Genomic DNA, 72,089 nt, shown 5'->3' on the forward strand with positions numbered 1-72,089 from the left:
AGACGAATCAAGGTAAGCGGTAACGCGGCCACGATTTGCTGCGCAATGTCATTTCCTGCTTTCAGGTACTTAGGGACGGACACGAGTAGAGGCTAGGCCCATGATTGATGGATCGTCGTCCCATGTCCAGCTCCAGACAAGCGAGAAGCGCTACTGGGAGGCAGCCTAGTATCCTTTAAATTCCTAGTTATTATTACTATTGTGTCTTTAAGGTGATGGTCGGATGCCTAATTTACCCTAGGGGGGTTTGAGTAAGTGAACGTCGACCCGTAGAGAGCGTGTACCTTTGTTTTTTTTTTAAAAATGCAGGGTTGGCTCGCCTGGGCGAGCACCCCCTGCACGAAATGGTTTAAAAAGAGAGGGGGAGTGCAGTTTCCCCCCAAGGAACTTCTCACCCTCACTTAAGAACGCTGCACTCATGGGATTGCTGGTTTTTTCTGACCCTAGGCCACCATTGTGTGCTTTTTTGCTTCCATTTTAGTGTCCTTGCCACTCCATACAAGTAAGTGCACTATCCTTTGGTTTCTAGCTTTCAATTGATGCCTTTTATGCTTTAAATTGTACAAGATTTGACCAATTTCGTGAGACAATTTGGGGCAAATTTGTGCTTTGATTCTTTGAATTGGGAGGTTGTAGGGGATGGCCTTAGGCCTAGGTTGTGTTCTGAAATGATGGGGCAAGCCACATTGCCCCCATTCCCTTGTTGTTGGTACCCAAAAGTGTGCCCACCAAGTGCTCGGTGAAATGCCTCAATGGTGTTTGTGCATAAGTTTGTGAATGTTGCTTATAGATTGGGTTTGTGCATGTATGATTGCCATTTTTTGGATGAGGGGACAGCTTGCGGAAGTTAGGATAAATGCCAAAATATGATTTAGGCCTAGGGACCCAAGCCTTTGATTTTTGGAATGCAAGAAGGCATGAAAGTGAGAGCATGTTGGTGAGGTTTCCCCTTAAGGCCAGCACTTGGTTTGGGCTGCACCATGATTTCTTTGTACCTAGATGGTGTGAAAATGTTATTCACCATGTACATGTGTATGTTGAATAGGTAGCTAAATGCTTTGCAAATGTGCATATATGTTGAAAATGGCACGAAAATGCTTGTCAAAATAGGAACATATGACATGAAATTGCCTTTCAAGAATGTGAATGAGTAGTACAAAAATTGCTTTTCCAATGAAGGTGCAACATGAAATTGTTTTCAAATAAATATAAATATGTGCGAATATATATGTAGCATGAAGTTGCCTCTCAAATGTATGAACATGTATGTGAATGAAATGTGAACATATAGCAAAAAAATGGAGTAGGTAGGTAGCAAAATGCCTTGGAAAATATGTATGGATAGTTTGACATGTAGCGTAAGGAATTTCTTTGCAAAAATGAAAGTGGGTGCATCTTATAGGATGTCGTTCATCGAGGGAAAGATAGGTATAAATGTATGAATATCCTAGGAGAACCCGCGCATTAACGCGTAAGCATTCCTTTCAAAATTCGTGTGGATATTCATGCTTTGTTGAAAAAAGGGTACGCTGTTTAGCTTGATCTAGCTTTCGTTTTGATTAAGTCTTCTTGAACTAACTTTCCAAACGTTTTTGTAGGAAATGGCTCCGAAGAAACTCTCCACGAAGAAGTCTAGAAGAGACGCCACAGGAGAAGGGTCCAGTGCCGCCCCAGAGTTTGATAGTCATCGTTTCCGGAGTGCCGAGCACCAACAGTGCTTCGAGGCCATCGGGGGATGGTCATTCCATAGGGAGAGGCGTGTCTAGCTCAGGGAGGATGAGTATACGAACTTTCAGGAGGAGATAGCTCGCAGACGTTGGACACCACTAGTGACTCCCATGGCTAAGTTTGACCCGGAGATAGACCTAGAGTTCTATGCTAATGCTTGGCCCACGGAGGAGGGAGTTCGAGACATGCGTTTATGGGTGAGGAGTCAGTGGATTCCATTTGACGCAGATGCCCTCAGCCAGTTCCTGGGTGACCCGCTAGTTTTGGAGGAAGGCCAACAGTGTGAGTTCAGCCAAAAGAGGAACAGGGCCGACGGGTTCGATGAGGAAGCCATTGCCTAGCTGTTGTGCACACCGGGGCAGGATTTTGCTCGGACCGCTGCAGGGAGGCGGGTGCGGATCACGCGCACTAGCTTGACCACCTTGACCCAAACATGGATGACACTACTGCTCAACAATGTCTTGCCTAGCGATCACAACTCTGATCTCCCTCTGCCTAAGTGCCAGTTGGTGTATGCCATCCTGACACGGATGAGCGTCCACGTGGCCCAGGTGATTGCTGACGCCATTTATTTGTTTGCAGGTATGGCACCTACTAGGCACCCTCTGGACCCAGATAAGTCCAACAGGGCCCTGGGGTTTCCGGCGCTGATCACGAGCCTCTGCCAGTCCTACAGAGTTCCTGTCACCTCCAGTAAAGTAATCTGACCGCCGATGACCCGAGCCTTCATCGAGAAGTACTACATGCCTAGGCAGGCGCAGGGTGATGCACATCAGGCCACAGACGCACTGCCACCACCTCGACAGGCCGATCCAGCTGGGTCACTGGGCGTGGAGCGCTATCTACAGCATTTGGTTCACCAGTAGGCGGCCAACCACCGTGGGCAGGTGCAGATACATGAGTGTCTCTACCGGCTCAGCCTCTATCAGTAGGGGCAGGGTTCCACCCCTTTTGTATGCCCTACCCCGGAGCAGTTTGGGGCTGAGGTCGCATGGTCTGGAGACTGGCCCGATGCCCAGGCAGGGGAGGAGCCTACAGGATCCCTCGGTGAGGCAGATGAGTCCCATATGGATGAGGATATGACTGACCTGCTTGGTTTCTTGGGAGGGAGCGGAGCCACATGACCAAGGTCACCGTACTTTTGTTATTAACATTACTGCTTTTGGTTATTGTTTTTGTTGTTATTAACATTACTATTTTCAGTTACTGTTTTTGTTTCTGCTAGAATTTGGCGTTATGGCTCTCAGTTATTTCGTCACTATTTTTTATTGCGACTTACCATGTCGTGCGTTTTTTCGTTTACCTTATGGTTAGACGTGAGTAGGTAGTGTGTGCCATCGTCCGCACAACCTTTTCAGAGAGAAAAAGAAAAAAAAGGGAAATAAACAATTGATAATAACTTAAAAAAGGGAAAGAGGAAAAAAGATAGAAAAAGGAAAATAAGTTGTCTAGCTAAAAAGCCAACATGCTTTTGAAAAGAGATAACTTCCAGCTTTTCTTTGAAAAAATTTTCACTGATTATAACCAGTTTTTTGTTTTTTTTTTAAAAATGTGTATACACCTGAAGGGTGAATGCTGTGAAAATTTGCCCGAACGCCCAAAATGGACTCGGATGAATGCATGAATTGATAAAAGAACATATTTTGGAAACACTGGGTTGACTTAAATAGGAAAAAAATGAATCCTGAGCCCTAGTGTCACATGACCATAAAAACTTGATGCTTGAGTGTACACATGGGTGCATGCATGACCAGTTTTGCATAAAATTTCCTAATCATCATTGTTGCATGTGTGTCATGAAAATAATGTGGGACATCCTCTTTATCCCTGAACCATTGGCCAGACCAACACCCTGACATATATCATGTCCATCCGTTCTACAAGTCTTGAGCCAAAGTCCCAACTCACCATAAACCTTGCCCTAAAAAAACAAAAAGGAGAAAATTCCTGATCAAAAGAATCGACAGGAAGCAAAAAGAGAAAATTCCCAATCAAGAAAAAGTGGGAGAAAGCAAAAAAGAAAGAAAATTCCCAATCAAGGATCAGAAGAAAATAGAAGAAATATGCAGAAAAGGTCTTTGGACTAGACAACATCTGAACAATACAGAGTTGTCACCAAGTAAACAAGAAAAGAAGGGAAACCACGACTTGAAGTGGTTCTCTCCCTTTGATTGCCAACCAAAATCCGGTGTGTTGGTGACTTGTTCACCTCACACTAAACAAAAACAGAAAAGGAAAAGGTCAAGAACACTCAAAGCCAAATTTCCCACAAAAAAAAAAAAACAAACCATTCCCAAGGAAAAGTCCTATTGATCCAAGATCACACATGTAATCTTTGATTTGATAGGAAATGATTTGCAAAATCAAGTCATGACATATCTATGGTTCAGAATTAGGATGACACAGTTACCTATGTGAGATTGATACACTTCAAGCGATTTTCTTCTATTTTGTCGGACCCAGTGTTTCCTCTAAATGCTTGTTTAGAAACGAAATGCTAACATCCAAAATCTCATTTATGGTTATGAGAAAATTTCATGATCATACTCTCCTTCCCCAATAGACGCATTGTTTTTCATAAAAAAAAATCATATGTTGCTCTGATCAGTTGGAGGTTTTGTTTCTTTACTAAGAACATGTTCGCATTTTAGTGAAAAAACACTGAGACAATTTTAGTCTCATAGTTATCAAGAACTACGTAGGTCTGAGTTCCTCATCACAAATTGAGGATACGTAGGAGCAAAAGCCCTGCTTTTGTCGACCACCCCACCTTTGTTATCGTGACCCAAGAGCCCGGTGGCAGGCGGAGACACCCGACAGTAACCCGCAAACTTTCTTTTGCTATCTGTAAGACTCAACACATGATAGCATGCAGAGACTAATGTCCTCTCCTGCATCCTTTGTCAATCACGGCCAACAAGCCCGTTGACACACGGAGATTTACATCGTCTTCCGCGAAGACAACCTCTGTCAGTACTAACTCGTGAAGTTAGGGGGCAGGCGAAAATACCCAAGTGGTTATACGTATAAACATTCTTTTGCTATCTCTAAGACTCAACGCATGATAGCATGCTGAGACTAACGTCGTCTTCTGCACCCTTTGTCAATCGTGGCCAACAAGCCCGTTGACACGCGGAGATTTACGTCGTCTTTTGCGCAGACAACCTCTGTCAGTACTAACTCGTGAAGTTAGGGGGAAGGCGGAAATACCCAAGTGGTTATCCGTATAAACATTCTTTTGCTATCTCTAAGACTCAATGCATGATAGCATGCAGAGACTAACGTCGTCTTCTGTACCCTTTGTGAATCGCGGCCAACAAGCCCGTTGACACGTGGAGATTTACGTCGTCTTCAACGCAGACAACCTCTGTCAGTACTAACTCGTGAAGTTAGGGGGCAGGCGGAAATACCCAAGTGGTTATCCGTATAAACATTCTTTTGCTATCTCTAAGACTCAACGCATGATAGCATGCATAGACTAACATCGTCTTCTGCACCCTTTGTCAATCACGGCCAACAAGCTCGTTGCCACGCGGAGATTTACGTCGTCTTCAGTGCAGTCAACCTCTGTCCATACTAACTCCTGAAGTTATGGGGCAGGCGGAAGTACCCAAGTGGTTATCCGTATAAACATTCTTTTGCTATCTCTAAGACTCAACGCATGATAGCATGCAGAGACTAGCGCCGTCTTCTGCACCCGTTGACACGCGAAGATTTACGTCATCTTCCGCGCAGACAACCTCTATCAGTACTAACTCGTGAAGTTAGGGGGCAGGCGGAAATACACAAGTGGTTATCCGTATAAACATTTTTTTGCTATCCGTAAGACTCAAAGCACGATAGCATGCAGAGACTAACATCGTCTCCTGCACCTTTTGTCGTCCTGACCCGTGAAGTTAGGTTACATGCGGGGTTACCTTATGGTTACCCACACCTTTCGTCAGCCAGGGGCAAACGAGCCCATTGACGCGAAGAAACTGACATCGTCTTCTACACGTTTTGTCATCCAGGGACGGCGAGTCAGGTGGTAGGCGGAGATACCTTATGGTCATCCGCGCCTTTCGTCAACTGAGGGGAATGAATTCGACGGTATCAGGATGATGTTGGTCGTTCGGTGCTTATCATTTTCAAAATTTTTGCAGGTTTTTACTCTCGTCGTCCGGAAACAATTAAGCCCAACGACGCGCGAGATTCTTCTTTGCTGGCCAGGGACGATCGAGTGCAATGGCGAAGGGAAGTGTCTTGGTTTTCCAACTTTGTCGTTTTCAAGACACTGAAGTTTGTTGACGCTTTTGATGCCTTTTCTTTTCTTTCTGAATGATAGGTTCCACTGGCTGGGATATTGACCTACCGAATGACGTTCCGCTCGAACGAAATTAGTGTCTTATCTTTACTTCGCTTTTATCTTTAATAAAAGATAAGTAAAGAGGGGCAACTATTGTACCCTAATTTCGTCCGGGGACCATTTGTTTGGTGGCATGCAACCTTCGCTTGACCGCTTTGAGGTACTTAACACCCATCGTTAGGCAATCCGTGAAGTTCCGCGACATGTCAGGAGTTGAAAGGAAGCATTTTTGCGCAATCCGTAAAGTTTCGTAACATTCCAGAAGTCAAAGAGGGGATGGTTGCATAATCCGTAAAGTTTTGTGACATTACGGAAAGAAAACAAATATCGTTACGTAATCCGTAAAGTTCTGTAACGTTACGAAAAAAGAATCATCAAAAAAGGCAAAAGGGGGGTGTATTTAGTAAACAGGGGTGTGCAAATAGCAACCAGGCCCACTTGGACCTTCCAAGGTGTTCCAACAGAAGGCGGTGCCTTCTGGTGGAAGCAACCCAACTCGCCTGGGCGAGCTAGGCGGCAACCCAATGCTTCCGAGACGTTTCCGTGGGCGATTTCGTGAAGGTTTTCCACCGTTCTTCATCGTTCTTCGTTCGTTCTTCGTCGTTCTTCGGTCTTCAACTGGTAAGTTCCCAAAATCGAACCTTTCAATTCATTCAATGTGCCCTTAGTGGTCTCCACTTGTTTCGCGTGCTTTTATTTTTATTTCGTTTGCTTTTTGTACCCCCTTTTGACGTGCTTTAACCATTTATTTAAGTCGTTTTCTCGCCTAATCAAAAATAAAATAAATTTCCACCGATCATTTGAGTTGTAATATCTTTAAATCTCTGTTAGAATTAAATCCGACCGATCTTTCACACCGTAACCATGTTTAAAACCAAAAAGAGGCAAAATAATAATATAATAATAAAAAAATATCTTTAAATAAAATAATCAAAAAAATCAATTGGACATTTTTCTTTGAGATTTTTCTTAATTGAATTGACTAATAACCAAAGTGAAACTAAGGCTAAAATCAACTCACAAATCAAGCTTTTGTCATTAAAAATCACCTAAAAACCATTTTAAGGTCCAACGCCTTGAAATGGTCCTCTTTGCTTTGATTGGTTAAACGTGGACTTTTGAAAGCCTAAAATCAACACATAACTTTGTCACCTCTTTCAAAAAACCAAGAAATCATTAATGGTCCAATGCCTTAATTTTTTTCTCTCCTTTCAAAAGAATCAAAAGATTGTTTAATGGTCCAACGCCTTAAATGACCTTTTATTCAGTCGAAATATATCCAAGCCGAGGTGCTTCCGTAACGCTTTCGAGACGTTTCCATGAGCGATTTCGTGAAGATTCTTCACCGTTCTTCATCGTTTTTCGTTCGTTCTTCGTCGTTCTTGGTCTTCAACCGGTAAGTTCTTGAAACCGAATCTTCCAATTCATTCTATTCACCCTTAGTGGTCCCCACTTGTTTCGCATACTTTTATTTTCATTTCGTTTGTTTTACGTACCCCCTTTTAACCATTTATTTAAGCCGTTTTCTCATCTAATAAATAATAAAATGAATTTCAACTGATCATTTGTGTTGTAATCTTGTTTAATCACTGTTAAAATAAAATCCAACCGATCGTTCATGCAGTAATCTGGATTAAAACCAAAAAAGGGCAAAATAATAATAAAATAATCAAAATATCTTTGAATAAAATAATCAAGAAAAATCAATCGGACGTTTTTCTTTGAAAGTTTCCTTGAATGAATTGACTAATAACCAAAGTGAAACTAAAGCTAAAATCAACTCACAAATCAAGCTTTGTCCGCAAAAATCACTAAAGATCGTTTTAAGGTCCAACGCCTTAAACGGTCCTCTTTGCTTTTATCGGTTAACATGGACTGTTCAAAAGCGTAAAATCAACACATAACTTTACCACTTTTGCAAAAACTACGTAGGTTTGATTTTCTCATCGCAATTGAGGATACGTAGGAGCAAAAGCCCTGCTTTTGTCGACCACCCCAAGAGATTGTTAATGGTTCAATGCCTTAACGTTTCTCTCCTCTCAAAAACCAAGAGATCGTTAATGGTCCAACGCCTTAACGCTTCTCTCCTTTCTAAAAATCAAGAGATAGTTTAATGGTCCAATGCCTTAAACGACTTTTGTTCGGTCAAAATATATCTTGCGAAAAAAGATAAAATCATTTTGAGGATACGTAGGAGCGAGGGAAACACCATTGTCGACCACAAAAAGATAAGAAATACAAAAAGGCATAAAAATACATAAAAACATAAAAAAGGGAAAATAAAACATTTTGAAGTCATATTTGTACACTTGATTAAAGGTTGTCGTCCCATATGACGGACGCGTGGGGTGCTAATACCTTCCTTGTGCGTAAAAACAACCCCCAAACCTTTCACACTTAAAGTTCGTAGACCACTCTTTTTCTGGTTTTTCCGATGTTTTCCTCAAATAAACGTTGGTGGTGACTCCGCGCATTTTCCTTTATTGGAAGACGCACCCGTGAGCCCCGCGTCGCGACAATAAACATGAAGAAGATAATGGTGGTCAATGCAACTGCATTTTCCGTTGCGAGCGTTGTTGCTAGGGTGGACCTGACTCCCCCATCTGGCCTCGACCAAATAAATCATCCATCTTCAGATATGGGCGGCCCCCATTTTGTGCAAGTTCAAAACAAGCATTCCTTCCCACCATATGGCTTGGCTCCCAACCATACGCCACCCAATGTTACACATACTCCCAATGAGAATGTCTACAGCTTTGCACCCATGCCCATTGAGAGCCAACAACCCCAGGCTGATCATGCACATGTCTCTCAACCCATGGGGGAGACACATGAAGTACCCCACCATAATCTAGCCGACTTCGATCCTTGCCTCAAATATTCCACTGAGGGGCAAACAGTTGGTGGCGTACTCCTGTCAAACACTCTGGAGGACCCTCAAATTTGCCCAAAACCATAACCCTTGCATTTTGCGGCGGGAAGAGTCCCTCCTGCCGTGGTGGAAAGGAAGAAATTGGATCACCTAGAGGAAAAGCTTAGGGCTGTTGAAGGAGGTAGAGATTATGCCTTTGCTAACCTAGAAGAGTTGTTCCTAGTACCCAACGTTGTCATCCTTCCTAATTTCAAGGTGCCAAACTGATGTGTCATCATTTTCTCCTATTTCTTAACCTTTTTTGTCACCATTTTAATTAATGATTAGCCTTAATTGTCAAATTAATTATGCAGTTTTATCATTTGGGCCTACTGGACTAATTTTGTGTTTTTAATTTAATTTCAGGAGAATTATAAGCAATTGGGCTTGAATTCAGAATTGATCTTGGACTTGAAGAGAGCAGACAATTTTATTCTACCAAATCTTATCTTATCTAGATTTTATCTCACCTAGATATTATTTCATCTAGATTTTATATTATCTTATCTTATCTAGATTTTATTTCATCTAGATTTTATTTTATCAAATCTTATCTTGTCTTGTCCAGATTTTATTTTATTTATGGGCTTGGACTTAAACAGATTTGTAAGCTTTGGGGTTGAGAACCTATATAACAGCACCAAGTTTTTTTCGTTTAGGGAGAAAGAATAATTTTAGGTTAGCAATTCCAGTTTTTACTATGCACGTAGCAATAAAATTCATTTTCTGCTTCAATCTGCAATTTCATTTTCTACTGATTAATGGAAGGCTAAGTCTCCAACGTTGTTTTCTCTTGAGGATCAAGCACGACTCTCTTTGAGGTTTTATTATTACTACTGAATTCTAATCAGTTTTTCCTCTTCACCAATTACTCTGTATTTGTTGCTATTAATCCATGCATGCTTAGTACTTGATTAATTGTCTCTGCGCTTAATTTACGTTCATGCTTAATGATCAGTTTCGTTCATGATTAATTGGTGTGTGTGTTGCTTAATCACATAATGAAAAACTTATGTTAAATTTCACTTAGTAATTTAATTTAGGGTTGGATTAAGTGGTTGAACTGATAAAGGATAAATTCTCGTAACCTAGGATAAGAGACTTGCTTGTGAATCAAGGGGAAACAACATATTTTAATTTTGTTATTTTCTAATTAAAAATTTGCTCGCTGTTTAAATTACAAAAACAAATAACCCCCCCCCCCAATTCATTACTATTTTATTACTATCTGTTATGAACGTTTGGTTAACCATTGCTCATTGGGAGACGACCTAGGATCACTTCCTAGATACTGCATTTTTAATGTTTATTTGATTCGGGTACGACCTCGATCAAATTTGGCACCGTTGCCGAGGAGTAGTGGGCCAAAGGTTCATAATAGTGTTTAGTCATCTTATTTTGTGTAGCGTTCTATTTTGCATTTCAGTTGCATTCCCTATTTAGCGATTGATTCAGCGGCTGATTTGCTGTGAACAGTGCTGAGCAGTGATTAGCGACTGATTCAGCGGCTGATTTGCTGTGAACACTGCTGAATTTATTTAGCGATTTTTGTTTTGATAGTTAAAGTTGTTATTTTTGGCTGATTTTTTGTGTGGTAGCTTCTTTTGATCAATATTTTGTGTGAAAAATACCTAGAGCACTTGGTGTGGCAGTATTTGAGAGAGACAAAAATTTTGGGAACTTGTTTTTAGCAAAACTTAAAACGACCATAACTTTTGCTCTGGGTATCAGAACGACTATTATTATATATGCATTTGGGGTAGAAAAAAATTTCCTATACTTTGGCAACCCGCTTTAGCCAGTTGGGGTCTCCCAGGCTCCAAAAGTCAGCCGTTTACTATGTTTTTTTTATTTTTTTTATTTTTCAAGTATTATTGTCCTATTTTTCTAAACTTTGCTTAGGTAGTTTTCATAGTTAGACTTTGAATTTTTGTTTGAAATTATTTGTGCTATCTTTTCATGATTTTAGGGTGTTCCTCACAAAATTTTAGCTCGTTTTGATATCGTTTGAGTATAGCTATAGTTTTACCTCCTTATTAGGTGATTGTTGAGAAACACATTATTTGCTGCATATAGTGGATGACTAGGGGCAATCCAGGTGATTTACAACCCTTTGATCCTGAAATAGATAGAACATTTCATTGATTAGTTAGGCATAGTGTGCATCCTGGTCATTCTTTGCATTTTTTAGCATTCTAAGCATTCTGTTGAGGGTGATTCTCAATATTCTGATTTTGAACATTCCACTACTAACTTTCATACTGAGAACATGGCTCAACCTCCACCTTGTGAGAGGACTCTTCGGGAGATGGCTACACCTGATTTCACTTATGAAAGCTTGTGCATTCAATATCTTGATGAGGGTGTTCCATATGTTCTCAAGACTGGACTAATACATTTGCTGCCCAAGTTTCATGGTCTTACAGGTGAAGATCCTCATTAGCATCTTAAGGAGTTCCATATTGTTTGTTCCACCATGAAGCCCCCTGATGTCCAAGAAGATCATATATTTCTAAAGGCTTTTTCTCATTCTCTGGAGGGAGTGGCAAAAGATTGGCTATACTACCTTGCTCCCAGGTCCATTTTCAGCTGGGATGACCTTAAGAGGGTGTTCTTGGAGAAATTCTTCCCTGCATCTAGGACCACTGCCATCAGAAAAGACATTTCAGGTATCAATCAACTTAGTGGAGAAAGCCTGTATGAGTACTGGGAAAGATTCAAGAAATTGTGTGCATGCTGTCCTCACCACCAGATTTCTGAGCAACTCCTTCTTCAATATTTCTATGAGGGTCTTAGCAACATGGAGAGGAGTATGATTGATGCTGCCAGTGGTGGAGCTCTTGGTGATATGACCCCTGCTGAAGCTAGGAATTTGATTGAGAAGATGGCTTCCAACTCCCAACAATTCAGTGTAAGAAATGATGTTATTGTTCTTAGAGGAGTCCATGAGGTGGCCATGGATTCATCTTCATCTACTGAAAATAAAAAGCTTGAAGGAAAACTTGATGGCTTGGTCAACATAGTAACTCAACTTGCCATGAATCAGAAATCTACACCTGTTGTAAGAGTCTGTGGTCTATGTTCTTCTGCAGATCACCATACAGATCTCTGTTCTTCTTTACAGCAATATGGAGTCAATGAACAACCTGAAGCTTATGCTGCAAACATTTATAATAGACCTCCTCAGCAACAAAACCAACAATAGATTGGAGGAATAGATACAATCCAGGTTGGAGGAATCATCCAAATCTGAGATGGACAAGTCCTCCACAACAACAATAGCCTGTCCCTCCTTTTCAGAATGTTGCTGGTCCAAGCAAGCCATATGTTCCTCCTCCAATATAGCAGCAGCAACAATAGCATTCACAACAAAGAAAACAAGTAACTGAGGCTCCTCCTCAACCTTTCTTAGAAGAGTTAGTTAGGCAAATGACCATCCAGAATATGCAATTTCAGCAAGAGACAAGAGCCTCCATTCAGAGTCTGACCAATCAGATGGGGCAGATGGCTACTCAGTTGAACCAAGCTCAATCCCAAAATTCTGACAGCCAGTGGGTGAGTCTAGTCCTAGTGGTTCCTAAAAAGACAGGCCTCACAGCGATCATGAATGAAAAGGATGAGCTTATCCCCACAAGAGTGCAGAACAGCTGGCGAGTCTGCATTGATTATAGGAGGTTGAATCAGGTAACCATAAAAGATCATTTTCCCCTGCCTTTCATTGATCAAATGCTTGAGCGCTTGGCAGGTAAGTCTCATTACTGTTTTCTTGATGGTTTTTCTGGTTATTTACAAATTCATATTGCTCCTGAGGATCAAGAAAAGACCACATTCACCTGTCCCTTTGGCACTTTTGCCTATAGAAGGATGCCCTTTGGCCTATGCAACGCCCCTGGTGCCTTCCAGCGGTGTATGCTTAACATTTTCAGTGATTTTTTAGAGACTTGCATAGAGGTGTTTATGGATATTTTACTATTTATGGATCCTCTTTTGATGCATGTTTGGATAGTCTGGATAGAGTTCTTAATAGATGCATTGAAACTAACCTTGTGCTGAATTTTAAAAAATGTCACTTCATGGTAGAACAAGGTATAGTTTTAGGGCATATCATTTCCAGTAGGGGCATAGAGGTAGACCCTGCAAAAATAGATGTTATTTCATAATTGCCTTACCCTTCTTGCATGCGACAGGTTCGTTCTTTTCTTGGTCATGCAGGGTTTTATAGGCGCTTTATCAAGGATTTTAGCAAAGTGGCCCTTCCACTATCCAATCTGCTGTAAAAAGAGGTGGAGTTTGATTTTGATGACCAATGCAAAGAGGCTTTTGATTGCCTCAAGCGTGCAGTGACTACCACCCCTATCATTCAGGCACCTGATTGGACGGCCCCATTTGAGCTAATGTGTGATGCATCCGATTACGCATTGGGGGCTGTCCTTGCTCAAAAGATTGATAAACTGCCTCGGGTGATCTACTACGCTTCTAGAACTTTGGATGTTGCTCAATAAAATTACACTACCATAGAGAAGGAGCTATTAGCGATAGTTTTTGCTCTTGAAAAATTTCGTTCATATTTGCTTGGTACTCGTGTTATTGTTTATACTGACCATGCAGCTCTAAAGTAACTATTGAATAAGGCTGAATCAAAGCCTAGATTGATCAGGTGGATGCTTTGGCTCCAAGAGTTTGATTTGGAGATCCGTGATCGGAGCGGTGAACAGAACCTCGTGGCTGACCATCTGAGTAGGATTGAGTGTGTGTCTGAGGACTCACCCATTCGGGATGATTTTCCGGATGACCATTTGTACATTCTGTATAGTATTTCTGATTCCTTCCCCACTCCCTAGTTTGCTAATATTGTGAATTATTTGGTTGCTTATGTTTTTCCTCCCTTAGCATCTAAAGCTCAAAATGATAAAATTAAGAGCGATGCTAAGCATTATATTTGGGATGACCCTTATTTGTGAAAGTTGTGTAGTGACCAGGTTATTAGGAGATGCATTCCAGACCACGAGATTGACTCGGTCCTGCAATTCTGTCATTCTTCCGCACCAGGTGGCCATCTTGGCATACAAAGGATAGCTCGCAAGGTGCTTGACTGCTATTTCTATTAGCCCACCATCTTCAGGGATGCGTGGAGAATCTGTAGTACTTGTGAGCCTTGTCAGAGAGCAGGCGGCTCAACTTCATGGAGACGGCAAATGCCTCAACAACCCATGTTATTCTGTGAGGTGTTTGATGTTTAGGGTATAGATTTTATGGGGCCTTTCCCTGTCTTTTTTGGTTTTGTTTATATTCTCCTTGCTGTTGATTATGTTTCAAAATAGATGGAAGCCAAACCCACTAGAACTAACGATGCTAAGGTCATTGTGGATTTTGTTAGATCTAATCTATTTTGCAGGTTTGGAGTCCCTAGAGCCATCGTTAGTGATCAAGGCACCCATTTTTGTAACAGATCCATGTATGCCTTGCTCAAAAAGTATGGGGTCGTGCACAAAATTTCCATACCATACCACCCCCAAACTAATGGGCAGACTGAGATTTCAAACAGGGAGATAAAAAGGATCTTGGAGAAGATTGTGCAGTCGAACAAAAAGGATTGGAGCACCAGGGTAGATGATGCTCTTTGGGCGTATAGGACTGCCTACAAAGCACCAATAGGAATGTCTCCTTATCGGGTTGTCTTTGGCAAGGCATGTCATCTTCCTGTATGATGTAAGCTCCATTGGAGCTTGCAAGCCTAGGATCTTCTTCATCAATGTATTCCTTTGCTTCTTGGAAGATGAATGGCAGCGGAATGGAGAAGGAAGAGAGAGAGGAGATGCCACTTCAAGGAGAAGATGAGTCTAGAAGAAGCTCACCACCATAGAAGGCCATGGATAAGAGCTTGGAGGAAGAAAGAGATGAATGAAGGGAGAGGAAGAGAAGAGCACGAAATTTTGTGCTCTAAAAGAGCTCTGAAATCTGAAGTTTAACTTTCAAATGATCTAAGTTGAAAAAAATGAACACACATGACCTCTATTTATAGCCTAAGTGTCACAGAAAATTGGAGGCAAATTTGAATTTCAATTCAAATTTCACTTGAATTTGAAATTGAATTTGTGGAGCCAAACTTTGGAGCCAAAATTTCACTAATTATGATTAGTGAATTTTATTTATGGTTCTACCAACTAATCTAAGATCAATTTCAAGATTCTCCACTAAGTGTGCTTAGGTGTCATGAGACATGTAAAGCATGAAGGACAAGCACAAAGTGTGACTATATGATGTGGCAATGGAGTGTAGTAAGCAAATGCTCACCTCCCCCTCTAAAATTTAATTGGATTGGGCTTCTACCAATTCAATTAAACTTATTTCTAACCACACACATCAAATATTCACCTAGTGCATGTGAAATTACAAAACTGCCCTTAATACAAAAACTAGTCTAGGTGCCCTAAAATACAAGGGCTGAAAAATCCTATATTTCTATGGTACCCAACCTATATTATGGATCCCTAAATACAAGGACCAAATATAATGACATCCTAGTCTAATATGTACAAAGATAATTGGACCCAACCTTGGCCCATGGGCTCAGAAATCTACCCTGAGGTTCATGAGAACCCTAGGGCCTTCTTCAGCAGCTCTAGCCCAATCCTCTTGGAACCTTTTGCTCATGGTTCTAGTGACTAGTCCCTTCCTAGGGAGGATTGCATCATTCCCTTCCCCTTGAAGAGGATTTGACCTCAAATCTGTTAGTTCCTCTTCCTCAATATCAGCTCCAGCTGCAAAAGGAATTAAATCAGAAATGTTAAAAGTGGTGTTGATTCCATACTCTTCTGGGAGGTCCAACCTAGAGGCATTGTCATTGATCCTCTCCAAAACCTGAAAAGGTCCATCCCCTCTAGGGCTAAGCTTGGATTTCCTTTTAGTATGGGATCTATCTTTCCTAAGATGGAGCCAAACCCAGTCACCCTCATTAAGAACTAGCTATTTTCTTCCTCTATTGCCTTTAGTTGAATACACCTTTGTTTGGTTCTCTATTTGGTTCTTAACCCTCTCATGTAACTTCTTTACAAACTCTGACCTAGATTCCCCTTCTTTATGTATAAAAGAATTGTCCAGTGGGAGGGGAATGAGGTCTAACAGTGTTAGAGGATTGAACCCATAGACAACCTCAAAAGGTGACTGCTTGGTGGTTCTATGAACCCCCCTGTTGTAGGAAAATTCTACATGAGGAAGATACTCATCCCAAGACTTATGGTTGCCTTTCAGAAGAGCCCTTAAAAGGGTGGATAAGGACCTATTCACTACCTCTGTTTGCCCATCAGTTTGTGGATGACAAGTAGTAGAGAAAAGAAGTTTAGTTCCTAGCTTAGCCCATAAGGTTTTCCAGAAGTGGCTAAGGAACTTAGCATCTCTATCTGACACAATGGTCCTAGGAAAACCATGGAGTCTCACAACTTCCCTGAAAAAGAGTTTTGAGATGCGGGAAGCATCGTCCACCTTGTGGCATGGTATAAAGTGTGCCATCTTGCTAAACCTATCCACCACCACAAAGATAGAGTCTACACCTCTTTGGTTCTAGGAAGCCCAAGGACAAAGTCCATACTAATGTGTACCCAAGGTGCAAAGGGGATGGGTAAGGGTGTGTATAGTCCATGAGGCATCACCCTAGACTTGGCTTGTAAGCAAGCCACACACATAGTGCAATGCTTATTGACATCTTTCTTCATATGGGGCCAATAAAACTTTTCTTTGGGCACCAAAAACACTGGCACAACACATGGGCTTAGGCTCTCTTGGACCCAACCCTTCTCCAACAATTCTTTAACCTGAGACTCTATCTCCTCAGTCTCCTGAGGGTTAGTCCTATAGGCTGGCCTATTATGAAGTGTTGCTTCTAGGACTAAATCTATTTGGTGTTCTATTCCTCTTAAAGGAGGTAGCCCAGGGGGTATCTCTTTGGGAAATATATCACCAAATTCATGTAAAGTTCTTGGACCTTTGGGGCTAAGGTCTCAAATGTAGGAATTGAGGCAGTGCTAAGGAATGTTTCCCTTGATAGGAGAAGGTAGAAAGATTGTTTAAGAAGGAGTGCTCTTTTAATATCACCTTTTGTTGCAAAATGATTTTCCTTCTTAACAATCTTCTTGGAGGAATCCTTTTCCTTTTTTTCCTTCCCCTTGGCCTTTGAAGACAAGGCCTTACTATCCTTCTTTTTCTTTTGTTTTTCTAGTTTTTCTTCCTCATCTCTCTTATCTTTCATAGTTAGTTGATCTTTGGCCACCTATGAAGGTGTTTGAGGATGCAACACAAATTTAGTGCCAAGATGGGTGAGGGTAATCTCATTAGTTAGGCCATTGTAAATGATCTTCCTATCAAATTGCCATGGCCTTCCTAAAAGAATATGTCGTGCCTCTATGGGAACTATATCACAATTAACTTCATCCTTATATGTCCCAATGGAGAAAGGTACCTTCACTTGTTGGTTAACTATCATTTCCCCTTGCTCATTGAGCCATTGAAGTTTATAAGGTTTTGGGTGGGGAATGATAGTGAGGTTCAACTTGGAAACTAATCTTGTGCTACAACAATTGCAATAAGACCCACTATCCAGAATGAGAGAACAAGTTTTATATAAAATTTTGAATCTTGTATGAAAGATGTTCTCTCTTTGGGATTGAGATAGATCACAAGATTGACCTCCAAGAAGCCTTCTAACCATTAAGAGGTCACCTTCTTCATGGGGGTAGACTTCTTCACTAGACTCTTCACCCCTTACTTCATCTTCACTTCCACTAGAGGAAGGGCGAGAAGTAGTCTCTTCTTGACTACTATAAATGTCTTGACCCCTCATGATCATGGTTTTCTTTGTGGGGCATTCAGAGGCAATGTGACCTCTCCCAAGACATTTAAAGCATTTAATGTTGCTAGTCCTTTCTTGGGAACTAGTCTTAGGGGTGTATTTCTCTATGGTCTTACCCTTATCTTCCATGGGTTTTGAAGGTGCAGCCCCCAAAATTCCATGGGCTTGGTCCTTCCTTGGATAAGAATGAGAGGCATAAGATTTTGAAGAAGGCTTTATTTTAAGTTGTTGCTCCACTCTTATACAAAGTTGGACTAGCTCATCTAGGTCCCTATATGGAAGGAGTTCAACCTTGTCCCTCACTTCTATATTAAGCCCACTAAGGAACCTAGCTATGCTTGTTCTTTCCTCCTCCCTAAGTCCAGCTCTTAAAAGGAGTAGTTCCATTTGTTGTCTATATTCTTCAACACTCATACTCCCTTATCTAAGCCTTTGGAGCTTGTCCATAAGCTCCCTTTCATAGTAGGAGGGAATGTGCCTCTTCCTAAGGGCACTCTTAAGATCATTCCAATACTCTACGAGAGGATCCCCATGAATCCTTCGTTCCCTAACAAGGGAAGTCCACCAATAGAGGGCATACCCTTGAAAGCTAAGGGTAGCCAATGGAACTTTTCTCTCTTCGCTAATATGATGGCAAGCAAAGAGTTGTTCAACCTTCATTTCCCAATCTAAGTAGGCCTCAACATTATCTTTTCCATGGAAATATGGGAAGCTAATGTTAACCTCTTGAGGCCTTCTATCCTTTTCTCTTCTTTGGGAGTGATGTTTAGTATGTGAACTATGGCGCCCTCTATAATAGTCGCTAAGTTCTTCACTTAAACTCTTGCAAGAGTCATGACTACTATAGGAGGCATGTTTTTCTCTTTTCATTTCTTTCACTATTTTTCTTCTTTCTTCCTCTCTTATTTTCTCTCTTTCATCTTGACTTATTTCTTCCACTCTTTTTTTACCTTTTTCTTTTCTCTCTTGTTTTTATTTCCACAACTTAAGGGATCTCAACTCATCTAATATCTTATACAAGGGGTCCTTAGAGTAGAACCCTCACCATTAACACTGGATGAAGAATGAAGACTCATGTTGGTTCCTAAGCTATGGTTCTTTCTTGTTGGGGGTTTGAAAACAAAAGGTAAAAGAAACTATGGTTGAAACTAGCCAAAATAAACACTAAAAGAGGTGTGAAAGACAAGGTAAAAACTAATTGGTAAAAGGCAAGCTATCTAGGGGGTTTGACAATGGAGGGTAAGGGAAATAAGCTATGAAAGTAAGCAAGAAATTAAAGTGTAAGAAATGCAAACTAGGCGGATCCAAAGAGTGTTTGGATGACCTCAATTAAGGTTCCCAACAAAACACTCACTATCCTAAGGGAAAATTGCCTAAAATTATTACACACAAATGGAAGTAGGGTGACCTATTGGAGGCTCCCAACTTACTTCCATTGAAAGGCCTTTTAGTTACAAAATTTGAAAGCAAAGCAAATTGCCAATTACAACATTACAAAAAAAAAGTCCTCAATTGTGGTGGCTATTCTCTCTTTGGTGTTTCACTCAATTTGGAGTGCTTCTTAGTCCAATAGCTCTTAAGGTGGTTGGCCCCTTGCTTCTTGACTCAAATTCTTCAAGGTATGGCACCAATCCTCCTTTCCAATTCTTTATATGGCAACTCACAAGCAAGGAAACAAAGAGACAAGCAATAACCAAAGACCAAAAAAAAATTTGAAATGAAAGCTAAACCAATAGATTTTTAACAAGACAAATTTTGAAGGATTATTAAACAATTAAAGCAATGAAAAGCACACAAAAGCAAGCTAGGACTCAAAGAGAAACCTAGAATGGCTCTAGAGTAGAGTAAAAAAACTAAAAAAAATAGACTCAAGAAACCTCTTGTTTTGGCACTTGTTTTCACAATAATTTTCAATTGAAATTTCAGAACTAGGATTGGTATAAAATAGGCACCAATTATAGAACAAATTTTAAGTCAAAACAACAAGCACACTTCCCTTTCACTTTTTTTTCCTGGACACTGATTTTTTGCCAACTTGTGTGATTTTTCTTATTTTTTCCTTTAATTCAAATCGCTTGGTTCTTTTTTCATAATTTTGGTCCAGATGTCTAGAAAATTCAGTAAAAATTTCAGCTCATAAAACATAGTTACAAATTCCCAGTAATTTATACAAGTTCATATGTTCAAGCTGCCAGCACCAGCGATCTCAACCTAGAAATCAAGAGTAGTGTTTATGTTGCTTAAGGCTTGGATAGCTACAATTTGTGTTTGCTTATGCTCAATTATCTTGAATAACACAATTCAAGAGAGCTTAAGACTTATTTTGATTCACAAATCCAGCCACAACTTAGCAGCACAACTCAACTTCATCATAGGCATCATGTAGGAAACTTAGAAAACAAAAAAAGAGTTCAACAACAAGACTACTTCTAGGAATTGATTTAGGACATGTTATGAACTAAATAACATGTATGAATTAGACTCAAAATTCAAAAGATAGGCTAAGAATGACAAGAATACATGAACAAATTTATCTAGAATTCAATCAACAAAATAAAAATTCAACATAAACTTAGAACATAATGTGACAATTACTATGACTAAACATGGCTCTAAGACAACATGGATTAAGTGATTTACACTTAGATTTTTGTGTCTTTTTTTCTAATCAATATTTTGGAATAAAATTTAGATCTAAAGGTTCAGCACTAGAATATTATGAATGAAAAATGATAGAGCCAAAAATCAACACAAAAACATGATTCAAGAGTAGATCTATAAAATTTGAACCATAGAAATGCAAGAACAGGTGTAGATATAAGATTTAATCGGTTTATTTTTTTTTTTGAATCTACTCTAAACAGCATCAAACCACAAGACAATGGAGGATATACATGGAGAATAAGATGAAGAGCAAGGAATTAAAGAGAATTCATCGAACAAAAAGATAGAGGAAGCAAAAGAACATTACCTAGATGAAGATGCTCTTGATACCACATGATGTAAGCTCCATTGGAGCTTGTAGGCCTAGGATCTTCTTCATCAATGGATTCCTTTGCTTCTTGGAAGATGAATGGCAGCGGAATGGAGAAGGAAGAAAGAGAGGAGATGCCACTTCAAGGAGAAGATGAGTCTAGAAGAAGCTCACCACCATAGGAGGCCATGGATAAGAGCTTGGAGGAAGAAGGAGATGAATGAAGGGAGAGGAAGAGAAGAGCACGAAATTTTGTGCTCTAAAAGAGCTCTGAAATCTCAAGTTTAATTTTCAAATGATTAAAGTTGAAAAAAATGCACACACATGACCTCTATCTATAGCCTAAGTGTCACACAAAATTGGAGGGAAATTTGAATTTCAATTCAAATTTCACTTGAATTTGAAGTTGAATTTGTGGAGCCAAACTTTGGAGCCAAAATTTCACTAATTATGATTAGTGAATTTTATTTATAGTTCAGCCAACTAATCCAAGATCAATTTCAAGATTCTCCACTAAGTGTGCTTAGGTGTCATGAGGCATGTAAAGCATGAAGGACAAGCACAAAGTGTGACTATATGATGTGGCAATGGAGTGTAGTAAGTAAATGCTCACCTCCCCCTCTAAAATTGGATTGGGCTTCTACCAATTCAATTAAACTTATTTCTAATCACACACATCAAATATTCACCTAGTGCATGTGAAATTACAAAAATGCTCATAATACAAAAACTAGTCTAGGTGCCCTAAAATACAAGGGCTGAAAAATCCTATATTTCTAGGGTACCCTACCTATATTATGGAGCCCTAATACAAGGACCAAATATAATGGCATCCTAGTCTAATATGTACAAAGATAATTGGACCCAACCTTGGCCCATGGGCTCAGAAATCTACCCTGAGGTTCATGAGAACCATAGGGCCTTCTTCAGTAGCTCTAGCCCAATCCTCATGGAGTCTCTTTCTCATGGCTCTAGTGACTAGTCCCTTCCTAGGGAGGATTGCATCACTGTAGAGATAGAGCACAAAGCCTACTGGGTTGTAAAGACCTGCAAGTTCTCTATTGATCAGGCTGGAGAGGAAAGGAAGTTGCAACTAAGTGAGCTATATGAGATCTGGTTAGAAGCCTATGAGAATTCCAAATTCTATAAGGGGAAGACCAAGAAGTTCCATGACAACTTGATAGCTAAGAATGACTTCGTGGTTGGACAGAAAGTTTTATTATATAACTCTAGGCTCGGACTCATGAGTGGTAAGTTGAGGTCAAAGTGGATTGGTCCTTTTGTGGTGACTATTGTTTTTCCTTATGGTACAGTTGAGATCAAAAGTGAATCCACAGATAAGAGCTTCAAGGTCAATGGACACCGGCTTAAACCATTCCTCACAAATCCCTGCTTAGTGGATGTAGTGGTGGAGGAGACCTCCTTACTTCACCCACTTCTCTTCCACCATGACTTAGGGAGTTTTCTTTTTCTGTCTCCTTCTTTACTTTTATTGCACACGTCCAAATTTATAGATTGTTTTGATTGTTCTTGATCTTATGATTGTGCTACATTGAGGACAATGTGTTGTTTAAGCGTGTGTGTGGGGGGGCGGGGAGATTGTTCTTATTGTTTCTTTAATTTTGTTGAGTATTCTAGTTTAATTTTATTAGGTTTTTCTAGGTTAATTTTGTATTTTTGGTTTTATGTTTTGTGTACAACATTGCATGTTTCTCCAGAATATCCTCGTTCGGAGTGAGGGTCGTCTTGTCATTTTGTTCTTCCACCATCTTGGCCTTTCCCTTAACGTTTGCGGGTTATGTCGGCAGGTCGAGGGGTGCAAACACACGATCGCTGCGGGTCACACCACTCAGCCCCGTGATATTGGTTACCTTGGCCGACAACGAGCTGATGTCGGTGGCTTCTTCTTTCCTTTCACTCGGAGGTGCATACCTCTACGGGACTGTGTGGCTATTTTGGTATGGGAAAGGAACAGGTTTAGCTGGCGAGGGGTATCGGGGCTTTTGTGAAGCTGCGTCCTTGGTGAAGTATAACACCAACGGTTTAGGCCTTCCAAAACTTCTCTCATCCGCGGACTGCATACATATATGCTGCTCTTCCCTCCCCTCATCCCTGACTTCCAGTCGGCCTTGATCTATCATTCGTTGCAACAATTCCTTCACTGCTAAACATGTTTCCATGTTATGTAGCTCGTCGGGATGCAACAAACAAAAATCCTCTTCACGCCCACCGTGGGGAATTACACCTCCCTTTTTTAGGGCCTCAAAGATAAACCTCCTAGGGGTTGCCACATCCTTTAAAGGCTTAGACCTGCATGGCCTATCTGACTCAATGGCATTAACCGCTCCCCCTCCATGATTGGCGAGCGGGTTGGTTTTCATGTTGGGCCGATCCTCTTGAAATGTCAGCCATCCGACGTCTATCAAATGTTGGACCTTGTATTTAAGGGCCAGGCATTTTTCGATGGAACGACCTAGGATATTCCCATGGTACGTGCAAGTTGCGTTAGGATCATACCACTTTGGGAAAGGGGGTTGGTAGATCTTCCCGGGTGTTATCACGACCATTTGGTTGGCGATGAGGGATGGCAAGAGGTCTTCGTACGTCATTGGGAGTGGGGTGAATTCTGGAATTGGCCTCGGGGGAAAGTTCCTCATCGCGTTGGAACCGGCGCCAAAGTGGGAATTGCCGGCCGGGCGAGTCGTGGTTGGAGCCAGAGCTTGGGGGGCCTCGCTCTGGATGGGGGCGAGTGCCTTAGGCTGTGCAGGTGCTGAATTGGAGGAGTTCCCAGCGCGAGCTGAAAAGTTTGGATGATGTTGCGCGTACTGATGCGTACCATGAGAGGTCTGCAGGGGCTTGACCCATGCGGGCGCCGAAGTAACGGCATGGCTATCTCCTTCCTTCCTTTTTGCCCCAGTTGCTCCGACTCTTATAGCATTGGTACTTGTGGAGGAAACGTAATCGAACTTCCCTCTTTTCAACCCTACTTCAATTCTTTCCCCGACGAATACCAAGTCCACGAAGTTGGTAGGCATGTAGCCTACCAACTTCTCATAGTAAAACACTGGCAAGGTGTCTACCATCATGGTAATCATCTCCCTTTCGACAATGGGAGGGGCCACTTTTGCCGCCAGGTCTCTCCACCACTGTGCGTATTCTTTAAAGGTCTCACCTTCCTTCTTAAACATATTCTGTAGCTGAGTGCGATCGGGAGCCATATCGGAATTATACTGATATTGCCTTAGGAAAGCAGTAATCAGGTCCTTCCAAGTACGGATTTGGGAAGCTTCCAGATTAGTGTACTGAACAATCGTGGCTCCAGCCAAGCTATCTTGGAAAAAGTTTATTAACAACTTTTCATCCCTAGAGTATGCCCCCATCTTGCGACAATACATCTTGAGATGGTGCTGAGGACAAGTCGTCCCTTTATACTTGTCAGAATCAGGCACTTTGAATTTTGTGGGGATGATGACATCCGGTACCAAGCAAAGATCCATCATGTCTGTGAACGGATGGTCGCCAAAGCCTTCAACAACCCTCAATCTCTCCTTGAGGAGATCGAGTTTCCTTCTTTCTTCGGCCGCTGGGGGTGGTCCTTCTGTGGACAAGAATATTGGTTGTGCTGTGAGGTTGGGTTGAGGCAATGTGTTGGGTGTCGGCCCCTTGACGGGGATCGGGGGGTAGAACTCGACATCCCCTTGGGCATACTATTGATGATCTTCGCGGACCTCGTCGGGCTGTTGATATGAACCCACATGGCACAAGGGCTGACTTAGGATCGTCTAGGATTAAACCTTGATGGAAAATGCGGAAATTGATTAAGGAAATGATGGAAAATAAGGTGGCTAATTTCGTGGGTCTTAATAAGGTGGTTCTTGGCATAAAATGGATGAATGGGATGGTAAAACGTAGGTTAAGTGGTGGCTGGACAGAAATATAGAAATGGTAATAACTGAAGCTACAGGGCTCCAAATGAGGTGATTCCAAAACGAGGTGAAAGGTCTCGTTTTGAAATTCAATTTAGGCTCAAGAATCACTTAATTTGAGTGCGTAAAATGGGAGTTATTGCCACAAGATAATTCTGGGCAGAGGTGGATTTTCTGGAATTGTGGTTTGAAAGAACAAGGGTGATGATGATAGGAAGGAAAGAATCGCTCTTTCCTGCGAAGGCAACACACAAAGGTTGTGAAAGTCCTTTGATACAGCCAAAATCTTAAGGGGAATTGTTGAATTGTTCTTTGTTGTGGCCATAATCTCTTGAATTGCCTAAGAACTCAAGGGGAATTAGAGTGGTAAAAGGCAAGAGTGTTTCATTAGAGAAAAGCCATAATTGTGTGATACACTTGAGTGGGTGAGGTATTCAAACAACAACTATAATTGTCTTGTTACGTTTGATTTGTTTGTTTGAGATGTCAGGTACTAATCCTAATGATGGAGTGGGGCTTTCGCAATTCCAAATGCAAGCTTTGATGCAACATTTGGAGAGGTTAATGAAACAACGAGATGATGCGCTCCATGAGAGGTTAGATCAAATGGAGAATAGAGATCATAATGAAGAAGAAAGGAGGAGAAGATGGAATGATGGTGTTCCTAGACAAAACCGAATTGATGGTATTAAACTCAACATTCCTCCATTTAAAGGAAAGAATGATCCGGAGGCCTACTTGGAGTGGGAGATGAAAATAGAGCATGTTTTCTCATGCAACAACTATGAGGAGGACCAGAAGGTGAAGCTTGCTGCCACGGAGTTTTCCGACTATGCTCTTGTGTGGTGGAACAAGCTACAAAAAGAGAGAGCAAGAAATGAAGAGCCAATGGTTGATACATGGACGGAGATGAAAAAGATCATGAGGAAGCGGTATGTGCCGGCTAGTTACTCAAGGGACTTGAAATTCAAGCTCCAAAAACTAACCCAAGGCAACAAGGGGGTTGAGGAGTATTTCAAGGAAATGGATGTGCTCATGATTCAAGCAAATATTGAAGAAGATGAGGAGGTAACTATGGCTCGATTTCTTAATGGTTTGACTAATGATATCCGTGATATTGTTGAGCTGTAGGAGTTTGTTGAAATGGATGATTTGCTTCACAAAGCAATCCAAGTGGAGCAACAATTAAAAAGGAAGGGAGTGGCTAAGAGGAGTTTTACCAACTTTGGTTCTTCTAGTTGGAAAGACAAAGGTAAGAAAGATGGGGCTGCTACTTCTAGTAGTTCCACACCTATCCCATCAAAAACTCGCTCAAAGTCCCAAGAGGAACCCTCTAAAAGGAGTAGAGATGTGAAGTGTTTCGAGTGCCAAGGCCTAGGACACTATGCTTATGAGTGCCCTAACAAAAGGTCCATGGTTCTTAGAGATGGAGAATATATAAGTGAATCCGATGTTGAAGAGGAAGAGGAGAGTGAGTACGTAGAGGAAGAGGAGACTCCGGAGGGAGATTTGTTGATGATTAGGCGGTTACTTGGTGGTCAATTGAAGCATGAGGAGGAGAGCCAAAGAGAAAACATCTTTCACACTAGATGTTTAATCAATGGCGAGGTGTGCATGGTGATCATTGATGGAGGTAGTTGCACCAATGTGGCTAGTGCTAGATTAGTGTCAAAGCTAAATTTAGCTACTAAACCACATCCTAGGCCATACAAACTTCAATGGCTTAGTAAGGATGGGGAGGTGCAAGTGAGGCAGCAAGCTGAAGTGGACGTTTCCATTGGGAAATACAATGATAAGGTACTTTGTGATGTTGTTCCTATGGAGGCCAGTCACTTACTTTTGGGGAGACCATGGCAATTTGATAAAAGAGCCAATCATGACGGTTACACCAACAAGATCTCTTTCATGCACCAAGACAAAAAGATTGTGCTCAAGCCATTGACTCCACAAGAAGTGTGTGAGGATCAAAAGAAAATGAGAGAAAAACTTCTTCAAGAGAAAAGAGAAAAAGAAAAAGTGAGCAAAACACTTGAGAGTGAGAAAAAGAGGGAAACACTTGAGAGGAAAAAGAGTGAACAAAAGAAGAGTGAAACACTTGAAGTGAGGGAGAGCTATTTAGCCACAAAAAGTGAGGTCAAGAGGTTGTTTCGTGCTAAACAGTCACTATATATCTTGTTTTGCAAAAATCAGATTTTGACCACTAACACTTTTGATGATTTTGAAGTGCCTTCTAGTGTTAAAACTCTTTTGCAGGATTTTCAAGACATGTTTCCACCAAATGTGCCAAATGGACTACCACCTTTGAGGGGAATTGAGCATCAAATTGATCTCATTCCGGGAGCTTCTTTGCCCAGTAGGCCAGCCTATAGAAGTAATCCACAAGAAACCAAAGAGATTCAAAGACAAGTGGATGAACTCATTAGCAAATGTTGGGTAAGAGATAGTATGAGTCCTTGTGCTGTCCCAGTGATTTTGGTCCCTAAAAAGGATGGGACATGGCGCATGTGTTCCGATTGTAGAGCCCTTAATAACATCACCATTAAATATAGGCATCCTATACCCAGGCTTGATGATTTGCTTGATGAATTGCATGGTGCATGTTACTTCTCTAAAATCGATTTAAAAAGTGGATACAATCAAATTAGGATTAGAGAAGGGGATGAATGGAAAACTGCTTTTAAAACAAAATATGGTTTGTATGAATGGTTGGTTATGCCTTTTGGCCTAACTAACGCTCCTAGCACTTTCATGAGATTAATGAACCATATCTTGAGAGAGTTCATAGGAAAGTTCGTTGTGGTGTACTTTGATGATATTCTTATCTATAGCACTTCACTTGATTTGCATATTGATCATTTAAAATCTGTCTTGACTGTGCTTAAAGAAGAACAATTGTATGCCAATCTTGACAAATGCATCTTTTGTACTAATCATGTTGTGTTTCTTGGTTTTGTTGTGAGTTCAAAAGGAGTGCAAGTGGATATGGAGAAGGTTAGGGCTATTCAAGAATGGCCTACACCTAAGTCTGTGACCGAGGTGAGGAGTTTTCATGGCTTAGCAAGTTTTTATAGACGATTTGTGAAGGATTTTAGCACATTGGCAGCACCTCTCAATGAAGTGCTCAAGAAAAATGTTGGTTTCAAATGGGGAGAGAAACAAGAAGAAGCTTTCAATGTTCTTAAGCAAAAGCTAACTAATGCCCCCATACTTGCGTTGCCAAACTTTCAAAAATCTTTTGAAATTGAGTGTGATGCTTCAAATGTTGGGATTGGGGCTGTGTTGATGCAAGAAGGCCATCCAATTGCTTATTTTAGTGAAAAGTTAAGTGGTCCTACCCTTAACTATTCAACTTATGATAAGGAGTTGTATGCCTTAGTACGGGCTTTGAAAACATGGCAACACTACCTTTATCCCAAGGAATTTGTCATTCATAGTGACCATGAGTCCCTCAAATATATCAAGGGGCAAGGCAAGCTTAACAAAAGGCATGCGAAGTGGGTGGAATTCCTAGAGCAATTTCCTTATGTTATCAAACATAAAAAGGGAAAAGGTAATATTGTAGCCGATGCTCTTTCTCGGCGTCATGCATTACTTTCTATGCTTGAAACAAAATTGATTGGTCTTGAATGTTTGAAAAGCATGTATGAAAATGATGAAACTTTTGGAGAAATTTTTAAAAATTGTGAAAAATTTTCAGAAAATGGTTTCTTTAGACATGAAGGCTTTCTTTTCAAAGAAAACAAATTGTGTGTGCCTAAATGTTCTACTAGAAATTTGCTTGTTTGTGAAGCACATGAAGGAGGTTTAATGGGGCATTTTGGGGTCCAAAAGACTCTAGAAACATTACAAGAACATTTTTATTGGCCTCATATGAAAAAGGATGTGCAGAAATTTTGTGAACATTGCATTGTATGTAAAAAGGCAAAGTCTAAGGTAAAGCCTCATGGATTGTATACTCCATTGCCAATTCCGGAGTATCCTTGGATTGATTTATCCATGGATTTTGTTTTGGGGCTGCCAAAAACAAGCAATGGTAGAGATTCCATTTTTGTGGTTGTTGATAGGTTTTCTAAAATGGCTCATTTTATTCCATGTAAAAAAATTGATGATGCTTCGCATGTGGCTGATTTGTTTTTCAAGGAGATTGTGAGACTCCATGGTTTGCTAAGGAGCATTGTTAGTGATAGGGACTCTAAGTTCCTAAGCCATTTTTGGAGGACTTTGTGGAGCAAGTTGGGCACTAAATTGTTATTTTCAACCACTTGTCACCCACAAACCGATGGGCAAACGGAAGTTGTTAATAGGACTTTGGGAACTTTGCTTAGGACAGTTTTGAGGAAGAACTTAAAAACTTGGGAAGCTTGTTTACCCCATGTTGAATTTGCTTACAATAGAGCTGTTCATAGCACCACTAATTGTTCTCCTTTTGAAGTTGTTTATGGTTTTAACCCACTAACTCCTCTTGATCTTTTGCCTATGCCTAATGTTTCTGTTTTTAAGCATAAAGAAGGTCAAGCAAAGGTGGACTATGTGAAGAAGCTTCATGAGAGAGTCAAAGATCAAATTGAGAGGAAAAATAAAAGCTATGCTAAACAAGCCAACAAAGGGAGAAAGAAGGTTGTCTTCGAACCCGGAGATTGGGTTTGGGTGCACATGAGAAAAGAAAGGTTTCCAGAACAAAGGAAATCAAAGCTTCAACCAAGGGGAGATGGACCATTTCAAGTGCTTGAAAGAATCAATGACAATGCTTACAAAGTTGAGCTGCCCGGTGAGTATAATGTTAGTTCCACCTTCAATGTCTCTGATTTATCTCTTTTTTGATGCAGATGGAGAATCCGATTTGAGGACAAATCCTTCTCAAGAGGGAGAGAATGATGAGGACATGTTCAAGAGCAAGGGCAAGGATCCACTTGAAGGACTTGGAGGACCTATGACAAGGGCTAGAGCATGGAAAGCCAAGGAAGCTCTTCAACAAGTGCTGTCCATACTATTTGAATACAAGCCCAAGTTTCAAGGAGAAAAGTCCAAGGTTGTGAGTTGTATCATGGCCCAAATGGAGGAGGACTAAATGACACCACTTTGTCTCAATTTTAGAGTGTTTAGTTTGTCTAAATAATGGCCCAATCCTTGTAAAGTTGGCTGACCAAAAATATGTTTTGGGTTAATCAACTAAAAGGGCTTTAGTTAGGTTTAGTTCAAGTTGTAATAAGGGCCCAATTGGCAACCTAGGCATCAGCCTTTTGGGAGACCAAATGGTGGCTGACTTGTTGGTTGTTGGGGGTGACTTTTGGTTGCCACAATTTCAGTTACACTCAGCCATTAAGTTTTTTTTTAATTCCCTAGGTTAATGGCATTAAGTTATTTTAATTCTAGGTTAGTGGGTCATTACTAAAATCTGCTGTAAAGCTTCTATATAAGCTGAACCATTTTATCAATAAACACAAGTTGAGTTTTATTCAGAAAATTAGAGTTTATCTCTTTTATCTTAGTGAGAGTGATTCTCCTAAATTCTTGAGTGATTCAAGAACACCTTGGCTGTATCAAAGGACTTTCACAACCTTTGTGTGTTGCCCTCGCTGGAAAGAGTGATTCTTTCCTTCCTATCATCATCACCCTTGTTCTTTCAAACCACAATTCCAGAAAATCCACCTCTGCCCAGAATTATCTCGTGGCCATAACTCCCATTTTACGCACTCAAATTAAGTGATTCTTGAGCCTAAATTGAATTTCAAAACGAGACCTTTCACCTCTGTCATACCCTAATTTCGTCCGGGGACCTTTGCTTGATGACATGCGACCTTTCTTTGGTCCTTGTGAGGTGCTTGGCACCCATCATTAGGCAATTTGTGAAATTCCAGGACATGCCGAAAAACCAAAAAAATATATTGATGCACAATCCGTAAGTTTCCGTGACACACCAGAAATCAAATGGAAGCATCATTGCATAATTAAGTGAGGTTCCGTAACATTCCGTAAGTCAAAAAGGGGATGATTATGTAATCCGCAAGGTTCCGTAACATTACGGAAAGAAAACAAGTATCGTTACGAAATTCGTAAGTTTCCGTAACTTTACGAAAAAAGAATCACCAAAAAAAAGCAGAGGGGGGTGTACTTAGTAAAAATGAGGGTGCAAATAGCACCCAGGCCCACTTGGGCCCTCCAGAATATTCCTCCAGAAGGCTGTTGCTTCTGGAGGAAGCAACCTGGCTCGTCTGGGCGAGCTGAGCTCGCCTGGGCGGCAACCACCTCCCCTATTTTGCTATAAATAGGGGAGGAAGTGATGAAGAAAAGGGTTCAGCCCCTTAGGCACTTCTCTCTCTTTCGAATTTGCTTGGAAAAATTGTTTCCGTGAAGAAAATCTAAGCCGAGGCGCTTCCGAAACGTTTCCGTAACGTTTTCCGTGAAGAATTTCGCGAAGTTCTGTGACGTTCTTCATTCGTTCTTCATCGTTCTTCGATCTTCAACGGGTAAGTACCTCGAACCAAGCTTTTCGATTCATTCTATGTACCCGTAGTGGTCCACATTGTGTTTCGTGCATGTTTATTCTCGTTTTGTTTACTTTTTATACCCCCTCTTGGCATGCTTAAGTCATTTTACTTAAGTCATTTCTCGCTTAACCTAAAAATAAAATAAATTTCCACCGATCGTTTGAATTGTATTATCCGTTAACTTTGGTTAAAATGAATTCCGACCGTTCGGTCGTGCCGTAACCACGTTGGAAATAAGAAAAAAAAGGGTAAAATAATAATATAATAATCAAAAAAACGTCTTTTAGTAAAATAAAGCGGAAAATCAATCGGACGTTTTCTCTTTGGGATTTCTCATTCTTAATTGAATTGACTAATAACTAAAGTGAAATTAAGGCTAAAATCAACTCGCCTAGTCAAGCTCGTCCATAAAAATAGGTTTTTGAAGTTTATCATTTCAATTTCTCACTAAGTAAAATGGATCATTTTCAAGGTCCAACGCCTTAAAATGATCACCTTTTAAGTAAAAAAATCATCACTTGATAAGCAAGAACTACGTAGGTCTGAGTTCCTCATTAAGGATACGTAGGAGCAAAAGCCCCGCTTTTGTCGACCACCCCAAGAGATCGTTAATGGTCCAATGCCTTAACGTTTCTCTCCTTTCAAAAACAAGAGGTCGTTAATGGTCCAACGCCTTAACGTTTCTCTCCTTTCAAAATCAAAAGACCGTTTAATGGTCCAACACCTTAAATGACCTTTTGTTCAACAAAAACATATTTTACAAAAAAGACAAAAATAACTTAACCAAACACTTTGTTCCGAAAGAACTACGTAGGTCTGATTTCCTCATCGCAAATTGAGGAATACGTAGGAGCAAAGGGAAACACCCTTGTCGACCACAAAAAAGAGAAAAATATAAAAAGGGTATAAAGGATATAGAGACATAAAAAGGGAACATAAAAAAATCAAAGTCATGTTTGCACATTCGATTAAAGGCTGTCGTCCCTTGGGACGGACGTGTGGGGTGCTAATACCTTCCCCGTGCGTAAATACAACTCCCGAACCTTTCACTTAAAAGTTCGTAGATCGCGTCTTTTCCGGTTTTTCCGACGTTTTCCTCAAATAAACGTTGGTGGCGACTCCGCGCGTATTCCTTTCGTGGAACACGCATCCCGCGAGTCTCGCGTCGCCCTCCCGCCGAAGGGTAGGTTGCGACAGTTGGCGACTCCACTGGGGAGTGTTTTTAGAGAGTTAGGCCATTTAATTTTGTGCAATGTTTTACCATGACTTATCCCTTTGTTAGTTTCCCTTCATTATGTTCTTGTGTGTATAAGCTCTTTATTGCTTTTAGTGCGTTTTAAAATGTATGCATGAGGTAAATATTTATTCATTTGATGCACACAAACACCAACACTATTTGCACACACTGTGAGTGAAAAAGGGCCCTATACCCGGGTTCGTGGGAACATAAGGAGTGGAGGTGAATCTGTGATCATGCTAGGTCTCCGACTTGCTTGATTACAGTGAACCCTCATCTAGAGCTTTTCTCTTTGAAAACTTATTGTTGCTAGTAGTCCCTACTGCTACAATATGTTCTTCAAAGAGGATAATACCTCTAGAAACCATCAAAAGAGATATGACTACCTTGGGGGTTATCACTAAATGCCTAGTTAGTTCTCTCCCTTATAGGTCCCTTAAATAGGGGCACGAGCAAACACGCTGCGTGCCATTTTTCACACTGCCATGCATAAGTATCATATACCCTTTTGCTTATGTTCAGTGAATATTGTCATACTATGTACATTCCCGCATTGTGTCTTTTGCATGGGCATCGCATATGGGTTCTGTCTTGATCCCTTTTGTAAACAAACCAACGGAGGGTCCGTGTCGCCTTCTTAAAAACGTACGTTGGGGCACTTTGCTACCCCTAGACGTTGTGTCTAAGATGGGGACGAATTCCCCGGACCCCCGCATTCCTAGATTGCATCTGTGTTATATGCATTCCTTCATGCATTCATCCATTCCACCCATGAGATATCGGAGTTTTGATTTGCACCAGCTTTTGTCTCACTTTAGCAAGCATGGGAACAAATCAAACCGGCAAGAGGTTCTACCAAGTCAAGGTTAAAAGCTTAGATACCACCAGCATTAAGGAATTAGGGCGGTTGATGGAACCTCACCAAATGCAAGCTTTCCGCAAGACTTACGGAAAGATCTTAGAATTGACCTTAGCAGAGGTATCCATAGAAGCCATTGCATCACTCACCCAATACTACGACCAGCCTTTGAGATGCTTCACATTCGGAGACTTCCAATTAGTACCAACCATTGAAGAATTTGAGGAAATTCTAGGATGTCCTCTCGGGGGAAGAAAACCATATCTTTCATCCGGGTGTCTCCCCTCTTTGAGCAGAATTGCAACTGTGGTCAAGGATTCAGCAAGAGGTTTGGACAGCATAAAACAGACTCGGAACGGCATGGCGGGCCTACCACGGAGGTACCTAGAAGACAAGGCGAGAGGTATGGCCGATCAAGGAGATTGGGTCCCGTTTATGGATGTGTTAGCTTTGCTAATTTTTGGGGTCGTCCTTTTTCCAAACGTGGATGGTTTGGTGGACCTAGCAGCAATCGACGCTTTCCTTGCCTACCACCATAGCAAGGAAAGTCCGGTGGTAGCTGTCTTGGCAGATCTATTTGACACATTTGACCGAAGGTGCGAAAAGAGTAGCGCACGGATCATCTGTTGCTTGCCCGCCCTCTGTGTTTGGTTGGTTTCGCACTTGTTCCAACAAGACACAAGACATCCATGTCCGCTCCTGAGCCATCGCTCGTGTACTGAAAAGAGGAGAATAGATTGGGACCAGCTTTTGGCCGGGATAGGAGGTAGAACAATCAGTTGGTTCCCCCGATGGAAGGAAGGAAAAGAAGGAGTCATTGTCTCATGTTACGAAGGGAAGAAAGGGACCAGTCACGAGCACATAGCATGGTTCTGAAAGAGGAGTTAATTGCTTATTCAAGGTCCAAAAAAAGCTTGTCTCAGCGTTTATGCGAGATGGAGACCAACATGCTAGCTATCATCGCCAAGTACCAAGAAGAGTTAGGTCTAGCCACGGCCCACGAGCATAGAATCGTGGACGAGTATGCTCAAGTATACGCGGAAAAAGAGGCTAGAGGAAGGGTGATCGACTCTTTACACCAAGAGGCAACCATGTGGATGGATCGGTTTGCTCTTACCTTGAACGGGAGTCAAGAACTTCCCCGCTTGTTAGCCAAGGCCAAGGCGATGGCAGACACCTACTCCGCCCCCGAAGAGATTCATGGGCTTCTCGGCTATTGTCAGCGTATGATAGACTTAATGGCCCACATAATTAGAAATCGTTAGGAAACTTGTATGGTCTCTCAGACCTTGACTAGATACGACTTCCTTTTTGAAATAAAATGAGTTGGTCCCATGTTTCTACTCCAAAAAGCTTGTGCAAATCAAATCACTCCTACATTTCATCTCTAGCATGCATTTTCTTTCTTACCCCCTCCTCACGTTTGGTTTTTTTAGGGAAAAACACCATAACTAAACGCGCCGCAAGGTATCCCTATCGCACCAGATCCAAATCTAGAACGATGGGTGATCAAGAGGAGACGCAGGAACAGATGAAAGCCGACATGTCGGCTCTGAAAGAACAAATGGCCTCCATGATGGAGGCCATGTTAAGTATGAAGCAGCTCATAGACAAGAACGCGGCCACCGCCGCCGCTGTCAGTTCGGCTGCCGAAGCAGACCCGACTCTCTTGGCAACTGCGCACCATCCTCCCTCAAACATAGTAGGACGGGGAAGGGACACACTGGGGCACGATGGCAGCCCTCACCTGGGATACAACCGAGCGGCTTACCCTTATGGATTGCCGCCCAACTATTCACCACCCGTCTTGCAAGAAGATGCGGGCCACATTGCTTCTCTTGTCCATGAAAGAGAGCCTCCTCAGCAGCCCGACGAAGTCCACAAAGACCCTCAAGACTATGCTCGAAGGGATGTCGAGTTCTATCCCCCGATCCCCGAAGGGCCGGCACCAGGCACGTTGCCTCAACCTAACATCACAGCACCACCAATAGTTTTGTCCATGGAAGGGCCGCCTCCAGCAACTGAAGAAAGGAGGAAGCTCGATCTCCTAGAGGAAAGATTGAGGGCCGTGGAAGGATTTGGGGATTATCCGTTCGCAGACATGACAGATCTTTGCTTAGTACCCGATGTTGTTATTCCCCCGAAGTTCAAAGTGCCGGACTTCGACAAGTATAAAGGGATGACTTGTCCCAAAAATCATCTCAAGATGTACTGCCGTAAGATGGGCGCCCACTCTAAAGATGAAAAGCTATTAATACACTTCTTTCAAGATAGCTTGGCCGGAGCCGCGGTAGTGTGGTACACTAATTTGGAAGCTTCCCGTATCCGTACTTGGAAGGATCTGATTACTGCCTTCCTAAGGCAGTATCAGTACAATTCTGATATGGCTCCCGACCGTACTCAACTGCAGAATATGTTCAAGAAAGAGGGTGAAACCTTTAAAGAATATGCGCAGCGATGGAGGGATTTGGCGGCACAAGTAGCTCCTCCCATGGTTGAGAGAGAGATGATCACCATGATGGTAGACACTCTGCCAGTGTTCTACTATGAGAAGCTAGTAGGTTACATGTCGTCCAGCTTTGCGGATCTAGTGTTTGCCGGGGAAAGAATCGAGGTAGGATTGAAAAGAGGAAAGTTTGATTACGTTTCCTCCATAAATGCGAATGCCAAAAGAATCGGGGCAACAGGGGCAAAAAGGAAGGAAGGAGATGCCCATGCCATCTCTTCAACACCCGCGTGGGTCAAACCCCAGCAAACACCTCATGGTACCCATCAGTACGCGCAACATCACCCAAGCTTCTCGGCTCATACTGGGAACGCCTCTAGTTCAACACCCGTGCAGCCTAAGGCACCCACCCAGAGGGAAGCTCCCCAAGTTCCAACTCCGAACACGACTCGACCGGCCAGTAATTCCAACACGACAAGGAACTTCCCTCCGAGGCCATTTCCGGAGTTCACCCCACTCCCAATGACGTACGAAGATCTTTTGCCATCCCTCATCGCCAATCATTTGGCCGTGGTAACTCCCGGAAGGGTCCTCGAACCCCCTTTCCCGAAGTGGTATGACCCTAACGCGACCTGTAAGTACCATGGGGGTGTCCTAGGGCATTCCGTTGAAAAATGCTTGGCCCTTAAATACAAGGTCCAACATTTAATGGATGCTGGATGGCTGACTTTCCAAGAGGATCGGCCCAATGTGAGAACCAACCCGCTCGCCAATCATGGAGGGGGAGCGGTTAATGCAGTTGAGTCCGATAGGCCGCACAGGTCTAAACCTTTAAGGGATGTGGCAACCCCTAGGAGGTTTATCTTTGAGGCCCTACAAAAGGGAGGTGTGATTCCCCATAGTGGGTGTAAGGAGGATTCCTGTCTGCTACACTCCGGCGAGCTGCATGACATGGAGACGTGTTTGGGAGTAGAGGAATTGTTACCACGGATGATAGATCAAGGTCGACTGGAAGTCGGCATTGAAGGAAAAGAAGAGCAGCATATATGCATGCAATCTACGGAGGGGAGCGGTATTGCGAAGCCCAAACCCTTGGTAATATACTTCACTAAAAGCGCAGCTTCGCAAAAGCCTGGACACCCTTTAGTAGCCAAACCTGTTCCTTTCCTGAACCAAAATAGCCACGCGGTCCCGCGGAGATATACACCTCCGAGGGAGAAGGAAGAAGAAGCCACTGACGTCAGCTCGCTATCAGCTAAAGTAACAAATATCACGGGACTGAGTGGTGTGACCCGTAGTGGTCGTGTGTTCGCACCTCCGGACCTACCAGTCCAACCCGCGGACGTCAAGGGAAAAGGAAAAGTGGTGGAGGAACAAGATGGCGAAGCACCCCACGCTTCGAATAAAGATATTCCGGCAAAGGGCCCCCCGGAGAAAAAGGATGGTAAAAAGGAGGTGTCGCCAGAGGAAGCCAGCGAGTTCCTTTGGATAATTCAGCAGAGCGAATTCAAGGTTATCGAACAACTCAACAAAACCCCGGCCAGGGTCTCGCTGTTGGAGTTACTTATGAGCTCCGAGCCTCATCGGGCTCTGCTAGTAAAAGTTCTGAACGAGGCTCATGTGGCCCAAGATATCTCGGTAGAAGGTTTCGGAGGGCTGGTCAACAATATCACTGCCAACAACTAGCTTGCCTTCGCCGAAGAAGAAATCCCCACCGAGGGGAGAGGGCATAATAAGGCTTTACACGTATCAGTCAAGTGTATGGACCATATCGTAGCCAAGGTGCTCATCGATAATGGTTCCAGTTTAAACGTGATGCCTAAGAGCACTTTGGAGAAGTTACCATTCAATGCTTCCCACTTAAAACCAAGTTCAATGGTGGTTCGTGCCTTCGACGGCACTCGCCGAGAGGTTAGGGGAGAGATCGATCTCCCAGTACAAATAGGCCCTCACACCTGTCAAGTCACCTTCCAAATAATGGATATTAACCCCCCTTACAGCTGTCTGTTGGGGCGCCCGTGGATCCACTCAGTGGGAGTTGTGCCTTCTACACTCCACCAAAAGCTGAAATTCGTAGTGGAGGGGCACTTGGTCATCGTGTCAGGCGAGGAAGACATCTTGGTAAGCTACCCATCCTCCATGCCTTATGTGGAAGCCGCAGAAGAATCGTTAGAAACTGCTTTCCAGTCTTTTGAGGTGGTCAGCATTTCCTCCGTGGACTCCCTCTTTGGGCAGCCTTGTCTGTCCGATGCAGCAGTAATGATGGCCCGAGTTATGTTGGGGAACGGTTATGAACCCGGGATGGGTTTAGGCAAAGACAACGGTGGCATAACTAGCCTGATAAATACTCAAGGAAATCGTGGGAAGTATGGTTTAGGCTATAAGCCCACTCAGGCGAACATGAAAAGAAGCATCGCGGGAAGGAAGAACAGTGGTCAAAGCTCGCGTTGGAGACAAGAAAGTGAAGGAAGCCCGCCCTGCCACATAAGTAGAAGCTTTATAAGCGCAGGTCTGGGAGACAAAGGTCAAGTGTTCGCGATATGCGAAGATGATGTTGGGAGTACTTTGGATTTGGTACGACCATGCCCTCCTGATTTCCGGCTGGGAAATTGGCGAGTGGAAGAACGCCCCGGCATTTACGCAACAAGCATAATATAAACCTTTACGGTTTTAAAAGCTCTATAGTTGGGCCTAGGCTTTAGAGTTTTTCCTTTTGTTAAGGCTTTGTGTCTTTTGTTTTTGAATTTATAATACAAGGATCTTTCTTCATCTGTTCCTGGTCTCTACCCATTCTCATTCATTTGCATGTTTACTTCTTTTTCTGAAATGGCAGATCCGATGACGAGTCCCCCGAAGGTACTAATACCTGGGACCCGCCTATCGACTTCAAGCAAGAAATGAATCAAACGGAAGATGAAGGAAATGAGGATGTGGGACTTCCCCCATAACTAGAAAGAATGGTCGCCCATGAGGACCAAGAAACGGGGCCTCATCAAGAAGAAACAGAGCTAGTAGACTTAGGAATTGGCAGTGGAAAGAGGGAAGTAAAGATAGGTACAGGTATTACTGCACCTATCCGTGAAGAATTAATAATCCTGCTAAAAGACTACCAAGACATCTTTGCTTGGTCATACCAAGATATGCCCGGTTTGAGTTCTGACATTGTACAGCACCGATTACCTCTAAATCCCGAGTGTTCCCCGGTAAAATAGAAACTGAGAAGGATGAAGCCCGAAACCTCCTTGAAAATAAAAGAAGAAGTGAAGAAGCAATTTGACGCTGGATTTCTGGCCATCGCTCGGTATCCGGAATGGGTTGCCAACATCGTACCAGTTCCTAAGAAAGATGGGAAAGTACGAATGTGTGTGGATTATCGGGACCTGAATCGGGCCAGTCCCAAGGACAATTTTCCTTTACCACACATCGATATCCTCGTGGATAACACGGCCAATTTCGCTTTATTTTCCTTCATGGACGGTTTCTCTGGTTACAATCAGATAAAGATGGCGCCCGAGGATATGGAAAAGACTACTTTCGTCACCCTGTGGGGGACGTTCTGTTACAAAGTGATGTCCTTTGGACTCAAGAATGCCGGGGCAACTTATCAACGGGCCATGGTAGCTTTGTTCCATGATATGATGCATCAAGAGATCGAGGTCTACGTGGACGACATAATTGCTAAATCTAAATCCGAGGAAGAACACCTTGTCAACCTGCGGAAGTTGTTCGAAAGGCTTAAGAAATATCAATTAAGGTTGAACCCCGCTAAGTGTACCTTTGGGGTCAAATCAGGGAAATTGCTTGGTTTCATTGTAAGCCAGAAAGGGATAAAGGTAGACCCCGAAAAAGTGAAGGCCATCCTTGAGATGCCAGAACCCCGTACAGAGAGGCAAGTCCGAGGTTTCCTGGGGCGCTTGAATTATATTGCCAGATTCATATCGCAGCTCACCGCCATTTGTGAGCCGTTGTTCAAGCTCTTGCGCAAAAACCAAACTGATCGCTGGAATGAGGATTGCCAAGAGGCTTTTGGAAGGATCAAAAAGTGCCTAATGAATCCTCCCGTGCTTATGCCACCAGTACCAGGAAGGCCTCTCATTTTGTACATGACAATCTTGGACGAGTCAATGGGGTGTATGCTGGGGCAACATGACGAATCCGGGAAGAAAGAGCGCGCTGTTTACTACCTAAGTAAGAAGTTCACGACCTGTGAGATGAATTACTCCTTGCTCGAAAGAACGTGTTGTGCTTTAGTATGGGCATCCCATCGCCTAAGGCAGTACATGCTGAGCCATACTACCTGGTTGATATCCAAAATGGACCCGGTTAAGTACATCTTTGAAAAGCCAGCTCTCACGGGACGAATCGCCCGGTGGCAAGTCCTGCTATCGGAGTTTGATATAGTCTACGTCACCCAAAAGGCGATAAAAGAAGCGCTTTAGCAGATTATTTGGCTCAACAGCCTCTTAACGACTACCAGCCCATGCATCCTGAATTCCCGGATGAGGACATCATGGCCTTGTTCGAGGAAAAATTGGACGAAGATCGGGACAAATGGACTGTATGGTTTGACGGAGCGTCAAACATTCTAGGTCATGGCGTTGGGGCAGTGTTGGTCTCTCCGGACAATCAATGTGTACCTCTCACAGCCAGGCTAGGATTCGAATGCACCAACAACATGGCCGAATATGAAGCATGTGCCCTAGCCGTCCAGGCAGCAATTGACTCCAATGTCAAACTACTCAAGGTGTACGGCGACTCAGCGTTGGTAATCCATCAGCTGAGAGGGGAATGGGAAACTAGAGATCCCAAGCTGATACCCTACAAAGCCTATATCAAGGAATTGGCTAAGACCTTCGATGAGATCTCCTTCCATCATGTTCCCCGCGAGGAAAATCAAATGGCGGATGCACTTGCTACGTTGGCGTCTATGTTCTAGCTAACACCGCACGGGGATCTACCCTACATTGAATTTTGGTGTCGTGGCAAACCCGCGCATTGTTGCCAAGTGGAAGAGGAACGGGACGGAAAGCCTTGGTATTTCGACATCAAGCGATATGTCGTAAGCAAAGAATACCCGCCAGAGATTGCCGACAACGATAAAAGGACATTGAGAAGGTTGGCAGCCGATTTCTTCATGAGCGGAAGCATACTGTATAAAAGAAATCACGACATGACACTCCTGCGGTGTGTGGATGCCAAGGAGGCAAATCACATGATCGAGGAAGTCCATGAGGGCTCGTTTGGAACGCACGCCAACGGGCATGCTATGGCCAGGAAGATCCTAAGAGCAGGTTATTACTGGCTTACCATGGAAAGTGATTGTTGTGTCCATGTGAGGAAATGCCACAAATGTCAAGCATTCTCAGATAATGTCAATGCCCCACCACATCCTCTGAATGTCATGTCCGCCCCTTGGCCTTTCTCCATGTGGGGAATAGATGTCATCGGGGCCATTGAGCCCAAGGCCTCGAATGGTCATCGCTTCATCCTCGTAGCGATAGATTATTTCACCAAGTGGGTCGAGGCGGCTTCATATACCAATGTCACGAGGAATGTGGTGATCAGGTTCATTAAGAAAGAGATCATCTGCCGATATGGTTTGCCAAGGAAGATTATCACGGACAACGGCACCAACCTGAATAACAAGATGATGGGGGAAATGTGCGAGGAGTTTAAAATCCAGCATCACAATTCCACACCCTACCGGCCAAAGATGAATGGAGCCGTGGAAGCGGCCAATAAGAATATCAAAAAGATTATCCAAAAGATGACCGTGTCATACAAGGATTGGCACGAAATGCTCCCATTCGCGTTACACGGTTACCGGACTTTAGTGCGAACGTCAACTGGGGCAACGCCGTTCTCATTGGTATATGGGATGGAGGCTGTGTTACCGTTTGAGGTAGAAGTCCCGTCATTAAGGATCTTGGCAGAATCCGGATTAAAGGAATCAGAGTGGGCTCAAACGCGCTATGACCAGCTCAACCTCATTGAGGGTAAGCGCTTAACGACCATGAGTCATGGGCGCTTATACCAGCAAAGAATGAAGAGTGCATTCGACAAGAAAGTACGCTTACGCAAGTTCCATGAGGGAGACCTTGTGCTAAAGAAAATGTCCCATGCTGTCAAGGACCATCGAGGGAAATGGGCCCCGAACTACGAAGGTCCTTTTGTTGTGAAGAGGGCTTTTTCTGGAGGAGCCCTGGTGCTTACCAACATGGATGGCGAAGAGCTACCTTCACCTGTGAATTCTGATGTCGTCAAACAATATTATGCTTAGAAGCTGGGGCAATTAAGGATGTCGCTGCATGTTCTTTATCTTTATGCGTTTTCTGGATTTCCCCCAGGGATTTCCTGTCTGTTGTATCTCTCGTTACAATCTTTCAAAGAAATGAACGTGGATTCGAGGCTTTAGTCCTCACGTTAGTTTCAAACCTTGCGTTAATTTGTGATCACCTGAGCCTTTCCACTCAGTTCATGGGATGCCCCAAGCGCTTAATTAGAATTGAACCTGAACCAACTTTCCCTAAATTTGCTGCGTTTGAAAACATTCATGCATACGCATACGCATACGCATGCATATTGTTGTGGTAAAACAGGGGCAGGATCATCTTGAGCTACCTTCTGGGGTAGAGACAAAACATGAACGGCAGAAACCAATCAAGGTAAGATAATGACGCGGTCAAGATTGGCCATACATGGTTTTTATTACTTGCAGGTACTTAAGGACGGATGCAAGTGGGGATGGGGTCACGACCGACCGATCGTTGCCCCTTCTCTGCGCGAAACAAGCAGAGAATGTCGCTGCAAGGCATCCCCGTATCCTTTGTATTTTGCAGTTTTCTTTTACTATTTGTTTGTTTTAAAAAGTAAAAATAAGTAATCAACGCCTAATTCTAACCTAAGTAAGTTCAAGTTAGGCAAGACGCTAATCCATGAGAAGGGAGGGGACATGGTTAATGTTCCCCTCAAAAAAAAATAAAAATGTGCAGGTTAGCTCGCCTGGGCGAGCCACCCCTGCACCAAATTATAAGAATGACGAAAGGGGGGACGTTTTTGCATTCAAAAAACTTCTTTTCCCCCTTTCAAAAGCCATACCCACGGGATTGACGAGTTTGCAGCCCTAGGGTCATCCTTTTTCGCATTTTTTGATTCCGTTTTGCGCTTTTGTTCATCACCAACAAGTAAGTGTTCCATCCCTAAGCTTTCTAGCTTTTCATTGGTGTATTTTGATCTCCTTTTGGTGCTCTAAATTGTGGGAATGTGCTCAAATATATGGGGCAATTTTGGTTTGTTTTCTTGCTTGATTAGGTTGAATTAGGGGTTTGTATGGGATGGCCCTAGGCCTATAATGCATTTTGAAACAATGGGACATGCCACATTGTCCCCTTTCTCTTGCTATTGTTACCTAAACGCGCGCCCACCAAGTGTTCGGTGAAATGCCTCAATGGCATTAGCGCGTGACTTTTGTAAGGAAACAACCCATGGGGCATTTTGGTTTGTACATATTTTCTTTTTTTTGGAACATGTATTCATTCCCAAAAAAGGCTATAGTAATTGCCCCACATATATCCCAGGCCTAGGAACCGAAGTTTTTATGCAAAAGAACACAAGAGGAGGTGCATGTTGGGTAAAGTTATCCTTTTTGGCCAGCAATCAGCTATGGGCCACGCTACAATATTTTCCCTATGCCTAGATGGTTAGGAATTCTGCTCGTCATGAATGTGTAGGTTTAGAATAGGTAGCAAAATACCTTTGGCAATTTACACTTTGGGTATGATAGCAAAATACTTGGATGTATGTCCATAGGATTTTTGGTAATCAAAATGTCTCACAAAAATCTATAAATATGTTGCATGAAATACATTACAAAAATACCTTTTTTTGAATACAATTTTAGTGAGCAAAAGAGTTTGCATGCGGCTTTAGGTAGTAAAAAAAAAAAAAAACATGAAAAAAAGAAGCATGAAATGTAACACCTTATTGTGTAGATAGTCAAGGTTTATCATAAAGTTTGTGTATGTATAGGTATTAGAAATACCAGGATGTGCACGTATGCAATTTTCGATAGCCAAAGTGCTTAGAGTATGCATGTATGTGAATTTAGCAAAAGAAATGTGTGTGATGTAAGTAACAAATACACCTTGGAAGTACATGTAAATAATCTAGGTAACGAAGCTGCCTTGATTGTATATGGGTGCATTTTTCTTAGTTAATAGAATGTCTTGTGCAAGTGAACGTTCGTAAGGAAATATGCGCATAAGCTTGCTCTAAATTTACATTGATGTTTGTATTTATGGGAGGAGGTTGTATGCCATTTTTTAAGAGTAGTGTCCCACTGGTAAAACTAACTTTCCAAATGTTTGCCTTCGCAGGAAATGGCCCCGAGGAAGCTTGCCTCAAAGAGGTCCAGGAAGGACAAGGCAGCGGAAGGAACTAGTTCCGCTCCGGAGTATGACAGTCACCGCTTTAGGAGCGCTGTACACCAGTAGCGCTTCGAGGCCATCAAGGGATGGTCGTTTCTCCGGGAGCGACGCGTCCAGCTCAGGGACGACGAGTATACTGATTTCCAAGAGGAAATAGGGTGCCGGCGGTGGGCATCACTGGTTACTCCCATGGCCAAGTTTGATCCAGAAATAGTCCTTGAGTTTTATGCCAATGCTTGGCCAACAGAGGAGGGCGTGCGTGACATGAGATCCTGGGTAAGGGGTCAGTGGATCCCGTTTGATGCCGACGCTATCGGCCAACTCCTAGGATATCCGTTGGTGTTGGAAGAGGGCCAGGAATGTGAGTATGGCCAGAGGAGGAACCGGTTTGATGGGTTCGATGAGGAGGCCATTGCCCAGCTGCTATGTATACCGGGGCAGGATTTTGCCCGGACTGCTGCAGGGAGGCGAGTGCGAATCATGCGCACCAACATGACCACCCTGACCCAGATATGGATGACGTTGCTCCTCAGCAACATCCTGCCCACCGATCATAATTCCGACCTTCCCATGCCGAAGTGTCAGCTGGTGTACGCCATCCTGACACGGATGAGCATCCATGTGGCTCAGTTGATCGCTGATGCCATCTATATTTTTGCAGGTATGGCGCCTACTAGGCACCCTTTGGACCCAGATAAGTCCAACAGGGCCCTGGGATTCCCCGCACTGATCACAGGACTCTGCCAGTCGTTCGGAGTCCCCGTTGCACCTACCAAGGTGATTCGGCCGCCCATCACCCAGGCTTTTATTGAGAAGTACTGTACCCAGAGACAGGCTTAGGGTGATGCTCCACAGGCCGCAGGCGCGCCACCACCACCTCATCAGGCTGGCCAGGCTGGGGCATTTGACATGGAGCAGTATTTACGGCATTTGGTTCGCCAGCAGGCGGCCAACCACCGAGCACATGTACAGACCCATGATTGTCTGTACCAGATGAGCCTTAGCATGCAGAGCCAGGGCTTCGCTTCTTTTTCATGCCCTACTCCAGACCAGTTCAGGGCAGAGGTTGCATGGCCCGGAGATTGGCCCGAGGCCCAAACAGGAGAGGCACCCCCAGAAGCTCCCGACGATGGAGAAGAGGCCCACGAGGACGAGGAGATGGCCGATTTGCTTGACTTCTTGGGAGGGAGTGGAGATACGTGACTGGGAGATCCCCAGATTCATGTTTTCTTTCATATTTCTTTTGTCATTTTTATTCTATGTTATTGTTTTGACTTGAGAGACTAATGTTTGTTTTTGTTGTTTCGATTGTCATTTGTACAGCGCATACATTTTTTTAGATTGTTGCGTTAGTGTTTATATATCATTACTATCGATGGTGTTTGAAATTCTGGAACCGTGTAGAGTTCTTCGTTTAGGAACATCGTCCAAAAAATATATATGTAAGATAAACAAAAATCATGATAAAAATAAAAATAGAAAAGAAAAAAATGGAATGAATGAAATGGAAAAGAGAACAAAAAGGAAAAAAAGAGAACAAAAGGGAAAAGAAGAGAGCAACAAGAAAAAGAAATAAACAAATAAAAAAAGAAGAAGAAAAAAAAAAGAGAGAAAAAAGAAAAATAAGTTGTCTAGCTGAAAAACCAACATGCTTTTGAAAAGAGATGACTTCCAACTTTTCTTTGAAGAAAAATTCGCTGATCATAGCTAGTTTTTGAAAAAAAATGTGTGTACACCTGAAGGGTGAATGCTGTGAAATTTTCCCGGACGCTCGAAATGGACTTGGATGAATGCAAAAATGGATAAAAGAACATATTTTGGAAACATTGGGTTGACTAAAATAGAGGAAATGAATCCTGAGCCCTAGCATCACATGACCATAAAAGTTTGACACTTGAGTGTCCACATAGGTGCATGCATGACCAGTTTTGCATGAAGTTTCCAAATCATCATTTTTGCATTTGTGTCATGGAAATAATGTGGGGCATCCCTTTTATCCTTGAACCAAACCAAACCCTGACATGTACCATGCCTAGCCATTCTACAAGTCTTGAGCCAAGATCCTGACTCACCATAAACCTTGACCCAGGGTGAGAATGTCAATCATTACCCTCGGAAGCAAAAAAGAATAGAAGGGAAATTTCCAATCAAAGAAAAAGAGAAGGAAAATTTCCAATCAAAGGAAAAAAGAAAAGAAAGGAAATTCCCAATCAAAGAGTGGGAGAAAGCAAAAAGAAAAGAAAGGAAATTCCCAATCAAAGAGTGGGAGAAAGCAAAAAGAAAAGAAAGGAAATTCCCAATCAAAGAGTGGGAGAAAGCAAAAAGAAAAGAAAGAAAATTCCCAACCAAAGAATGGGAGAAAGTAAAAAAGGGAAGGAAAGAAAGTTCTTGATCAAAGAAACTAGAAGAAATGTGCAGAAAGGTCTTTTGACCAGACAATATCTGAACAATACAGAATTGTCACCAAATGAACAAAAGAAAGAAAAGGAAACCATGACCTAAAGTGGTCTTCTCCCTTTGATTACCAACCAAAATCCTGTGCGTCGGTGACTTGTTCGCCTCGCGCAAAACCAAAACAGAAAAGGAAAAAAGCCAAAAACACACAAAAGCCGAAAAACCCACCAAAAGAACCCATTCCCAAGGGAAGTCCTATTGATCCATGATCACACATGTAATTTTTGATTTGATAGGAAATAATTTGCAAAGTCAAAGTCATGATATATCTATGGTTCGGAATTAGGATGAAACACTTACCTGTGCGAGATAGATACACTTTGAGTGATTTTCTTCTATTTTGTCGAACCCAGTGTTTCCTCTAAATGTTCATTTAGAAACGAAATGCTAACATCCAAAATCTCAGTTAAGGTTATGGGGGATTTCATCAGCAGACTCTCCTTCCCCGGTAAACGCATTGTTTTTTTCACTCAAAAAAGCGTATGCTGCTCTAATCAGTTGGAATATTTATCTCTTTACTAAAGCATGTTTGCATTTTAGCGAAGAAAACACCGAGACTTTTTCAAGTCTCACACCATCCAGAACTACGTAGGTCTGAGTTCCTCATTGGGGGATACGCAGGAGCAAGAGCCTCGCTTTTGTCGACCACACCGCCTTTTGTTGCCATGACCCAAGAGCTGGTAACCCGCGGAGACACCTTACGGTTATCCGCACCTCGGCATTCAGTCACCCCAAGTGTGATTGACGAGCAGAGGCCAATATGGTCATCTGCGCCCTTTCCGGAGATGTCAGCATTTTCCGATGGAGACTTTTCAAGTCTCACAAATTATCTAGAACTACGTAGGTCTGAGTTCCTCATTGGAGGATACATAGGAGCAAGAGCCTTGCTTTTGTCGGCCGCCCCATAATCTTTGTCATACTGACCCTGAGGTCATGTGACATGCACCCTTGTGTCATCCAGAGGCGGCGGGCCCGATGATACGCGGAGATACCTTACGGTTATCCGCACCCTTTTGTCATCTAGAGGCGGCGGGCCCGATGACAAGCAGAGACAAAATTTGGTCATTCTGCACCCTTGTGTCATCCAGAGGCGGCGGGCCCGATGATACGCGGAGATACCTTACGGTTATCCGCACCCTTTTGTCATCCAGAGGCGGCGGGCCCGATGGCAAGCGGAGACGAAATTTGGTCATTCTGCACCCTTGTGTCATCCAGAGGCAGCGGGCCCAATGATACGCGGAGATACCTTACGGTTATCCGCACCCTTTTGTCATCCAGAGGCGGCAGGCCCGATGACAAGCAGAGACAAAATTTGGTCATTCTGCACCCTTGTGTCATCCAGAGGCGGCGGGCCCGATGATACGCGGAGATACCTTACGGTTATCCGCACCCTTTTGTCATCCAGAGGCGGCGGGCCCGATGACAAGCAGAGACAAAATTTGGTCATTCTGCACCCTTGTGTCATCCAGGGGCGGCGGGCCCGATGATACGCGGAAATACCCGAGTGGTTATCCGTATAAACATTCTTTTGCTATCTGTAAGACAGAACGCTTGATAGCATGCAGAGACTGACATAGTCTTCTGCACCTTTTGTTCCTCCGGGAACAACAAGTCATTTACATGCGGAAATTTTATGGTCACCCACGACTCTCAACCGAGAGGAGCGAAATTAGTGTCATACACAAATTTTCGTCCGGGGACCTTTGCTTGATGACATGCGACCTTTCTTTGGTCCTTGTGAGGTGCTTGGCACCCATCATTAGGCAATTTGTGAAATTCCGGGAACGACAAGTCATGGTCACCCGCGACTCTCGTCAACCGAGAGGAGCGAAATTAGTGTCATAAACTAATTTTCGTCCGGGGACCTTTGCTTGATGACATGCGACCTTTCTTTGGTCCTTGTGAGGTGCTTGGCACCCATCATTAGGCAATTTGTGAAATTCCGGGAACGACAAGTCATGGTCACCCGCGACTCTCGTCAACCGAGAAGAGTGAAATTAGTGTCATACACTAATTTTCGTCCGGGGACCTCTGCTTGATGACATGCGACCTTTCTTTGGTCCTTGTGAGGTGCTTGGCACCCATCATTAGGCAATTTGTGAAATTCCGAGAATGACAAGTCATGGTCACCCGCGACTCTCGTCAACCGAGAGGAGCGAAATTAGTGTCATACACTAATTTTCGTCCGGGGACCTTTGCTTGATGACATGCGACCTTTCTTTGGTCCTTGTGAGGTGCTTGGCACCCATCATTAGGCAATTTGTGAAATTCCGGGAACGACAAGTCATGGTCACCCGCGACTCTCGTTAACCGAGAGGAGCGAAATTAGTGTCATACACTAATTTTCGTCCGGGGACCTTTGCTTGATGGCATGCGACCTTTCTTTGGTCCTTGTGAGGTGCTTGGCACCCATCATTAGGCAATTTGAGAAATTCCGGGAACAACAAGTCGTTTGCATGTGGAGATTTTATGGTCACCAGCGACTCTCGTCAAATCGAGAAGAACGAAATTAGTGTCTTATCTTTACTTTCCTTTTATCTCCAATAAAAGACAAGTAAAGAGGGGCAACTGTCATACCCTAATTTCGTCCGGGGACCTTTGCTTGATGACATGCGACCTTTCTTTGGTCCTTGTGAGGTGCTTGGCACCCATCATTAGGCAATTTGTGAAATTCCAGGACATGCCGAAAAACCAAAAAAATATATTGATGCACAATCCGTAAGTTTCCGTGACACACTGGAAATCAAATAGAAGCATCGTTGCATAATTAAGTGAGGTTCTGTAACATTCCGTAAGTCAAAAAGGGGATGATTATGTAATCCGCAAGGTTCCGTAATATTACGGAAAGAAAACAAGTATCGTTACGAAATTCGTAAGTTTCCGTAACTTTACGAAAAAAGAATCACCAAAAAAAGCAGAGGGGGGTGTACTTAGTAAAAATGGGGGTGCAAATAGCACCCAGGCCCACTTGGGCCCTCCAGAATATTCCTCCAGAAGGCTGTTGCTTCTGGAGGAAGCAACTTGGCTCGCCTGGGCGAGCTGAGCTCGCCTGGGCGAGCTGGGCGGCAACCACCTCCCCTATTTTGCTATAAATAGGGGAGGAAGTGAAGAAGAAAAGGGTTCAGCCCCTTAGGCACTTCTCTCTCTTTCGAATTTGCTTGGAAAAATTGTTTCCGCGAAGAAAATCTAAGCCGAGGCGCTTCGACGTTCTTCATTCGTTCTTCATCGTTCTTCGATCTTCAACGGGTAAGTACCTCGAACCAAGCTTTTCGATTCATTCTATGTACCCATAGTGGTCCACATTGTGTTTCGTGCATTTTTATTCTCGTTTTGTTTACTTGTTATACCCCCTCTTGACGTGCTTAAGCCATTTTACTTAAGTCATTTCTCGCTTAACCTAAAAATAAAATAAATTTCCACCGATCGTTTGAATTGTATTATCCGTTAAATTCGGTTAAAATGAATTCCGACCGTTCGGTCGTGCCGTAACCACGTTGGAAATAAAAAAAAAAGGGTAAAATAATAATATAATAATAAAAAAAATGTCTTTTAGTAAAATAAAGCGGAAAATCAATCGGACGTTTTCTCTTTGGGATTTCTCATTCTTAATTGAATTGACTAATAACTAAAGTGAAATTAAGGCTAAAATCAACTCGCCTAGTCAAGCTCGTCCATAAAAATAGGTTTTTGAAGTTTATCATTTCAATTTCTCACTAAGTAAAATGGATCATTTTCAAGGTCCAACGCCTTAAAATGATCACCTTTTAAGTAAAAAAATCATCACTTGATAAGCAAGAACTACGTAGGTCTAAGTTCCTCATTGAGGATACGTAGGAGCAAAAGCCCCGCTTTTGTCGACCACCCCAAGAGATCGTTAATGGTCCAATGCCTTAACGTTTCTCTCCTTTCAAAAACAAGAGGCCGTTAATGGTCCAATGCCTTAACGTTTCTCTCCTTTCAAAATCAAAAGACCGTTTAATGGTCCAACACCTTAAATGACCTTTTGTTCAATAAAAACATATTTTACAAAAAAGACAAAAATAACTTAACCAAACACTTTGTTCCGAAAGAACTACATAGGTCTGATTTCCTCATCGCAAATTGAGGAATACGTAGGAGCAAAGGGAAACACCCTTGTCGACCACAAAAAGAGAAAAATATAAAAAGGGTATAAAGGATATAGAGACATAAAAAGGGAACATAAAAAAATCAAAGTCATGTTTGCACATTCGATTAAAGGTTGCCGTCCCTTGGGACGGACGTGTGGGGTGCTAATACCTTCCCCGTGCATAAATACAACTCCCGAACCTTTCACTTAAAAGTTCGTAGATCGCGTCTTTTCCGGTTTTTCCGATGTTTTCCTCAAATAAACGTTGGTGGCGACTCCGCACGTATTCCTTTCATGGAACACGCATCCCGCGAGTCTCGCGTCGCCCTCCCGCCGAAGGGTAGGTTGCGACAACCTCGTTTTGGAATCACCTCATTTGGAGCCCTGTAGCTTCAGTTATTGCCATTTCTATATTTCTGTCCAGCCACCACTTAACCTACGTTTTACCATCCCATTCATCCATTTTATGCCAAGAACCACCTTATTAAGACCCACGAAATTAGCCACCTTATTTTCCATCCTTTCCTTAATCAATTTCCTCATTTTCCATCAAGGTTTAATCCTAGACGATCCTAAGTTAGCCCTTGTGCCATGTGGGTTCATATCAGCTGTCGAGGAGGCTCCCCTTCAAGGATGGGGGAAGAGACATGACCTGCGTCATCCTACATGACTGGCGGCGTGTAATTAGGCGGCAATCCATAAGGGTAAGCCACCTGGTTGTATCCCAAATGGGGGATGCTGTTGTGCCCCAGTGTGCTCCTTCCTCGTCCTACGCATTTGGGGGAGGATGGTGCGCGGTGGCTAGGAGAGTTGGGTCTGCTTTGGCAGCCGAACTAACAGCGGCAGCAGTGTCCACGTTTTTCTCCATGAGTTGCCTCATTCCTAACATGGCCTCCGTCATGGAAGCCATTTGTTCTTTCAGAGCCGACATGTCGGCTTTCATCTGTTCCTGTGTCTCCTCTTGATCACCCATCGTTCTAGATTTGGATCTGGTGCGATAGAGATGCCTTGGGGCGCGTTTAGTTATGGTGTTTTTCCTAAAAAACCAAACGTGAGGAGTAGGTAAAAAAATAATGAATGCATGCTAGAGATAAAATGCAGGAGTGATTTGATTTGTACTGACTTTGGAGCAAAAACATGGGATAAACTCATTTTATTCAAAAAGTTATAACTAGTCAAGATCCGAGTGACAATATAAGCTTCCTAGCGGATTCTAATTATATGGGCCATTAGATCTATCATATGCTGACAATAGCCGAGAAGTCCGTGGATCTCCTCGGGGGCGGAGTAGGTGTCCGCCATTGCTTTGGCCTTGGCTAGCAATCGGGGAAGCTCTTGACTCCCGTTCAAGGTAAGAGCAAATCGGTCCATCCAAATTGTTGCCTCATGATGTAATGAGTCGATCACCCTTCCTCTAGCCTCTTTTTCTGCGTACACTTGGGCATACTCGTCTGCCACTCTATGCTCGTGGGTCGTGGCTAGATTTAGTTCTTCTTGGTATTTGCTAATGATGGTTAACATATTGGTCTCTGTCTCGCATAACCGCTGAGATAGGTTTCTTTTGGACCTTGAGCAAGCCTTCAACTCATCTTTCAAGATCAGACTGTCTACTCGTGATTGGTCCCTTTCCTCTCTCCGAAGCTTAAGCTCGTTGTTGCTGCCCCACAGAGCCCCTCGGAACTTGTTTCGACCGTGCTCTTCCCTACGAGCTCTCTTGGTCTCTTGTTCCAAGGCTTTGGTGGTAGCTGTATTTATATCTCTCAGTTCGGCATTCTCCTTTCAGATCTTCAGAGCTGCTGATTTGAACCTTTCTTTGACTGTTTGAGCTTGCTCGAGTTCTGTCCTAAGGGCCTGAACCTCTTTGTCTTCCTCCGGTGCCTCGACTTCCTCCCTTTTAGCGGTTCTCAAACTCGGAAGCCAATCCAAACCTTGCACGTGGGCTTTTAACCACTTACGGTAGCCACCAATGGGCCCATAGTTACTGCCCCTGAGTTCTTTGTCCTTCTTTTGCACAACCTCCCATGCCTTGCGGACCTTCTGAAGTGTCTCCATGTTGGTCATATTGAAACCTCGTGAAATGACAGGCGCGAGCTCTTCCTCTAGTGGTGCCCCTCTCATAGGGTAGCCAAGTTGCCTTATAGCAAGAACAAGATTGTAACTGATGCAACCCCTCGTCCCCATCAAGGGAACATTCAGAAATCCTCTGCACGAAATAAGAACCCCAGTTCTTCCTTCTTTCCAACGAGGGAACCAGTTGACAGACGCTCCTTCTTTGTTTGCTAAGAGTTGGTCCCAATTTGCCCCTCATTTCTCTGTGCATGAACGGTGGCTTTCTAGCAGGCAAGCATGCCTCACCTCTTGGTGAAAAAGGTGTGAAACCAACCATACATAAAGAGCTGGAGTACAGCAAACAATCCTCGTACTGCTCTTCTCACATCTTCGGTTGAAGGTGTCATATAGGTCGGCTAACATAGCGACAACCGAGCTTTCCTTGTGGTTATGATAGGCGAGAAAAGCGTCGATTGCTGCTAGGTCCACCAACCCATCCACATTTGGAAAGAGGACTCCTCCGAAAATCAACAGTGCGAGAATGTCTATGAACGGGGCCCATTCTCCTTTGCCTGCCAAGTTTCTTGCTTTTGCCTCCAAACACTTTCTCGGTATTCCAACCACCCCATTTTCAACTTGCTTTCTGTGGTCTAATTCCTGCGCCGAGATTTGAACTATCTTAGAAATTCTAGCTAATGAGGGATAGAACCCTGAGAAGAGGTATGGTCTTCTTCCCCCTAGAGGACATCCTAGGATCTCTTCAAATTCTTCCACCATGGGTGATAACTGGAAGTCCCCAAAGGTGAAGCATTTCAACGGCTGATCATAATACTGGGCGAGGGAGGCAATGGCCTCTATAGAGACTTCTACCATGGCTAGGACCCAGATCTTACCGTAAGCTTTGCGGAAAGCTTGCCGCTGGAGCTGACCCATCAACTGCCCTAACTCTTTTAGACCGGTGATCCCTAGGCTCTTGACCTTGACTTGATAGAACCTCTTTTTAAGCGAAGGTGTTTGACTTGATCCCATGTTTTACTAAAGTGAAACAAAATCGGTGCGAATCAAAACTCCGACATCTATCATGGGTGGAATGGATCAATGTATGAAGAAATGCATATGATACAGATGCAATTTATGAACCCGGGAAATTGTCTCCTTCTTGGATACAACGTCTTGGGGTAGCAAAGTGCCCGACGTATGTATTTAAGAAGGTGACACGGACCCTCCGTCGGTTTGCCAAAGAGATGGGATCAAGACAGAACCCGTGCGTGATGCATACGCGAAAGGCGCAACACAGGAATGTACATAGCATGACAATATTTATAGAATACAAACAAAAGGGTACATGATACTTACGCATGGCAGTGTGAAAAAAATGGCACGCAGCGTGTCTGCTTCGTGCCCCTATTCAAGGGACCTATATGGGAGGGAGCTAACAAGGCTTTTAGTGATAATTCCCAAGGTGGTCATATCTCACTTGATGGTCTCTAGAGGTATCATCCCCTTCGAAGAACATATTGCAACAATAGGGACTACTAGCAACAATATGTCATCGAAGAGAAAAACTCTAGATGAGGGTTCACTATAATCAAGCAAGTCGGAGACCTAGCATGATCACAGATTCACCTCCACTCCTTATGTTCCCACGAGCCCGGGTATAGGGCCCTTTTTTTCAACTCACCGTGTGTGCAAATAGTGTTGGTGTTTGTGTGCATTAAATGAATAAATATTTACCTCATGCACACATTTTAAAATGCACTAAAAGCGTCGAAGAGTTATATATACAAGAACATAAGGAAAATAAAGGGAAACCAACAAAGGAGAAAGTCATGATAAAACATTGCACTAGATTAAATGGCCTAACTCTCTAAAAACCAGTCCCCAGCGGAGTCGCCAACTGTCGCAACCTACCCTTCGGCGGGAGGGCGACGCGTGACTTGCGGGTGCATCTTCCAATAAAGGAAAACGCGCGGAGTCGCCACCAATGTTTATTTGAGGAAAACGTCGGAAAAACAGAAAAAGACGTGGTCTACGAACTTTAAGTGAAAGGTTCGGGAGTTGTATTTACGCACGGCGAAGGTATTAGCACCCCACACGTCCGTCACAAGAGACGGCAGCCTTTAATCCAATGCAAATGTGACATCAATTTATATTATTTTCCCTTTTTTACGTTCTTATGTCTTTTTATGCCTTTTTATATTTTTATCTTTTTGTGGTCGACGAGGGTGTTTCCCTTGCTCCTACGTATTCCTCAATTGTGATAAGGAAATCAGACCTACGTAGTTCTTTGAGAACAAAGTGTTTGGTTAAGTTGTTTTTATCTTTTTTGCAAAATATGTTTTTATTGAATGAAAGGTCATTTAAGGCGTTGGACCATTAAATGATCTTTCGATTCTCTTGAAAAGAGAGAAAACATTAAGGCATTGGACCATTAATGATCTCTTTATTTTTGAAAGAGGTAATAAAGTTACGTGTTGATTTTAGGCTTTTTTAGAAATCTATGTTTAAACAATAAAGGTGGAAAAGACCATTTTAAGGCATTGGACCTTTAAAAATGGCTTTTTTAGGTGATGAAAAAAGTTTGATTTATGAATTGATTTTAGCCTTAGTTTCACTTTGGTTATTTAGTCAGTTCGATTAAGAAAGAAAAAATTCCAAAGAAAACGTCCGATTGATTTTTTTGATTTATTTTACTAAAAGATATTTTTTATTATTATATTATTATTTTGCCTCCTTTTGATTTTAAACGTGGTTACAGCATGACCGAACGGTCGGAATTCATTTTAACAAAATTTAAAGGATGTTACAATACGAATGATGAGTGGAAATTTATTTTATTTTTTATTAGGCGAGAAAATGACTTAAATAAATGACTAAAGCACGTCAAAAGAGGGTACGGAAAGTAAACGAAATGAAAATAAAAGCACACGAAAACAAATCAGAACCACTAATGGTACATAGAATGAATTGAAAAGTTCGATTTTGGGAACTTACCGGTTGAAGACCGAAGAACAACGAAGAACGAACGACGAACGACAAAGAACGGTTGAAAATCTTCGCGAAATCACCCACGGAAACATCATGGAAGCATTACGGAAGCGCCTCGGCTTGAATTTTCTTCACGGAAACAATTTTTCTCACTAATTTTAAGTGAATCTCAGATACCAGGAGGGTTGAACATTTTTGTTCTTCCCTCCAGAAGTAACCGCCTTTTGGAGGAACATCCTGGAAGGCCCAAGTGGGCCTGGTCGCTATTTGCACCCCCATTTTTACTAAATACACCCCCTTGCCTTTTTTTGCTGATTCTTTTTCCGTAATGTTACGGAAACTTACGAATTATGTAACGATACTTGTTTTCCTTCCGTAATGTTACGGAACCTTACGAATTCCGTAATCATCCCTTTTTTGTCTTCCGGAATGTTACGGATCTTTACGGATTGCGCACTAACACTTCCTTTTAATTTTCGGCATGTCACGGAACTTCACGGATTGTGCTACAATGCTTTCTTTTGACTTCTGGCATGTCTCGAAACTTCACGAATTGCCTAACGATGGGTGCCAAGTACCTCGAAGTGATCATACGAGGGTCACATCCCAACAATGGATGGTCCCCGAACGAAATTAGGGTATGCCAAGTTTTATTCAGAAAATTAGAGTTTATCTCTTTTATCTTAGTGAGAGTGATTCTCCTAAATTCTTGAGTGATTCAAGAACACCCTGGTTGTATCAAAGGACTTTCACAACCTTTGTGTGTTGCCCTCGCCGGAAAGAGTGATTCTTTCCTTCCTTTCATCTTCAACCTTGTTCTTTCAAACCACAATTCCAGAAAATCCACTTCTGCCCATAATTATCTCGTGGCCATAACTTCCATTTTACGCACTCAGATTAAGTGATTCTGGAGCCTAAATTGAATTTCAAAACGAATCTTTTCACCTCGTTTCGGAATCACCTCATTTGGAGCCCTGTAGCTTGAGTTATTGCCATTTCTATATTTCTGTCTAGCCACCACTTAACCTACGTTTTACCATCCCATTCATCCATTTTATGTCAAGAACCACCTTATTAAGACCCACGAAATTAACCACCTTATTTTCCATCCTTTCCATAATCAATTTCCGCATTTTCCATCAAGGTTTAATCCTAGACGATCCTAAGTCAGCCCTTGTGCCATGAGGGTTCATATCATTTGGTAATCAGAGCTCCGGTTCTAGGATCAACACTTCCTTTGCTGGAAATATTGGGTAACATCCTTCTTTATTTTTTCTTTGCCATTTATATTACCTTCTTGTTCATGTTATTTTTTTTTTCTTTTAGGCTGAACCATTGCAAAATTTAAGCCTTTTGATCTCTTTGTTATATAAAAAAAACAGAAATTTGTATAAGCAAAAAAAAAAAAAAAATTAGGCTGAATGGTTCATGCTTGAAGAACTTTTAAAAAAAAAATCTCTTTAAGGTAATATATTGGTTGTATGAAGGATTTTTACTTGAATTCCTAAATCTGAATTTTATTTCCTTCAATTGTGCCTAAAAACATTGTTAGCCTTTTTCTTGGTGAACCTTTTCCTTGTCTCTCTAGCCTTACCTTACACATATTGGTGAATTGTTCTTTGTTGTGGCCATAATCTCTTGAATTGCCTAAGAACTCAAGGGGAATTAGAGTGGTAAAAGGCAAGAGTGTTTTCATTAGAGAAAAGCCATAATTCTGTGATACACTTGAGTGGGTGAGGTATTCAAACAACAACTATAATTGTCTTGTTACGTTTGATTTGTTTGTTTGAGATGTCAGGTACTAATCCTAATGATGGAGTGGGGCTTTCGCAATTCCAAATGCAAGCTTTGATGCAACAGTTGGAGAGGTTAATGGAAGAAGGAGATGATGCGCTCCATGAGAGGTTGGATCAAATGGAGAATAGAGATCATAATGAAGAAGAAAGGAGGAGAAGAGGGAATGATGATGTTCCTAGACAAAACCGAATTGATGGTATTAAACTCAACATTCCTCTCTTTAAAGGAAAGAATGATCCAGAGGCCTACTTGGAATGGGAGATGAAAATAGAGCATGTTTTCTCATGCAAAAACTATGAGGAGGACCAAAAGGTCACGCTTGCCGCCACGGAGTTTTCCGACTATGCTCTTGTGTGGTGGAACAAGCTACAAAAGGAGAGAACAAGAAATGAAGAGTCAATGGTTGATACATGGGCGGAGATGAAAAGGATCATGAGGAAGCGGTATGTGCCGGCTAGTTACTCAAGGGACTTGAAATTCAAGCTCCAAAAACTAACCCAAGGCAACAAGGGGGTTGAGGAGTATTTCAAGGAAATGGATGTGCTCATGATTCAAGCAAAGATTGAAGAAGATGAGGAGGTAACTATGGCTCGATTTCTTAATGGTTTGACTAATGATATCCATGATATTGTTGAGCTGCAGGAGTTTGTTGAAATGGATGATTTGCTTCACAAAGCAATCCAAGTAGAGCAACAATTAAAAAGGAAAGGAGTGGCTAATTTACCAACTTTGGTTCTTCTAGTTTGAAAGACAAAGGTAAGAAAGATGGGGCTGGTACTTCTAGTAGTTCCACACCTACCCCATCAAAAAATCGCTCAAAGTCCCAAGAGGAACCCTCTAAAAAGAGTAGAGATGTGAAGTATTTCAAGTGCCAAGGCCTAGGACACTATGCTTATGAGTGCCCTAACAAAAGGTTGTCGCAACCTACCCTTCGGCGGGAGGGCGACGCGTGGCTCGCGGGATGCGTGTTCCACGAAAGGAATACGCGCGGAGTCGCCACCAACGTTTATTTGAGGAAAACGTCGGAAAAACCGGAAAAGACGCGATCTACGAACTTTTTAGTGAAAGGTTCGGGAGTTGTATTTACGCACGGGGAAGGTATTAGCACCCCACACGCCCGTCCCAAGGGACGGCAGCCTTTAATCGAATGTGCAAACATGACTTTGATTTTTATGTTCCCTTTTATGTTCTTATATCCTTTATACCCTTTTTATATTTTTTTCTTTTTTGTGGTCGACAAGGGTGTTTCCCTTTGCTCCTACGTATTCCTCAATTTGTGATGAGGAAATCAGACCTACGTAGTTCTTTCGGAACAAAGTGTTTGGTTAAGTTATTTTTGTCTTTTTTGTAAAATATGTTTTTATTGAACAAAAGGTCATTTAAGGTGTTGGACCATTAAATGGTCTTTTGATTTTGAAAGGAGAGAAACGTTAAGGCGTTGGACCATTAACGATCTCTTGTTTTTGAAAGGAGAGAAACGTTTAAGGCATTGGACCATTAACGATCTCTTGGGGTGGTCGACAAAAGCGGGGCTTTTGCTCCTACGTATCCTCAATTGTGATGAGGAAATCAGACCTACGTAGTTCTTGCTTATCAAGTGATTCTTTTTTACTTAAGTGGTGATCATTTTAAGGCGTTGGACCTTAAAAAATGATCTATTTTACTTAGTGAGAAATTGAAATGACAAACTTCAAAAGCCTATTTTTGTGGACGAGCTTGACTAGGCGAGTTGATTTTAGCCTTAGTTTCACTTTAGTTATTAATCAATTCGATTAAGAATGAGAAATCCCAAAGAGAAAACGTCCGATTGATTTTCCGCTTTATTTTACTAAAAGATGTTTTTTGATTATTATATTATTTTTTACCTCTTTTTTGATTTCCAACGTGGTTACAGCACGACCGAACGGTCGGAATTTATTTTAACCGAAGTTAACGGATAATACAATTCAAACGTTCGGTGGAAATTTATTTTATTTTTAAGTTAAGCGAGAAATGACTTAAGTAAAATGGCTTAAGCACGTCAACAGGGGGTATAAAAAGTAAACAAAACGAGAATAAAAATGCACGAAACACAATGTGGACCACTACGGGTACATAGAATGAATCGAAAAGCTTGGTTCGAGGTACTTACCCGTTGAAGATCGAAGAACGATGAAGAACGAATGAAGAACGTCGAAGAACGGTTGAAATCTTTGCGAAATTCCTCACGGAAAACGTTACGGAAACGTTTCGGAAGCGCCTTGGCTTAGATTTTCTTCACGGAAACAATTTTTCCAAGCAAATTCGAAAGAGAGAGAAGTGCCTAAGGGGCTGAACCCCTTCCTTCTTGCCTTCCTCCCCTATTTATAGCAAAATAGGGGAGGTGGTTGCCGCCCAGCTCGCCCAGGCGAGCTGAGCTCGCCCAGGCGAGCAGGGTTGCTTCCTCCAGAAGCAACCGCCTTCTGGAGGAATATTCCGGAGGGCCCAAGTGGGCCTGGGTGCTATTTGCACCCCCATTTTTACTAAGTACACCCCCCTTTGCTGTTTTTTTGGTGATTCTTTTTTCGTAAAGTTACGGAAACTTACGAATTTCGTAACGATACTTGTTTTCTTTCCGTAATGTTACGGAACCTTGCATTACATAATCATCCCCTTTTTGACTTACGGAATGTTACGGAACCTCACTTAATTATGCAACGATGCTTCCATTTGATTTCCGGTGTGTCACGGAAACTTACGGATTGTGCATCAATATTTTTTTTGGTTTTTCGGCATGTCCTGGAATTTCACAAATTGCCTAATGATGGGTGCCAAGCACCTCACGAGGACCAAAGAATGGTCGCACGTCATCGAGCAAAGGTCCCCGGACGAAATTAGGGTATGACAGTTGCCCCTCTTTACTTGTCTTTTATTGGAGATAAAAGGAAAGTAAAGATAAGACACTAATTTCGTTCCTCTCGATTTGACGAGAGTCGCAGGTGACCATAAAATCTCCACATGCAAATGACTTGTTGTTCCCAAAATTTCACAAATTGCCTAATGATGGGTGCCAAGCACCTCACAAGGACCAAAGAATGGTCGCTTGTCATCAAGCAAAGGTCCCCGAAAATCAGTGTATGACACTAATTTCGTTCCCCTCGGTTGACGAGAGTCGCGGGTGACCATGACTTGTCGCTCCTAGAATTTCACAAATTGCCTAATGACGGATGCCAAGCACCTCACAAGGACCAAAGAATGGTCGCATGTCATCAAGCAAAGGTCCCCGAAAATCAGTGTATGACACTAATTTCGCTCCTCTCGGTTGACGAGAGTCGCGGGCGACCATGAAATTTCCGCATGTAAATGACTTGTTGTTCCCGGAGGAACAAAAGGTGCAGAAGACTATGTCAGCCTCTGCATGCTATCAAGCGTTCTGTCTTACAGATAGCAAAAGAATGTTTATACGGATAACCACTCGGGTATTTCCGCGTATCATCGGGCCCGCCGCCTCTGGATGATACAAGGGTGCAGAATGACCAAACTTGGTCTCTGCTTGTCATCGGGCCCGCCGCCTCTGGATGACAAATGGGTGCGAATAACCGTAAGGTATCTCCGCGTATCATCGGGCCCGCCGCCTCTGGATGATACAAGGGTGCAGAATGACCAAACTTGGTCTCTGCTTGTCATCGGGCCCGCCGCCTCTGGATGACAAAAGGGTGCGAATAACCGTAAGGTATCACCGCGTATCATCGGGCCCGCCGCCTCTGGATGATACAACGGTGCAGAATGACCAAACTTGGTTTCTGCTTGTCATCGGGCCCGCCGCCTCTGGATGACAAAAGGGTGCGGATAACCGTAAGGTATCTCCGCGTATCATCGGGCCCGCCGCCTCTGGATGATACAAGGGTGCAGAATGACCAAACTTGGTCTCTGCTTGTCATCGGGCCCGCCGCCTCTGGATGACAAAAGGGTGCGGATAACCGTAAGGTATCTCCGCGTATCATCGGGCCCGCCGCCTCTGGATGATACAAGGGTGCAGAATGACCAAACTTGGTCTCTGCTTGTCATCGGGCCCGCCGCCTCTGGATGACAAAAGGGTGCGAATAACCGTAAGGTATCTCCGCGTATCATCGGGCCCGCCGCCTCTGGATGATTCAAGGATGCAGAATGACCAAACTTGGTCTCTGCTTGTCATCGGGCCCGCCGCCTCTGGATGATACAAGGGTGCAGAATGACCAAACTTGGTCTCTGCTTGTCATCGGGCCCGCCGCCTCTGGATGACAAAAGGGTGCGAATAACCGTAAGGTATCTCCGCGTATGATCGGGCCCGCCGCCTCTGGATGATACAAGGGTGCAGAATGACCAAACTTGGTCTCTGCTTGTCATCGGGCCCGCCGCCTCTGGATGACAAAAGGGTGCGAATAACCGTAAGGTATCTCCGCGTATCATCGGGCCCGCCGCCTCTGGATGATACAAGGGTGCAGAATGACCAAACTTGGTCTCTGCTTGTCATCGGGCCCGCCGCCTCTGGATGACAAAAGGGTGCGGATAACCGTAAGGTATCTCCGCGTATCATCGGGCCCGCCGCCTCTGGATGATACAAGGGTGCAGAATGACCAAACTTGGTCTCTGCTTGTCATCGGGCCCGCCGCCCCTGGATGACAAAAGGGTGCGGATAACCGTAAGGTATCTCCGCGGGCTACCAGCTCTTGAGTCATGGCAACAAAAGGCGGTATGGTCGACAAAAGCGAGGCTCTTGCTCCTACGTATCCTCCAATGAGGAACTCAGACCTACGTAGTTCTGGATAACTTGTGAGACTGGAAAAAGTCTCGGTGTTTTCTCCACTAAAATGCAAACATGCTTTAGCAAAGAGACAAATATTCCAACTGATTTAGAGCAGCATATGCTTTTTTGAGTGAAAAACAATGCGTCTACCGGGAAAGGAGAGTCTGCTGATGAAATCTCCTATAACCATAAATGAGATTTTGGATGTTAGCATTTCGTTTCTAAATGACCATTTAGAGGAAACACCGGGTTCGACAAAAATAGAAGAAATCCACTCAAAGTGTATCAATCTCGCACAGGTAAGTGTTTCATCCTAATTCCGAACCATAGATATGTCATGACTTGACTTTGCAAATTATTTCCTATCAAATCAAAAATTACATGCGTGATCATGGATCAAATAGGACTTCCCTTGGGAATGAGTTCTTTTGGTGGTTTCTTCTTTCGGCTTTTGTGTGTTTTTGGCTTTTGATTTTTCTGGCTTTTTCTTTTTCTGTTTTTTTTTTGTTTAGTGCGGGGCGAGAAAAAAAGGTCACTAGCGCACAGGATTTTGGTTGGTAATCAAAGGGAGAAGACTATTTTAGGTCGTGGTTCCCTTTCCTTCTTTTTTCGTTCATTTGGTGGCAATTCTGTATTGTTCAGATATTGTCCGGTCCAAAGACCTCTCTGCACATTTCTTCTGTTTTCTTTCGATCCTTGATCAGGAGCTTTCTTTCATTCTTCTTCTTCCTTTTTTACTTTCTCCCATTCTTTGATTGGGAATTTTCCTTTCTTTTCTTTTTGCTTTCTCCCACTCTTTGATTGGGGAATTTTCCTTCTTTTCTTTTTTTGCTTTCTCCCACTCTTTGATTGGGGAATTTTCCTTCTTTTCCTTTTTTGCTTTCATTGGAAATTTTCCTTCTCTTTTTCTTTGATTGGAAATTTCCCCTCTATTCTTTTTTTGCTTCCGAGGGTAAGGATTGACATTCTCACCCTGGGTCAAGGTTTATGGTGAGTCAGGATTTTGGCTCAAAGCTTGTAGAATGGCTAGACATGATACATGTCAGGGTTTGGTTTGGTTCAAGGATAAAAGGGATGCCCCACATTATTTCCATGACACAAATGCAAAAATGATGATTTGGAAACTTTATGCAAAACTGGTCATGCATGCACCTATGCGGACACTCAAGTGTCAAATTTTTATGGTCATGTGATGCTAGGGCTCAGGATTCATTTTCCTCTATTTTAAATCAACCCAATGTTTCCAAAATATGCTCTTTTATCCATTTGTGCATTCATTTGAGTCCATTTTGGGCGTCCGGGGAAATTTTCACAGCATTCACCCTTCAGGTGTATACACATTTTTAAAAACTAGTTATGATCAGTGATTTTTTTCAAAGAAAAGTTGGAAGTCATCTCTTTTCAAAAGCATATCGGTTTTTCAGCTAAACAACTTATTTTTCTTTTCCTTTTTTATCATTTGTTTATTTCTTTTTCTTGTTTGTTTTTGTTTTTTTTCCCTTTTTTTTTCATGAGGTATTTTGCTACCTAAACATGTGTATATTTTTGTGAGGTATTTTTGCTATATACATGCATATCCAAGGTATCTTGCTACCTAAACATACATATATATATATTGTGAGGTATCTTTTTGCTACATACATGCATATCTAAGGTATCTTGCTACCTAAACATACATATATATATTTTGTGAGGTAGTTGTTTGCTACCTAAATTACATACATGCATATCTAAGGTATTTTTCACTACCTAAACACGCATACATATATTTTGTGAGGTATGACTACCTTCCGAGCTTGTGCTCGTTTTATTTAAATTCTTAGGATCATGAGCAACTAGGTGTGTCCCAATAAGACTTGAGAAACAAAAGGTGATCAAATAGTAAGCAGAAATTTAAAAGTTACTAGGTTGCCTCCTAGTAGCGCTTCTTTAACGTCTTGAGCTGGACGCCTTATGACTTGTCGGTCACTGACCTAGTACTTTCCTTACCTTTGGCTTTGGACTTGGTTGCCTATTGGTCGGCCATGTGTCGTAGGCAATACTCAAACCTTTTTGTGGATGAGCAGAGGTGAACTCTAAAGGTGGTGGCGGTGCGTCTATTGCCCGCTACCGGCCATCCCAATGCTGTTGTGGTGTTTCGCCCTGCGCCTGCCTAGGGACGCAGTACTTCTTGATGAAAGCTCGATCAGTAGGGGGCCTGATGCCCTTGCTGGAGGTTACAGGTACTCTGTAGAACTGACAGAGACCCGTAATTAGAGCTTGACAACTCCAAGACCCTGTTGGACTTCTTCGGGTCCACTGGGTGTCTTGCAGGTGCGATCCCTGCAAACAATTGATGAAATCAGAAATCAGTTGAGCGATGTGCATACTTACCTATGATGACATAACCTTGCCGGGGGGGTACGGGCACCCTGTAGGACTGATAGAGGCCCGTAACCAGAGCTGGAAACCCCAGGGCCCTGTTGGACTTTTCCGGGTCCACTGGGTGTCTTGTGGGTGCGATCCCTGCAAACAATAGATGGTATCAGAAATCAGTTGAACTATATGCATACTTACCCATGTCGGGACGACACAGACCAACTGATACTTTTGCAGGGGGAGATTGGCGTTGCGGTCGCTGGGCAGAATGTTGCTAAGTAGCAATGTCATCTATATCTGTGTAAGAGTGGTCATGTTGGTGCGCACGATCCGCACTCGTCTCTTTGCAGCGGCACGGGTGAAATCTTGCCCCGGTATGCATAGTAGCTGTGTGATAGACTCCCTCTCTGGTTGTGCTCGCGCAGTTGGCCCTCCTCCAATATCAGGGGGTGGCCCAGGAACCGTTAAAAGGAAACTACTGGCCCCTTAACCGGAAGTGCAAGTCTCGGTTAAGCATTTAAGGGCAGAGGACCTTAAATTCTTTTAAGGTGTGGATGTCGAGCACACTGAAAATGAGGACACGTAGCCTTCTAAAGGTGAGGGCGTGCAGCCCTCTCAAGGCGAGGAGGTGTAGTCCTCTGGAGGTGAGGGCGTGCAGCCCTCTGCTGGTGAGGACGTGTAGTCCTCTCAAGGCGAGGACGTGTAGTCCTCTCAACGGTGAGGGTAACTAGTACCCAAGGTGAGGGCGTGTAGCCCTCTCAAGGCGAGGACATGTAGTCCTCTGGAGGTGAGGGCGTGCAGCCCTCTGATGGTGAGGACGTGTAGTCCTCTCAAGGCGAGGACGTGTAGTCCTCTCAACGGTGAGGGTAACTAGTACCCAAGGTGAGGGCGTATAGCCCTCTCAAGGCGAGGACATGTAGTCCTCTGAAGGTGAAGGCGTGCAGCCCTCTGTTGGCGAGGACGTGTAGTCCTCCCAAGGCGAGGACGTGTAGTCCTCACAACGGTGAGGGTAACTAGTACCCAAGATGAGGGCGTGTAGCCCTCTCAAGGCGAGGACATGTAGTCCTCTGATGGTGAGGGCGTGCAGCCCTCTGATGGTGAGGACGCGTAGTCCTCTCAAGGCGAGGACGTGTAGTCCTCTCAGCGGTGAGGGTAACTAGTACCCAAGGTGAGGGTGTGTAGCCCTCTCAAGGCGAGGACATGTAGTCCTCTAGAGGTGAGGGCGTGCAGCCCTCTGATGGTGAGGACGTGTAGTCCTCTCAAGGCGAGGACGTGTAGTCCTCTCAACGGTGAGGGTAACTAGTACCCATGGTGAGGGCGTGTAGCCCTCTCAAGGCGAGGACATGTAGTCCTCTAGAGGTGAGGGCGTGCAGCCCTCTGGTGGTGAAGACGTGTAGTCCTCTCAAGGCGAGGACGTGTAGTCCTCTGACGGTGAGGGTAACTAGTACCCAAGGTGAGGGCGTGTAGCCCTCTCAAGGCGAGGACATGTAGTCCTCTGGAGGTAAGGGCGTGCAGCCCTCTGATGGTGAGGACGTGTAGTCCTCTCAAGGCGAGGACGTGTAGTCCTGTCAACGGTGAGGGTAACTAGTACCCAAGGTGAGGGCGTGTAGCCCTCTCAAAGCGAGGACATGTAGTCCTCTGATGGTGAGGGCGTGCAGCCCTCTGATGGTGAGGACGTGTAGTCCTCTCAAGGCGAGGATGTGTAGTCCTCTCAACGGTGAGGGTAACTAGTACCCAAGGTGAGGGCGTGTAGCCCTCTCAAGGCGAGGACGTGTAGTCCTCTGATGGCGAGGGCGTGTAGCCCTCTGAAGTTGAGGACATGCAGTCCTCTGATGGCGAGGACATGTAGTCCTCTCAAGGTGATAGGTACAAGTACCCAAGGGTCCACCCTTATGAGAAAGCAAGAGATCGACTCATCGAGAGGGCCGGTCATCCCAAATCCACAAGATTTGGACATTAGATGTAGGAAATCTATGCAGTTAACATGATTTTTAGGGATGCAGATGCATGCAACCTTTGTCGTGAAATTTGGTAAATGCGGACTTCATATGAAACAATGCAATGTAATGGAAAGTTGTACAATGTTCATGACATTCTTTCCCTATTTTGTGATTTTGATTTTGATTTGATTTTTTTTGGAAAACATAGATTGACTGTCCTTTTGAAAGAGGTGATAATTCATGCGACCTTATCCTATCTTTTGCAAATCTCTCCGGGAACTCCCTCAAAGTGTATGTTCTTTTTGATTTAGTCACTTGACCATTTTGGAGTGACGGCAATGGAGTCGTTTGATGTTTAATCAATCCATTGAAATCCTAGGGTTTGTCCCCTTTTTTTTTGTTAAAAACATCGATGGGTGAGAACTTTTGATCGGCCCCTATGTTAACTTGAGGCTCATGCACGGTGCCCCTCATTGCCCCAATGTAAGGCTTTGAGGTACCAATCGTTGCCTTTCGTCATGACCTTGTAGGAGGGAACCTATTGGGTGAGAACTTCTAATCTGCCCCTAGGTTCGCTTGAGGTTTTTGCATGGTGCCTTTCGTTGCCCCAGTGTAAGGCTTTGAGGTACCAATCGTTGTCTTGTTTTCATAGCCTCATAGTGAGGAAGAATGAAAGAAGCAGTTGATTCTTGCAAAAAGAATTTCCCAAGGACGAGAAATAGTTGAAGGATTTTTTGATGGATTAAGTCAAATGACTCCTATGTAGAAGCAAGATGTTTTGATGTCTTGATGATGCTAAAGGATCAAGTGCTTCTAAGTTTTATTCAAGACAAGAATCCAAGAAAGTCAAGATATATGATCAAGTTGATTTCTAGAATCTTTTGGAAGAAGTTTCCAAATTGAAAAAACAAAAGGTTTGACCAAAGAATTCTATCATTTCAAATTGAGATTTGCTCTCCGGTAATCGATTACCAGCAGCTGAAAATGTTTATAATAGTCACTAGAAATTTGAATTCAAAATTTATAATGTGTAATCGATTACACATGGATGGTAATTGATTACCAGCAATTTATTCAAATTTTAAAGCCTGTGATCTATTACACAAGTCTTGTAATCGATTACCAGAGGAGATTTTCAGAAAATAATTTCCAAGAGTCACATCTATTCAAATGGTTTATGAATGGCCATCAAAGGTGACTTGGAAACACGAATTTAAAGAGAGTTTTCATTGCCCACAAAGTTTATCCTCTCAAAAGATTAAGAGTTTTTCTGAACTGAACTGTCTTATCCTCTCAAAAAGATTCTTTGGTCAACCACTTGCATATTCAATAAGGAATTTTGATTGGTCTTCATTGTACAATCTATCCCTTTTAAGAGAGATTTCTTCTTCTCTTCTTCTTACTTCTGAAAAGGGATTAAGAGACTGAGAGTCTCTTATTGTAGAGGATTCTTGAACACAAGGGAAGGGTTGTCCCTGTGTGGTTCAGACTTTGTAAAAGGAGTTTTACAAAGAGAGTGGAAAATCTCAAGTGGGTTTCTTGAGGACTGGACGTAGGCGCGGGAAGTGGCCGAACCAGTATAAATCAAGTTTGCATTCCTCTCTTCCTTTAAACTTCTTTTATTGCTATTTATCTTTTGCTTTAAAGAAGTTTATTTTGATTTGTCTTTTGAGTAATTCATGTTAAGGGTGCATTGTTAATCCAAAAAGAAAGAGTGATAGTTCAATTGGGGAATAGTCTTTGCATCTTAATTCAACCCCCCTTTTTCTTAAGGTAACTGAGGCCATTTGTCCAACATCCTATTCTTGACAACTCGCTTCTCTAAGAAGACAAACTTTCTGGAATGATAAAATGAAGTCACATGAACGTCTATAGTTTTACTTGAAAACACAGTCAATCAAATGCCTTTTTATTTTTATTTTTATTTTTTTTATTTTGAAACTTATTTTTTTATTTTGAAACTTATTTGTTTTGAACTTTACTCGTTGTTTTACGGCACCCCCACCAACATGCAAGACGAGTAATCTCTGATTGAACAGTCTTGGAAGTCAACACTCAGGAGCGCAGGTCGCTTGAGCAAATAGACCAATGGCTTGCACCCACATTCCGGTGAAAGTTGAATAAGCAAACATGCGTTTGTGAGAGGATGAGGGACAAGGATATCCATTTTATCCATATCATTTAGCATTGTAACTGTGGTTTATAATAATGGCATAAACTTGAAAATCCTGATGAGTCATAACAACAGCTTCCAGAATTGCCCCATGTATGGTGTTGCTTGTTAATGTTAGGATTCAACAAGCGATTCTCCTCAAATTTCAGCCAGCCCGTATCAATTAGACCTTGCACCTTACGCTTCAGAGCCCTACAATGCTCAATGGAACGCCCCGGGGCTTCTCCGTGACAAGCACACGTTGCGTTCGAGTCGTATTCTCGGAGAAATGGAGGTTGATGAACCTTGGCTAGGGTTATGGCTACCATTGAATTATCAAGTAGATATGGGATCAAGTTTAGCATATGACAACGGAATTTGGGGTGAACCCTACAGGATTTTTGCTGCAAAATTCCTTTTTGTTGGTGTTTTTTTTTGGTTTGTGCTAAAGGTGGTCTTCGTCATTGGAAGTGCGGTAGACAGGCTTTGTGGTTGATTTAGGGATGGCCTTTGTGGATAACTGGGTGGTGGGTAAGGAGGTGGTTTGTTATTGACTGAGTAATGACATTGTTGGGTTTGGTGGGAAACTTGGCCGTATAGGAATGGCAGTCACAGCATGGGTTTCTCCCTCTTTCTCACCCTCTTCATTTGCCCCAGTTTTCTCAGTCGTCTTAGTAGGATGATCAAATTTGCCTCTTTTCGGACCCACATCGATCCTTTCACTGGCGAAGACCAAATCCGCAAAGCTTTGAGGGTGCGTAGCCCACCATCTTTTCATAGTAGAGTATCGATAATGTGTCTACCATCACGATTATCGTCTCCCTTTCCATTATTGGGGGTACCACCTGGGCCGCCAGATCCCTCCACCTTTTGGGCGTGTTCTTTGAAAGATCCGTCCCCCTTTTTGCACATGTTCTGTAGTTGCATCCTATCCGGAACCATATCAAAATTGTACTGATACTGCCTAACAAAGGCAACCATTAGGTCCTTCCAAGAATGGACTCGGGAAGGTTCCAAGTTAGTGTACCAGGTAACAGCTACCCCAGTAAGACTTTCTTGGAAGGAATGTATCAGCAATTCCTCATCTTTTGCGTATTCCCCCATCTTCTGACAATACATCTTTAGATGGTTCTTGAGACAAGTAGCCCCCTTGTACTTGTCAAAGTCCAGCACCTTGAACTTGGGAATGACCATGTTTGGGTATTAGGAACAACTTTTCTAGGTTAGCAAAGGCATAATCTTCACCTCCTTCAATGGCCCTGAGCCTTTCCTTTAGATGATCCAACTTTCCCATTCCTGCCATAGTCATGAGGGTTTTTATCCGCTGTGGAATGCAATAAGTGCAGTTGTGGGTGATACTGAGGGCCCTCCAAAGGGTTTTGTAGGGGTATACCACCAACTGCTTGCCCTTCAGTGGTATATCCGAGCCAAGGCTCGAAGTCGGCTAGATTGTGATGGGGAATTTCATGAGTCTCTTCCACGGTTTAAGAGACATGTGCATGATCAGTTTGGGGTTGCTGGCTTTCAATGGGTATAGGAGTGGAGTTATTGACATTCTTATTGGGAGTGTACGCCACATTGGGTGGCGTGTAGTTGAGAGGCAAGTCATATGACGGGAAGGCGTGCTCGTTTTGAATTTGCACATCATGGGGGCCGCCCGTACTTCCTAAATCTTTGCCTACCATATTTGAGGTTGGATGATTCATTTGCTTGAGGCCGGATGGGGACGTCGGGTTCACCTTAGCAACAACGCTGGTAGCGGCAATTGCAACCGCATTGGCTTCCATTATCTTCTTCACGCTCATCATGGCCTCCATCATTGTGGTCATTTTCTCTTTAATGGCCTCCATGTCGGCCTTCATCTTCTCTTGTATCTCCTCTACTTCACCCATTACTCTAGCTCTTAGCACGAGTTCGGTAAGGGCGCCGTAAAGCGTGTCCTTTTCTTTTTGATAACAATGATTAAGTTCATTTTATTTTATTTTATTTTATTTTTCAAGGAAAGAATGCAATGAGCAATGCAACCAATGAAAAGCATGGATGTATGCGAATGATGTACAGTTGAAGTATTGCGAATTTTTACGCAGGATATGGGGTTGAATCAATTTAGATTTTCAACATGGTCCATGACATCTTTGTCAAGGTGAAACTGGAAGTAACAAGGACATCAACAATCCTAAATATGTTTGGCAGTAGACGAAGCAGTGATGTGACTCGATTAATCTTTTGCCCCAATTTTGCAAGACGGTTACTTCCATATTTCAACTTGACTTGATGAACCTTTTTGTAAAAGCATGAGCTTGGTTCAACCCTATAATCCAAGGAATGGCAATTCTGATCGCCAATACTTCAACAACATCTCATAGGGATGAATGACTCGGGCATACTTTAAGCTTATGCACGGAAAATGTAATTATGAAATTGACATGCCCGAAGAAACACCATTTCCTAGTTAACCATGCATTAGGTACCATGTTCAATTATTTTGTTTTTAAGTGAAACGGGTTTATGATCCCAACATGGTTGGCTCGTGGTGCCTAACACATGAAACTAAGAATGTAGTGTGAAGTTTCACGCTTCCCCCTTTTTTGTTTTTGTTTTGTAGAGGAAAACGCAAGGATGAGCAAACATGAAAACAAATGGTATGCAATTTTGCAGATCAAAAAGTTTGTTGAACGCATATGCACGATGATGCCATGACTCATGCAAAATGTGAGGCTGGAATATGATAACGGACAAATGCAGGATATGTCCATTATGATATTATGAAGAGATGCTTATGCGATGCATGATATGAATGCATTTTACGGACACGAGAGCCCGGAAAATTATCTCTTCTTACTTGCGCATTTGGGGGCACAGTGCCCCATATGTACAATTAAGAAGGTGATATGGACCTTCCGGCTTCCCGTGACAAAGGACGAGACCAACATACAATGCATGCTAGAGATAAAATGCGGGAGTGACTTGATTCGCACTGATTTTTGGAGTAAAAACGTGGGATAAACTCATTTTATTCAAAAAGTTATAACTAGTCAAGATCTGAGCGACAATACAAACTTCCTAGCGGTTTCTAATCATATGGTCCATTAAGTCTATCATATGTTTACAATAGCGGAGAAGTTCGTGGATCTTCTTGGGGGCGGAGTAGGTGTCCGCCATTGCTTTGGCCTTGGCTAGCAATCGGGGAAGTTCTTGACTCCTGTTCAAAGTAAGAGCAAATCGGTCCGTCCACATTGTTGCCTCTTGGTGCCATGAATCAATTACCCTCTCCCTTGCTTCGCTTTCTGCTGATATCTTGGCGTACTCATCCT

At 42.9% G+C, this 72,089-nt stretch overlaps 1 non-coding gene and 1 pseudogene across 1 annotated transcript; one reads left to right on the forward strand and one right to left on the reverse strand.

Moving 5' to 3' along the window:
• Window positions 1-11,631: 11,631 nt before the first annotated feature.
• Window positions 11,632-11,738, reverse strand: LOC114417598. Its single transcript, XR_003667857.1, has one exon. It is a non-coding gene; the product is annotated as a small nucleolar RNA R71 (small nucleolar RNA).
• A 13,795-nt stretch (window positions 11,739-25,533) lies between these two features.
• LOC114417494 lies at window positions 25,534-29,599 on the forward strand (annotated as a pseudogene).
• The last annotated feature ends 42,490 nt before the right edge of the window (window positions 29,600-72,089 follow it).

The sequence above is a fragment of the Glycine soja genome, chromosome 6 (genome assembly GCF_004193775.1).
Source record: "Glycine soja cultivar W05 chromosome 6, ASM419377v2, whole genome shotgun sequence".
Classification (NCBI taxonomy): Eukaryota; Viridiplantae; Streptophyta; class Magnoliopsida; order Fabales; family Fabaceae; genus Glycine; species Glycine soja.